This window comes from Toxorhynchites rutilus, chromosome 2, assembly GCF_029784135.1.
Source record: "Toxorhynchites rutilus septentrionalis strain SRP chromosome 2, ASM2978413v1, whole genome shotgun sequence".
Classification (NCBI taxonomy): domain Eukaryota; kingdom Metazoa; phylum Arthropoda; class Insecta; order Diptera; family Culicidae; genus Toxorhynchites; species Toxorhynchites rutilus.
In genome coordinates, this window is record NC_073745.1 from 59044213 (window position 1) to 59102440 (window position 58228).

The following is a 58228-nucleotide window of genomic DNA, read 5'->3' on the forward strand; positions in this document are numbered from 1 at the left end:
ATGAGAAGTGTTTATATTCCTAGTAGCTCCAAGCCACCAAATGGCTCTGTATGCATGTTATGGCGAACACTTTTTTTGCGCTTGGTTTACCTTGTACGAACGATGTCTAGAGGTGCGATTCCACTGAGATAATACTAAATAACATGTATTTGATACTTGCAAGTATTGTCATTGTTGTGGTTTCCATGCGGTGCCGATATTTATGTAGTTATCAGAGGTGGAATAATGATGCTGGTGTAACGAGGATATAAACGACTCTGACAGAGTGTATGTCAATTGCAAAAAAGTCCATCGGAATAGCGTTCGTGGTAAATTTTTAATGCATTGACATGAAACAAATTGCGACATCAGATTAGCTAGTGTATAGTTTTGTGAGGGCAAGAATGAATCATCAATCAATTATCGTCAACTGATTCCACAATAAAAAAAACCATTTCAGGGTGATCAAACCAACCTAAGGTTTCACATCATTATAAATTAATATCCGAAGTTATCAACAAGCGACTTATACAAAATAACAGCGTCGTTCTAGGTCAACAATGCGGTCGTATCTTGGACACAACCTCCTATAGTTTTTTGCTCAATTTGGTTTTCATCGATGATGTAATGGATCAGAATGTTTACTCGAATATTCTGAAGGAAAATATGAAGCAAATTTTCAACAAAATGAGATTGAACCGAGGATTCAAGTTTTACCAAGGCAATGACCCAAAACGCAAGGCACAAAAAGTTCGCACATGGTTACATTACAATTGCTCAAAAGTTTTTGATATTCCTCCACAATCTCCCGACATCAATCCCAGTAAAAACTATGAACGTTATCTGTGTAGGAAATTTAGACACCATTAAATTTCTAAAAATAACGGATTTAAAAACTACTTGAATGGATGAATATTCCTTGTAGAAAATGGCTAAAGGCAGTTAAAGACAGTTGCAATGAACAAGGGTAATCATACTGAAGATAGAATTCTTAAATTGATCAACGCCTTCGAAATCGAGTTGAAATTTTAACCACCGTAGGAATATGAGTTTGAGTAAATTTTCATTCAATCGCAAATACATTCACCATTCTTAGAAAAATAGAAACCAGAATTCTGAAAACAGCAAATCTTTTCACTCTCATATGACACTATGACATTATCTGAGTAAAATGTTCTGAAAGCTTGTTTTCGACTTTCAAAAGAAGGGGAAAGAGAACGGCATGGTGGGTACGAACTCGAGTTTAAGTCACTGTATGTTCAGATTGTTTGTTGCATTTTATTGTTTTAGCCTTACTTTCCACCATAGCCCATCGTTCGAACCTTTCTCCGAACACGGTCAACTACCCTTTACACCCTTTACACCAGCTGAGAGCCGACTACCTATCGGTGGCTCATTGTTTGATAACCATTTAAAATCTTTGTTGGGAAACCTCATACTTTCTACTACGACTTCCTCTACTGCCCTAGAATGATTGTGGCAAACAATTTGTCCACTACAAACGCGAAATGTATTGTCCGCTTGTCCAACACCTAGATCTTCACGGGCGGCATAGTCGCTGAATTCCGTCAAATCGTATCAATTATATTTGCGGTTGTTCATAACCGCAGTTTCAGTGCGTCCTTGGCCTTTGATTCAGTCGATCAAAACCTCGAATCGGAACTTTTTAGGACAGTTCCCGAGGTTTTCTCTAGGCATCAGTATATCTAAGGGGCTGTCCACATACCATGTGGACAACTTTAGGGGGGTGGGGGGTGCAGGGGTTACGAAAATGTCCACGTTTGTCCACGGTGAGGGGGGAGGGGGTTTAGATAGTGTCTACGTAGACACGTAAAGTATATTTTTAAGTAAAACATTCATATTTATAGTCAAAATTTAATGAGATTTGCTCTATATTTACAAGACATTTTTAACTTTACGCCCACCCTGAGTACTCTGTATTTTAAACAATAAAAAGACTGAGTTGCCTGAGAGTGCTGCCCGGTCAAACATCCATATTTTTTTCATATGGCTGGATTTCTTCCCGGAGATCTTCTGGAAGGAACGAGCATGAACTGGCATCGATCAATTTATTCCAATCGGTAATAGAGGACCATGTATTCCGTCAGGATAAAGACACAAAGAATGTTGGAATTTTTTTGGCATGAAAAATCACGACTTATGTGCAGGTCTCGATTAATGTTTTTCTTCATTGTTATCTGGTAATTTTTGTAATACGCTTCTAGTGGGTTGTCTGTAAAACCATGCTGCTATTTTTTTTACCCCGTTTGTTTATTTTAGGCGCATTAGCATTTAGCTGTAACAGAGCCGAATTTTATTACCATTCTGCTATTGACGTCAATCAAATTGAGACACTTATCAAGATTAATCCTCGGTACACGATATATTAATTAATTAATTCGCTACAGATGTCTGAAACCGCTCATGAGCACCTGGTGCAGTATGGGTACGAAAAACGCTACAATGTATGGACTACATATTAACCCACATTCTGCAGCCCGATCGGATTTGACAGATCGCAAACCGAACGAGATCAACTTTTGCATACTGCAATCCAAGGTTGCATCATTTGCACAACTCGATTGACTGATTTTGACTCGGTCAGATGAAAGAACGCAATACTGTGCTATTTTCAAATCTAACCGGATTCCGGAATAAGGGTTTATTTTATCGAAAAACATTTGGAAGAACGCATTTCAATCTACGATTCGTTTCATAAACGCAACGAAAATGCATGACTTGATTTGGATGACTTTAACGTTCTCAGTGGAACTTTGGGCTTCTCAACGTAGGTATTACTTGCGTCATTTTAATTAGCAGTACTTAGTTGAGATATCTTTGCCGAATAACACGGCTTGAATGTATTCAGGAGTATAAGGCAATGTTCTTACTGCAGCGGGGCGTCAACGTGGCGTGAACGGGGTGTGTTTACTTCTCGCCGCGATATTCTAATTCACTCACATTGCACTATGCCAGCGACTGGTCTTCGGCGTGTTCTATGAAAATTGTCAATGTGTGTTTTTGAATGAAAGAATGAAAATTGGTCAATTTGTCAATATTCTAACATCGTTGGACGTATCCGGCTAAAACTCGGAGGGTGAAAAACGTAAAAATAAAAAAAATACAAAAAAAATTAAATTATGTCACTACTACAAACAGATATATGCTAGAGAGAAGCGGAGAAGTACAAATATCGCCGGCGTGAAGTGTTTTCGTTTCCACGCCAGCCACACGTCAAAACCACGCTCACGACACGTCAGCCTGGTGTGAACACATCGGTAAGAACACACACGAATAATCGTAAGCGTCACACGCCCCGCCCAAGCCACGCTGTCGCCCCGGTGCAATGAGAACAAGGCCTGAAGCTCTAGAATACGCGTGACCTCAGTGCAAGTCGGACGTAATTTTCTTTGACGAAAAAGCCCCCGGTCAGAACGGGAATCGAACTCGAACCCCTAGCATGAGAATGTACATGATAACCACTCGGCCACAGAAGCACAAAAATACATATTTGTAGCAAATGGTGAAGAGCAAATCATTCACAATAATGTTGAGTTAAAACAATATTGGGCATTTGAATATAACCCCGAAGTAGGTTCTCCTTGTCTAATAGGACTGGAAGAAAATCTGCATTATGAGCTTTTACCAAGCAACTAGTCTCGATGAATTTCAACAAGTACTGCTCGCAGCTGAACGTATTAAAATCAACGATCTAAAACGCTTCAAGGGCGCTTCCAAGCCTCCACCCGCTTTACTCACCAGATATTGTATCTTCAGATTATCAACTGTTAAGATTTTTGTAAGAAGAGAAAATATTTCGCAATCCGCGATCATGAATGTACAGTGTCAACATCTAGTTGCGACATCCGGATTCTGAGACATATTACTTCCAATTTAGAATGGAAATTTTGACTTGGTGTTATTTGATTACTCGAAACACGTAGTCCTGACCTCGACTTAATTACTATGATATTACAGCTAAAATTGATCATTATAATATAAAATCATTATTAGACATAACCTTCCTTTAAAACTATTCACCACTCGGAAATTAATATAATTTCAAATTACATAGAAAACATATTTGACACGGAGGAGTAAATTTTGATAAATAATCTTTATTTTCAAAGTGTGTTCAATCCACCACTCCATCCGCGTTGACGACATTGAGTTTCGTATCACGAAATGGGGGAGTAGGCATGACAATATGAGTTTTCAGAAGAAATGAACACACTTTTAAAATACAAATTATGAATGAAAATTGTTTGTCCCAAATCAAATTAGTACTCTATGTAAATAAAAATCACTTTTGTTTGGAAGTAGTGAAAAAATATCATACAAAAATTGTGTCTAAAGATAATTTTATATTATAATGGTAAATTTTGGTGAGAATATCTGTAAATTCATAGAAAATAGGGTCAGAGCAACGTAGTTCTAGTAGGTAAATAACGACAAGAAATTTTTTTGGCAATTTAAAACTGCCTTAGTGCCGACAATCTGATAGAAAATAGTTGGCCTCATACAAACTAATGTCGTATCCAGATGTCGACACAATTCCGCCGTCAACGCGAATTGTCATTATCCCTTCCCATAAACGAAGCACAAAGTTTAATGCGGTCAATACAAATAAAAACGCGAATAGTAAACTTATGTTATTCCAAATTTTCGGATCAGTTAAATGAACAGCAACATAATTTGGACACTATACTGTTTATTCGTTTGAGTGACAATGTGACGGGTGTGTTGAACGATCCGAAACTAGCAATACATTACAAGATTTAGACGATTTGAACAGCGCGATGATATCAACATCGGTAAATTTAAAACAAATCGATTAATAAGGCTATTATTCCTATTAATAAAAACATGTAATAGAAAATTGAAACAAACTTGAAATTAAATTTAAGCGAAAACATATAGAATTCTCTTGATTTTCTTCCGAAAACTGGAGAAGTGTCCACGTGGACAACAATGGGAGGGGTATAAGGAATGTCCACGCTTATCCACGGAATGGGATGGGGGTGTCCAAAATCATGCTTTTTCTGTCCACGTGGTATGTGGACAGCCCCTAAGTGGTGCTTTCATACATGCAACTAAAAATCGGAAAGCGGTTGTAAAGTGTTGCGGTGAATGCAATTTAACGCACTCTAACTTTGAAAAAATCTGTGGAGCTCACACGCTGTGAACTTACTCGGAATTTCTCTGATGCGTAGATATATTTTTAGACAGATATTTTACCGTGTATAACCCCTCAAGTTGCAACAGTTCTCACATGACCAGATTAGCAACAACTTCCGAGTTGACACTAATCTCGAATCACCCATCTGACATCGGGCAACCCTGACCTCAGTGCAAAGTCTTCTTATCTCGCCGGCGAATACGGAAGCTTCCTAATTGAGTCACTGCTAATTTTTAATTGCCAGTAAAACAGGTTCCTAACTCTTCTAATAATTGACACACAAACGGAACTGCTACGCAAAAACAAGCTCTATGCTGCGAGAGGTCATCTAACTCTTGAGGAAATGTCAAACAGCAATGCCAACCATTCGTCTTGTTACCAAGCATCCTAATGTTCGTTTTTTATCGATATTTTTATAGACTAACACGCCTTGGTACAAGTTCGCAACTTTTTTTTTCACAGATTTCTCATATCTGTATGTCAAAGTGGACTCCCTCCTTCCATTTGGCGCTAATGGTGTCAATCGCCAATCGACATGATCGGCATGACCGAAATGTGTCATTTTTCATTCCGCGTTTCGACCAATACTGCTGCTGTTTGGATGTTTATCGAAGGAAGGAGAACAGCCTATAATTGTGTGTTTGGTAATGGTTTTAAAATGTGTTTATCGGTTTCATTTCAGGATTCAACCAATAATTTGTTGTGGAATAAACGATTTTTTTTCGCGAACCATGTAGATACGAAACGGATCTCAAAACAGTTTCAAATGGAAGAATACTACCCCAATTGTTGAGAACATAAACACATACCATGCGTGCGCGTGGCTCGATAGATTCAAAGCCACAAACTTAATGCCACATCCGGCATACTTCCGAACTCTGCACTTGTTTACGCCACATAATCTTCCAGTCAACATCAAGCGTACTAAGCGGCTAAGCGTACGCCTTCTAGAGATTTATAGTCGCCACGAAGGTGTTTCTGTCAGTGAATGAGAAGGTGCAAAAAAGCATATTAAAACGCGCGCGGCCGAATGTGTTGCCACGGGTCGTAGTTCCGCCCATCAACGCGAAACATTCTAGATCTCCATTGCGCGTCCACAGCGCGACGCATGGCACATATATTCGCTAGGAGAGGGTTGTTTACTCTTTTATGCGATTCATGAATGAACGAAACGGAACAACACCATCAGGAAGCAAGGACGCCGCGGCAAAGCAATTTGTCTATGATCGAAGTTTAGATCGCGGCACTGAAAAAGAGGTCGTCAATCGCCCGAAGCGTCAGCGTCTGCTCGGTTTGGAACATTGAATGAAACGTGGTGGTTCTCCCGTGTGATGTGGGGCAGAACGCAGTTATGAGTCACTGCAGTCAATGTGGCGAGCAATTGTGTTTCTCCAAATCGAACCGAGTGGAATACATATCTTTGAAGTGTTGCCTTTGCGCGCCGGTATGCACGAGTTAATGCGTTCCCACAGCCTTGATGGCGAAATGTATGCACGAATATAATTTTGGGAGTTTTTTTTTCTTGGTGCGGTTGGTAACAGGAGCGCTTTCGTTAAGCTCGTAGAGAATCTGTTCAATTCGTTGTTGAGATACCTTGCGCGATTTCAAGGAGATTGGGCGGACAAATAATGAATGCGTAATCGGATATTGGATGTGATATTTGCAAAAAAAAAGTACAATCAATCGCAAAATCGCAAAATCGATCCATTTTACTCTCATGTAGTGATAAGCAAAAAAATATAGGACGTTGTGTCCAAGATACGACCACATTGTTGACGTAGAACTACGCTCAAGTCGCTTGTTTGTAACTTCGGATATTATTCTATAATGCTGTGAAATTTTAGAAACAACTGTTTAGTAGAATAATCTCTGAAATTGTTTTTGACGTAGAACTACGTCTTCCAGGAAGGGTGTCAAATCAGAAAACAGGTCACGTTCTTGTGAAATAAAGTTAACGTTAATAACTATTTTGACAGCGAACAAATTCTGATACTTTGCACACCAATGGAATCGGTAATTCTCTAAGATTCGTTTGATATACTATACAGTACAATCCACTAATGCCTAAACAGTTTAAATTGATGAAAACTGGAAGCATTCTCATATTTCCGCACATTTGTTCTGTCGAATTGTGTGTATTACCGAACAGAGCTGTCAATAATGAGCAACTGATACATTCGTTTCTGCCCGTTTCCAACATATTTGGTTTAAATCAGCCATCCGCGATTTGAAGCCACACCACTTCTCGTTTGGTGGTCATCGAAACAACATGGTTGCCGCAGAGCCTCGAGCGGGAGAGAATTGTTTTCTTGTCGGGTGAAGGAGGAGTATGGAATAGAGTTTCTTTCCACAAGGGAACCCTTTTCAGGGCTAGAGGCGGAAACCAAAGATAGAATAGAATGAAAACACAGATACGAGTGAGCTAGCATAACACAACGAGCGGATATCATTCATGCCTAATGCTGATTTCACACACATACACACACAGCTCGATACAAGGAGAGGAAGCCCTCTGTATCGAGGTGTGCTACTACAAAGAAAAGCAGCATACGAGAATTTTTTGTGCTAGTGCGGATATGGAAGAGTAAATTTGGAATATAGATATACACTAAATTTATTTAGATAAACGTATATGAAAGTTCATGAAAGTATGCTTTCAAATTCCAGTAGGGTAGCCTTACGGTTGCATGTTGTGAGGTTCGATCACATCTCAAGCGGAATATAGGAGCAAAAAGGGATCATAGTTTGTGATCGATATCTGAGTGGGAAGGAGAAAGTCTGATGCGAGTTGAACCAAATAAACGAGAAGTGTTCATAGCTTTCGACTTTTTCGAGACTACTGAAGTAATAAAAGATTAAATAGCTAAAAAGACATTACAAAAATTTCGATGCATTCTAAAACAATATGCGAAGTGATAAACAAGTGGATTGAATAATATAATTCCGTAGTTCTACGTCGAAAACTGCGGTCGTTTCCTAGATGCAACCCATTACAATTTTTTCATTGTAGAATCAGTTGACGATAATTGATTGATGATTCATCCTTTCCCTCGCAGAATAATACACTAGCTGATCGCATGTCGTAATTTATTTCATGTCAATGCATTGAAAATTTACCGCTAACGCTATTCCGGTGGCCTTTTTCGCAATTGACATAGATTCGGCTACAGTCGATTATATACATGTTGCACCAGCACCATTATTCCACATCTCATAACTACATCAATATATCTTTGGCACCGCATGGAAACCACAACAATGACAACACTTACAAGTATCAAATATCATGCTACATGTTATTTAATATTGCCTCAGTGGAATCGCACCTCTAGACATCGTTCGTACAACTTAAACCAAGCGCCAAACAAGCGTTCGCCATAACATGCATACAGAGCCATACATTGGTGGCTTGAAACTACTGGGAATATAAACACTTCTCATCATTTTGCGCGATTCTCAAAAGAAACGCTTCTGTTAGTATATTACTGGCCTCGGATAAAGTTGCCTTTCTCATGCTCGAGATAAACGTAGCTGTCACCCTTAGTGGAGGAAGTTTTGCTACTGGCAAGCGAAACCTAATCACACACAAAATTACAGAACGTCATTTACTTTCTTGGTGAAATAAACTCTTTTTGTTAATATGAACAACTTCGAAAACAGTAGCATTGCTTCATTATGATCAAGATTAGCGCAAATGCAATTCTAGTTGAAGGCAGTTTTGCGACTGGCACGCGAACCAAAATAAATTATAACATTCCAGTACGACATTCGAGACGCTTGGTATTCCCCAAATAATTTTTTGGCATTTAATCAGTTTAATGCATTGATGCAATGTCAAAGGCACCAGCGAAGCCCTCATGATGACGGAAAACAAACAATGTTAACTGCTTGGAAATATTTGACTGAATATTTGCCTCAGCAGGAATTCATTACTAATACCCTAGCGCAAATATTTCATTCTCGCTATCTCCCCTCCTTGTTTATATTTATCATTACCGCTGCATAGTTTGCCACACAAAAAATCACAGCATAAAATTTGTTGCATCGTGACAGTGCCAACGCACACGGGAGCAGATACAAATGGGATTTCAGCTTAGAGAAGATGCACTATTTTTACGTACAGGTTATAAAGCACGCATGTACGCCCACTAATCTCCATATATCGATGGCTTGAAGCAACTAAATATGCGGAGATTGGTTTGAATACAGAACGAGACCGAAAGTTTGCCTCAGCGAGATCCACTGTTTATACTCTAGGCAAGTATTCCTCTCCATTCTTTTTCTTTTCCTTTGTTCACTGAGACATTAAATCCTACGATTTCCCCTTCGTTGCTCGTCGATAAGTTGCTCGTTATTAACAGTTATGTTAGGGAAAGCACACAAATGGACAGAATGGACAGAACGAATGTATGGGAAAATGGAAACGCTTAACGTTTTCATGAACTTTAACCATTTACAAACCAGGGGATTCTAATGTATAGCATATTAAACTAATCTTAGGGAATTTCCGATTCGTTTGGAATGTAAATCGTCAAAATCCGTTCGCGGCGAAAATAGTTATTAACGTGAACCGTTCGCGGCAAAAATAGTTAATAACTTTATTAACTTTATTTCATAAAAACGTGACCAATTTTTCTGATTTCCCTTAATGAAAGACGTAGTTCTACATCAAAATTAAAATGGTCACATTTCCACTTCATGTTTTGAATACAAACAAAAAATCTCCAATTAAGATGTGGCAAAATTGAGCGTACAGTTCAAGTTTATTTTAAAAGAAAATTGAAATCAGTTCAGAAATGTTAACAGATAACAAAAATCAATCCCCTAGTATTTGGTATGGCCCCTCTTTGGCGTCCAGCACTTTTAACAAGCGCCGAGGCGGGATTGTAGGTTACTGTAGAAGTGCGTAGAACTACGTCTTTCATTAAGGGTGCGAAATCAGAAAACAGGTCACGTTTTTATTAAATAAAGTTAATAAAGTTATTAACTATTTTTGCCGCGAACGGATTTTGGCGATTTACATACCAAACGAATCGGAAATTCCCTAAGATTAGTTTGATATGGTATACATTATAATCCCATAGTCTGTATATGGTTTAAATTAATGAAAATTGGAAGCATTCCCATTTCCTCATACATTTTTTTCTGTCCATTTGTGTGCTTTCCCGAACAGAGCTTTCAATAGCGAGCAACTGATCGATGAGCAACGAAGAGGAAATCGTAAGATGTAAAGTCTCCGTGAACAAAGGAAAAGAAGAAGAACAAAGGGGAATATTTGCATAGAGTATAAACAGTGGATCTCGCTGAGGCAAACTTTCATTCTTTCAACTTTCAACTCTCTCCACAAAGGATGACAGCTAAGCTAGTCTAGACTGGCAATATTAACAGAAAGGGCTTCTGTTGAGCAGAGCGCAGAACGGAGATAAGTGTGTGTATATCTAGTTGCTTCAAGCCATCGTGTATGGATATTTGTATGCGTACGTACGTGCTTCATAATTCGTACGTGAAAATAGTGCATCTTCGCTACGCTAAAACCCATTTGTATCTGCTCCCATGTGCATTGGCCCTGTAACGATGCAACAATCGCCTAATTTTTGTATGCTATGATTGATGATTGTTTGGTGTTGCAAATTATGCAGTCCTAATGATAAATATGAACAAGGAGAGGAGATAGCGGGAGGGAAATATTTACGCTAGGGTATTGGAAACGAATCTCTGCTGAGGCAAATATTCAACCTTTTTCCAAGCATCTAAAATTTATTTGTTTTCTGCCATCAATGCATTGAACTGACGCTATGGTGAAGCAGGTGTTAAGGTTGTGCACCAAAAAATTATTTGGGGTATACCAAGTTATTCAATAAGTTATATTAGGTTATTAATTTATTATTTATTATTTAAATTATTTGGGGAATACCAAGTTATTCAATAAGTTATATTAGGTTATTAATTTATTTGGGCTCGCGTGTCAGTCGCAAAATTGCTTTCAATCGCATGCCAGTAACCAAACTTTCTCCACTACGGATGATAGCTGCGCTTATCACGAGCATGTATTGTTCTGCAAGCACAAGAATGAATCATCTAACATTTATCGTCAAATGATTCTACAATAAAAAAAATTTCAAAAACATTTCAGGGCGACCAAACTGGTAGAATGGTTATTTCAAAATGTTCGTAGCATTATAAAATAATATCCGCAGTTATAAACAAGCGACTTGAATTAAACTACAGCTTAGTTCTACGTAAACTACGATAGTTTATAATTGGTGCACTAAGAGTTTATTACAGCTCAATGTTAGGAAATGCACTTTGATTACTTTTACAAGAAGAAGAACACCATTGAACAATGGTGTTATACTGGGTAATCAACCCATCAGTAGATGTCAACGAGTAAGAGATTTAGGTGTGATCTTAGATTCGAAACTAACCTTCGTGGATCATTATAATACAATCATCCATAGAGCAAATAATATGTTGAGCTTCATTAAACGCTTTAGTTACCATTTCCACGATCCGTACACAATAAAAACATTGTATATTACATACGTCAGATCAATTCTCGAATACTGTAGTATTGTATGGTCCCCCTACATAACTTCACACGAAGACAGAATTGAATCTGTACAAAAACAATTTTTGTTATTTGCACTTCGTAAACTAGGTTGGTCTTCATATCATCTACCTCCATATGAAGCACGCTGTATGCTAATCAATATTAAAAGCCTAAAAGAACGTCGGAACTCTGCCATGATTCTATTTATTATTGATATCATATCACAACGAGTGGACTCAGAAGAAATATTAGGAAACCTGAATTTTTACGCACCGATTAGGAACCTGAGAAACCCTAACATTTTTTACATAGATTATCGAAGAACGAATTATGCCAAATATAGTCCTATTAATCGTATGATGAGCCTCTGTAACGAACACAGTGAAACAATTGATGTAACCATGTCAAGATCAATGCTCAAAGACTATCTGAATAGCATAAGATATCGTTAAATTTCACTGTAATATTTGGGCAGCATATTTAGTCTACGCTGGTTTGACGAAACAAATAAATAAAAAAAAAATTGATTCTGTAACTTGTTAAAATCGTCTTTTTTTTTTTTTATCTGTATTATAGTGATTTTCAACTCATTTGGCTGGTTCGTCACTTTTTACTTCCATTTTTGGAAGAATGTCGGGAGTGAGAATTGAACTCGTGACCTTTAGCGTGAGAGGCATGGATGTTACCACTACGCCAGATCGCCTCCCTTAAAATCGTCTTTTAAATTAAACGAATAAATTATCCAGCCAGCTCTCTTTAGATTTTTAGTTTTAAGTAAGTAGTTTTAAGTAGTTTTAAGAATGTATCGGTCTACAATTTAGATTGACGACAATAAAATAAAATAAAAAAAAAAAAAACAATGCGGTCGTGTTTTGAACACAACCTCCTATAATTTTTTTAAGCGGTTTTTTACGAGGTACGTATCCCCCGCGTGAAAAAAAACCTGGGTGTATACAGATTCGCATCTGAAATTTGGCGAAAAATCTGTAAAATGCAGAATATTCTGTATATGTGGCAACCTTGATTGTATCTGATATTGTTTTTATATTAATGATAAATTTTCAGAGGAAATACTAGAAAAATAATAGGAAAATAGTTAGGTAAGGATCAGACCTACAGTTTTAAAGCATTTAAATAACATGAAGTAGGGTAGAAGTACCTATCATCGCAATAGTACCTATTATGGTAATACGAGTGAGTTTTTTATTAGTTTAGAAAACATAACTTATTTTTAAAGGCTCTAATATGATTTTTAAATATCAGAAATCTCTTCTTTGTCGATTTTGGTACTTGATCCCATGCGAAACATTGTTTTGAGGTTGAAAAATTTGGTTTGTAAACAGTGGGTCCCATTGATGCTTGCCTTTAAGCATTTTGCTAAGGAATATGCGGTCAAAATAATGAGATTTTTTAGCTGTGAAGTGGTTGTTTTGATGCAAACATAGTGTAGACGATACATTAGAACCTTCTTGATGGTGTGATTCGACCAATTTATACGATTTTATCGAAATAAACATGTATTTTTGTATTACCATAATTAGCACAATTTTACACCTACGTGCCAATTATTGCAATATCGAAAGCTGTCTTGTTCCTATTATAGTTGTACGAAATCGCTGCTACTGAAAAGCAGAGCTGATATGTTCCTATTATGGTTGTACGTTGTTATGTTCTGGTTGTTATGATATTATGGTTGTTATGATATTATGGTTGTAACTCACGTTTTCACGCTGTGCAATTGCAAATACTCCTTCTCTCCTTCACCTAAAAGAAAGTGTAGTAACAATATTGCGAAAAAATGAAATTTATATGATTGCATGTGTTTTATGTCTCCATTTATTCAAATAAATAAAAATGGCAAATAATATAAATTCATATCACGATTGCATAGAAGATTTTAACCTTAATTGTTCCGATAATGATAACGATTTCCTCCGCATAGCTCAATGGAATGTAAGAGGAATGAATAACACGCAGAAATTTGACGATATTCTTTTGTTTCTTGACAACATAAAATGTTCTATTGATGTATTTGTTGTTGGTGAAACGTGGTTAAAGAGAAAAAACTGTCCTTTGTATGAAATACCAAATTACACTTCAAATTTTTCATGTCGTGATACATCATCTGGTGGATTAGCAGTGTATGTGAAGAATGGATTATATTATAATATTAAAAAAAATGTTTCTAATGATGGAATGCACCTAATTCATATAGAACTAAAAATAAATGGATTGTTATATGATGTTTTAGGAGTGTACAGGCCACCATGCTTCGACTTCAACCAATTTCATGACGTACTAGAGAACTCATTGTCAACTCGTAATTCACACCCTTGTTTTATTGTGGGAGATATAAACATTCCAATAAATTTATCTAATAATAACATTGTTCGTCGTTATGAAAATCTACTAGCATCATATGATTACATCTGTACGAATACGTTCACGACTCGCCCAATCAGTGATAATATATTGGATCACTGTATTGGACGAAAACAAGACCTTGATCGTCTACAAAATGATACAATTTATACAGATATCAGTGATCACTTAATAATTGTCACGTCTTTCAAAATGAGCAATTCCAGAGAGCATGTGATTTTAACCAAAAAAATAACTGATACAAACAAACTTAATCGATTATTCACTCAGTTCATAAATGATTTTGTCTGTGTCGAAGATGTTAATGAATCCATTATAGCCATAACATCTGCTTATAATGACATATTGAAAAAATGCATCACATTCAAAAGTGAACGAGTTAATATTAAGGTCAAACATTGTCCTTGGCTTGATTATTATACTTGGCAATGGATAAAACTCAAGAGCAAATATTTGATAAAAGTGAAGAAAAATCCCAATAACAACCACTTCAAAGAAATGTTGATACACATCACTAAAAAGGCTGATTTTGCTAAGCGGAAATGTAAAAGTGAATATTTTAAAAAAAAATTTGAGGAAGTTTCTAGTGCCAAAATATGGAAAAATCTGAATCAAATAACGGGTAGAAAGAAACAAGATTCTAATATTGAGCTCAAACATAATGATAATAAGACATCAAATAACTTAGAAATTTGTGAGATTTTTAATAAATACTTTTCTAGTATTGGAGAAAATCTAGCTAAAAGTATTCCTAGAAATAATTTCATCTCCGCGACCACTGCACATTATCTAGAACGAACTGTTTTCCTTAACCCTACTGACGATTTAGAGGTTGCTTCCCTGATAAATAATTTAAATACCAGGAAGAGTTGTGGACCAGATAACCTTTCTGCAATTATTATCAAAAATAACCTAAACGCATTTTCAAAAATATTCACTGAACTTTTCAACCAAATACTGAGGCAAGGTAAATATCCTGACTGTCTGAAAGTAGCAAAAGTAATTCCTGTTTTCAAAGCAGGCGATGCGTCTGATCCGTGCAATTATAGACCCATCTCCACACTGTCAATAGTTAATAAAATATTTGAGAAACTATTAGTAAATAGACTGGTCAGTTTTCTGACTAAATTCAATGTTTTGTACAAGTTCCAGTATGGCTTTAGAAAAGGATGTAGTACTTCTACTGCAATAACTGAGCTAGTGGAATTTTTGATAGACAAAATTGATAACAGAAGTATTGTTGGTGGCCTTTTTATTGACTTGAAAAAAGCATTCGATACCCTGAACCACAATATACTATTACACAAATTAGAGAGCTATGGAATACGGGGTTTAGCTAACGATATTATTCGCAGTTACTTGAGCAGAAGGCAACAGTTCGTGATGATCAAAGACGAAAGAAGCACTCTCCGGTCTATAAGTATAGGAGTGCCACAAGGAAGCAATATTGGTCCCCTCTTGTTCCTTCTCTACATAAATGACATAGGGAACTTGCCACTTAAAGGAATACCAAAGTTATTTGCCGACGACACTGCACTTTTCTACCCAAATCATAGTATATCTTCTATCATTTCATGCATCAATGACGATTTGCAGATACTCACGAGATATTTTGACACAAATTTGCTTTCACTAAATCTATCGAAGACCAAATACATGGTGTTCCATTCTCCGAGGAAGAAAATTCCTTTGCATGACAGCCCATCACTTGGGTCTGTAGTTATCGAAAAAGTACCCAGCTTCAAATATTTAGGTTTGGTGTTGGATCCCACGCTTTCATGGGGAAATCAAATGGATTTTGTGCGAAGGAAGGTTGCATCTTTATGTGGTATCATGTATCGTGTTAGTAAATTTGTGTCTCGAAATGCCCTTATGACTTTCTATCATGGTTGTATTCATTCCCATTTGCAGTATTTAATAATCGTTTGGGGTCATGCTTGTAAATCCAAGCTAAAAAAATTACAAGTATTACAAAACAGATGCTTAAAAATAATTTTTAACTTGCCGCAGTTATATTCCTCCTTTCAACTGTATACAAACGCGTCGCACAGAATTCTCCCTTTACGTGGTCTGTGCAAGTTGCAGTCTTGCTTGTTTGTATACGACGTGATTAAAAATCAGAATATGCTTTGTAACCTCATTCTACCGACCACAACTCATGAGCACAATACTCGGTATGCTCATAATCTAATGCGTTCGAGAACCTTCACAAATCTAGGGCAAATGCGTATTTCTTTCTACGGTCCATCTGTGTACAATGCCCTACCGGATCGTCTGAAAGGGTTGAATAATCGACTGTTATTTAAAACCAGTTTGAAACAGCATTTAAAATTAGAAGTTGGAAATCTTTTGACATAAAGTCGTGCTAATTACCAGTGGCACATTGCATTCATATCGTGTTTTAATATATTGAACTGTAGATGCTAGGTTTTTACATTTAAGGGATCCCTTCAAAGGAACATAGTTCCACTGGGTACATCCCTACAGAATATTAGTAAATAATGCTTATCACACACACCTTAACATGAACTGATCTAAAACTGTGTTAATATCTGTGGTTTTGTTTTTTGTTTTGTAGCTACCAATTTGTATTTGTTTGTGTTTCTATTGTCCAAAAAAAAAAAAAAAAACAAAAAGGAGCCCATTACCAGGGGGCTCTGTGTGAGCTCTTTGGTGTGGGGGTGTGTTGGTGGGCCTTAAAAAAAGAAAAAAAAAAAAAAAAAAAAAAAAAAAAAAAAAATAGGGTGCATTTAAACGCTCAGTAGTGTTGTGAAATAACACTATGCGTGTCCGATCGAAGCATATTTTTTTGATCCACTCTATTGAACATTAAATCTTAGGTGAATGTGTTAATATCCTTTGTTTAGTTTCTGAAGAGAAGCGAAAACTACATCACAACCCTCACGCCTTTGTGATTCTCCTGTCAACTAGCAGGGGGCCTAGCAACGAGAAGCAGGTAGTTATTTTACAACCGGGAAGCACATAACTACAGTCTAATCTAGAGATGAAACGGGTATTCGGTATCCTGCCTATCCGGTCAATATTTGGTTTCCGGCTTGATACCGGATATTAGGAAAAAAAAATAATTTTTCGTTAACAGAAGATAAATCATAACTGGAACTTGTAATGTTTGTTAATTCCTTTTTGATTTGTTGCCTAATTAGGTGTACCCTCTCTCAGATTATCATCCCGGAATTAATTAATTTTTTAAATTTTGAATACAAATAATTGGTTGATGTTCTTTGCATATTGAAATTATGTGGCTCAAAATCTCTCTGGAAGGCCATTACCCTAAGAGAAAGTCAATCAAGAGAATCGATCAAAGCAAAAGCAAAAAATAGGCAAAAATTGCCGAATAATGAATAATAAATACTTATTGGAATTTTCAAAAATGATCGGAATAATCGCGTTATTGAAAGAGTATTCATTAGAAAAAGGGAAATTTTTCATTTTATCAAAAAAATTTCTTGTAGTAAATGACCTACAGAAGCGTTCTTGGAATCAAATAGATGCTGATTGATAAGGTTAATTGGATTTACTATTGACTTGGTTAATAAAGCACTGATTAATATAAAAGTTTTAAAAAACAAAAAAAAAAAACGATTTTTTTTCTTTCCAGTATTGTTATCCACTACACCTACACACAAAAAGATAGAAGCATTCGAGTATTACATCTCCCAAATTGAAGCTTTAAATGAAGCTTTGAAATGATGTATACCCCATCTTCATGCGTTGGTTTCCACGAAGTTACAGTGTTTCAGAAATCACTTAAAACTTCGACTTTGCGCTGCGTTCCCATAATTTTTGTCGAATGTAGAATCAACGACATAGTATTGCATACTAGGAATAAGATAAAGAGGCATACTTTTATTTAAAAATTATTATTGAAGTATTGTTTGAATCCTATTAACACTTTTTCAATGTTACACCGACTATTACCATAATAGATACACTTATTACACTATTATCATAATGGGTACATGGAAGTGGCATTGTCAAACATGTTTTTTATACAATTTAGTCAATTAATCGTCGAAATATCAGTGAGAATCTTCAAAACGAGAGTCAAACTGCTAGAAAAAGTATACTTTTGTATACTTTTGAACTAAAATTGAGTTAAATACTTCGCCAATTTCTGCAAGTTGGTGACATATTTCCTCCATAGATGGTACACTTACCATTTTTATCATTTTTATACAAATTTAAATAATTAAAAGCTTCTTTCTAGTCTGCTAATATGAGAGTAACTTACTTCACAAATGCGGATGAATTATTTTGACGTTCGTTTGACGTTTCCCAAACGGACGACGACCCGATACGGCGCAAACAAAGCGTCGAAGTAGATCAGATTATCTTGAATTGCGGCTGAAAATTATCTCGAAGGTCTGGAAGGAATATCCCATTATCTCAGATTACGATTAGGCGAAAAATTCGATGCTGATCGCTATACTGCTTGGCGAATCTGTTTCTGCAAAGGTTACGAGTCGTTCTAGGCTACAGGTCAAACTAATCTTCAAGTAGAACAAAGTGGCCAATATCCAAACCAGTAGATTGCGTTATTTCTCCCGACTTGCACTGTGGTCACGCGTATTCTAGAGCTCGCCCCTCCAGAATATATTCCAGGCGTGTTATTTGGCTTATAAAATCTCATCTGTGTTACCAGGTGCTGACAAAACTCAAAGAATATCTCTCAATGACTGTAACGGTCAGACAAACATATAGTGTATGATAGGGGCAAATTAGTGTTTAATAAAACGTAATAAGAGTGTGAAGGACTTGTTATTTAGCATGGGCTACTGGCTTCTCAGAGTTTTTGTATCGAATAATATTTTGAACTCGGAATTGAAACGGAGTGTCTTAAAAAACAAATTAACCCTTGAGCTAGCTGTTATTACAGCAAGGACATGGTACAATGGTCTGAGGATAACTCCTAATTGAGATGTTCTGGGTAATAGTAAAGCAGAAGTATAAGATGAAAGAAAGCGGGGAAGAATTGAATCAAGCAATCGTAGTTCAACTTATTTATGTAGTTTTGTTCCTTTTTTGTCCTCAAACCATGAATTGATAATTAAGTTTTAATTATTTATTTTACTGCCATGTATGGGAAAAATGAAGTTCGCATTCTTCTTATTGATATTTTATAGGAAATATGATTCAAATACGAAAAAACGTGGCCAAACGCATTTACGCCAATTATCCATGCATCTCGGGAGAAGACATCACCGAGCATATTCGCTGCGCCTCCAAAGCTTCCCGTGTGGCCATCAAGCGCTAATTCACTAACTGCAATCGTATCTTTTCCGTTACATTTGACCGCGACGACCTCGCCGGGACCGCTAATCAATCAGCACATGCAACACAATCGTTGATCAGCACCCAATCATGCCACGAGAGGTGATCAATTTTCATTAATTGACAATTCGTATCAGCCCGCACCATTCGGGCCAAATATAGTTGACTTGTCTTGATCGACCCCCGACCAGAAACCATTTGTCCACTTGATATGTGGGGCCTGCGAGTAACCTTTCTCTTTCGTGTTCACGTGGTTGCTACGAGGTAGACTGCCCCCTGCACCTCGTCCTTCTTCAGACCAAATGTCGGGTCCCGAGGAGCACGAAGAACAACAAGACGCCAAAAACAAGACTCCGGTGCGATTATATAACCTTAACCTTGGACAACAAAACCACTCCGGACTTGAATTGAGCGGCAGCCGCAAAAACAGCAAACAAAAAAAAAATAAAGAGTTCACTTTTGGTTTCGTTTTACTGCATCTTTCGTATGCGTGTGCCTTTACTGTGCCCTGGTATTTTGCCCTGCGAACTTTTTTGTAAAGGGTACCAATGAATGAATTTGATGATGTTTTGCGAAAAAAAATCCTTCAAATATCCGGATATTTGATAAACTGTAACTGAAATTAGCATATTAGTCGATTAACAGAAACAATAAATGATACCGTGAGGTAGTGATCATCATAAATAAATTATGTTTTCCCTCCTTTCATTCTCCATCGATTGAGTGGAGATTAACGAAGCCTAACAAGCGTCATTTTTACTCGGTAGACCTCGCCATTTCTCGTTGCTCTAAATGTCACCATATCCATGGTCCAGGGTAATCTTATTGTTCCACAGGGTCTATCGGAATGGGGTTGCCTTTCATGTTCTATCCAGAAATAAACTGAGCTTCCGAAGCTGGTTCTGATCTGTGTTGCGAAGGTTTACTTTCACACGTTTCGTTTTCTCGCGTTTTTTTTTTGACTGTTTTTGGACTCCTTCACGTACTATGTTCCTTTCTTGTACCCGAACGCCGCTAATGTACTGTCGTGTGAATAAGAGTGACTGGGGCGTGTTGCTTTGGGGCTGCTCATGTTTCGTTTCATTGTCTTTTTTCATCCCGTATGATAAAATTTTGCTATAAAATCGAGTCCTGTCCAGAGTAAGGTATCATTGATCACAGTGACTTCAGCAGCAACACTCAAAACCTCATCTCAAGCATAATGGCATTCAAGGTAAAGTTAATCGCTTAAGAACTGTACTGTATCACTTAAGGATGTTGACTAATTTTCATTATTTTGATATTACAGTTCGTCGTCTTCGTCGCCTCTTTGGCCATTGCCAGCGCTGGATACCTGGAGGCCCCAGTTGCTCATTACTCGCCAGCTTCGGCTGTGAGCTACAGCAGCCTGTCCCATGCTGCTCCAGCCGTCGCTACCTTGGCTCATGCGGCTCCTCTGGCCTATGCTGCCCCAGTTCACAAGACCCTGTCCTACGCTGCTCCAGCCGTTGGAGCCACCCACGAGAGCACCATCCGTTCCCATGATGCCACCGTCTCTCACTTCTCCAAGGCCGTCGACACCCCATACTCCAGCGTGCGCAAAACCGATACCCGTGTCACCAACGAAGCCCCTAAATTGGCCCTGGCTTCCTATGCCCATGCTCCAGCTATTGCCACCTACTCCCATGCCCCCGTCGTCACCAAGCAGGTGTCCTATGCTGCTCCAGCTCTGACCACTTACGCCCATGCTCCAGTTGTCGCCAAGCAGGTTAGCTACGCCGCTCCAGCCCTGGCCACCTATGCTCATGCTGCCCCAGCTGTTGCCACCTACGCCCATGCTGCTCCAGCTATCGCCTCGTATGCTCATGCTTCGCCAGTTGTTGCCGCTCATGCCACCAAGACCCTGACCTACTCGCCAGCCGTCGAAGTCGCCCATGTTTCGTACGAGGGAGCCCATGCCCATTATGCCTGGTAATTTGCTCAACCAACGCACACAGGAAATCCTGATACAATGATCAATCGCGTTGTGTCTATTTGTTAAAAGCCACTGTCGTTTGTTTTGTTGGGACAGCACTTCCCGGTACACAGCTGGGAAGTGATTTAATAAAATGGATGCAAACTAAAGATTTTGTGTATTATTGAACGACCAGAATGAAGAACTTTACAAAAGACTAAAATTTTGAAATTCTATAAATAAAACTAAACGGGAGCTGATGAAATATTCTCGACTCCCTCGAATTTTCAAAACTGTTGAAAATACATGAGTTATAGATACCATCTTTATTTTGGCTTTGTTAATTGCTCCCAAGTCTACAGAGTCGTAATACACAGAGTTTATATTCTTCTGCAATTGTACTAACTCTTCTACAGGAACTTCACCGTCTCAAGGGAGTTTGAATTGCGTCTTTTTATGAGTACTTGATTGATAGTTCTATACTTAACTAACAGACCCGGCGAATCACAAAAGCCACACACCAGTGCATGTGACTGCATTCAGTCTGTCGAGAAAAGTGCTTCTGCAAAAAGGCCAAAACCTTCGGCATTGTGAGAACGATACAAAATATATTGGCGCTTTTCAGGGCCACCAAATTATCCACAAAAGAGTTGTTAAAAGATATTTACAAAATAAAATATTTACAAAATACGATAAATACAATGAAGTGACGTAGGACTATACAAACCCTTTGTATAGTCCTACGTCACTTCAGTTATGTCCCCGACATTACCCACCCGTGTTTTTTCTTACTGAACAATTATCGATTTAAAAACATTGCAGTTAGTTAAATGAGTAAACTTGACCTTATTTTCCCATGGAGGCGATCTGGCATAGCTGTAACATCCGTACCCTCCTACACCAAAGGTCACGAGCCCAATTCTCACTCCCGACATTCTACAAAAAAAAAAAGAAAATAATGTGACAAATCAGCCATGAGTGTTGAAAGTCACTATAATACAGAAAAAATATATTTTCTCATCATATTCAAGAAAATAAATAGACATGAAATTTAGTAAATATCAAGTGTAATTAATAATTATTAATACATTCACAAACTATTAAAAAACATTCGAATCGCAAACCAATCTATCCGCAACTACCAAAATAACAAAATACGGTTCAATATTGGTTAGTTGAAGCCTCAAATATTCGCGTTCGTTGATTTTCAAATGGTTCCTTCGGTTTCGGGTTGTTTGTAACCACATTGCGCTATTTTCGACAAAGATATTTTTCAGCAATGTTCCACAACGCAGGATATTGTGTTTCAATATTGCGTTGTAAACAGAACTTACGACAACCTTCGTTGTAGTCCTGCTCGGGCTCCTCATCCGTGCTGATGATAATCAACTTTTCTTGCATTATCGCTTTGGCTCATTCCATGGCTGTGATATAGTACGGGTTTATTATCCATTGAGGAATTTGAAAATTTTGAAGATCCTAAAACATCTTAGTAATATATTTGTGTAATGCTTCCAGATGAGTCCAAATTCAAAAAAGCTGAAAATGTTGCTAAGTAGGAGCAACCGAATTCACCTGATTTGGCTCCTTGCGATTTTTTCCTATTCGAACGACTCAAGAAACCACGTTTCAGCACCCGAGATGAGATAATGGAAAAATCGAAGATGGCGATGATGGGCATACCGCAAATCGAATATGATGAATGTTTCGAGGATTCGATCAAGCGCTGGCATAAGGGCGTTGCAGTCGATGGGGAGTACTTTGACGGGGACAATATCGATATTGATGTACAATCTTTCATTTTTCATTTCCTGCATAAATTCCGGGAACTTTATGGTCATGCGATCTAGGGCTCAATTTCTGTTGCTACTAAATTCTGTCTGTGAATCACGCAGTTGTAACTTTGAGTGAGTTGCATTGGCGTCGAGTCAAGCTTTCGCACCCGGGGCGGTAAAGTTAATTTGCACCTCCCCCGCCACCAGAAAAGTACAAACATCCGCACCCAGAGCGGAAGAGTTGGTGTCGCACCCTAGGCGGAAGAGTCGATTTGCACCCCCACCCCCCGCCAGAAAAGGAATGAATCATATTAATCCAACTTTTTCATACAAATTTGGTTTATTCTCTTTTTCATTCACTTTATCTTAGTTCACTTTATTTAGCTATGTATACACATTGTAATCTCTTGAATTAAATTAGTAGATGAGTGTATTATCATTGAAGCTATTTCAGAACGCAAATGAACTTGCAACCTAATACAGTAAAATATCAGAAGCATGTTTGGACATGAATGACTCCTTTCGTGTTAAATCGCGTATTTGTTTAAAATACAGAGAAATTTAAAACGTGTCTGAAGGACTTATACGCTCAAACACATTATCTTGCGCGAACCTATTCACGTTTGTTTACTTGCCGAATTTTTCATCTTGTACTCTTTGTACTTTTTATTAAACGGTATTATTTAGCTTGCCCTAAGGGAATGACTCCCTATGTTTCGATCCGCGACGTTCTGGCTACACGCAATCTCGATGCTATTTCGTTGATATATTATTTCCTCAAGTCCATACACTTTCAAGTATGAGTGTATGTGTGTATTTTTTCTGTTATTTTTAATTATCGTTTACATCTCCAACTTTTTCGTTTTTTGTTATTAATAATTCTATTATTTACCAATTTTAATGTTTTCATTTTTCTCCAACTATTTCCCTCAGAACTTAAAAACATTCAGATTCACGCATTCGCACGCAATCTTCAAGGAGGTGGTTATCTCTATCAAAAAATCCTCAAGAAGAAGCCTCAAATATTATTTTATTATGTATTGTTATATAATTATTTATATTGTATCATTTCTTGAAAAAACTATAGGGTTTTTATGCCTTTTTGAGAAAGAACATTTGCATAGTTCTACTCACAAGGGCTTTTCCCTATTCACAAACACGGCTCATTGATGCTTAACGTTGCTGAGCCAGTTGAAAATATATGAATTAAAAAAAATAATTTTTTTTTTGTTCTCAAATGGGGATCAACACTAGGGTAGGAGCCTACCTGTTGGTCTCAAATGTTCCTATCTCACGCCTCCACGAAGATCATATGACGACATTTTTAGATCGGGCGTGAACTGGAAACACACACCTGGTCTTGGCTCCGAGAACGGGTGTAGAAAGGGGCTAAGTGAGGGGGTGCGAGCGAGTAAGAGCGCTATATCTCTCCCGGGGAAGGCCTCCCGGGTCATGGAGGCCTTGCCAACCCACTGTCTCCCGGGAAAAGGAGATATACCAAGAAAATGGAGCTACGTTCACGAAGAATACTTAGAATGCGATCGCCCGAGGAGGGTCCCCGAACTGGAGCTGGTCCTGAAACGGGCATAAGAGCGAGCGACCAGCGGCTGGAGGGTGAGGTGCAAGAGCGGGCCACCAGCCGGGTTCAACCCGAAGAGCTACCGCCACACGGAAACAGCAGCCATCGACATCACCCAAGAAACGCTGCGCCTACGAGGCGTGTTGTGACTGCCAGACGACAGTCGTCCACACTCGTGGGTACCACTAGGCGACGGATCATGTGGACACACGAAATGAACGAATTCGTGATCCGCGCCTATTACATCTGCACTGTTTTGGAGACGGACATGAGCGGTCGCCCTCGAATACTAACAATGTTCGAGGAAGCGTATCCAGAGTTCGTCGGGAGGCTTGATCAGAACGCGATGAACGCGAGGCGTAGAGCGTTAGTACGCAACAACATGCTCTCCCAAACGCAAATCGACGAGATCAAGCAGCAGGTGCAGAGAGAAATAAGCTCCAGGAACAACAGAGCAAGCGATGTGTCGAGACGGAGTTCAGTACGGCTGAGCAATTCATTCGCGAGTGGGGTACGCGAATCAGCACCAGTGGAGGCCACAGTACAACGACCCCCTGAGCCGGAAGACCCACAGCCAGATCAACAACTACTACGCGATCTGGTCTTCCACTACGACGAGGCGATCTCACAGTTCCGCGACACAGACCCATTGTCGCGCCCCAGGATCCCGAAGTTGCAGCATTCCCGCAGGCTGACAAGTGCAGTAAAGCTCATGAACGAGCACGTTCTTTCGCTGCACTTGGTTGATGCTGAGAACATGGAGGAGCTGCAACTGAAAGTTTACTGCACTGCTGTGGCGACCGCCAAAAGTTTAGGATACCGTATAAGGCCAAGAGGCGAACTGCTCCAACATCTCCGTGAAAGGCGTGAGCCTCCATGGCGAAGGATATTGGAGCAACGGGTCCTAAACAAGCGCGCCGCAATTGGAAGACTGATGGCGTACAAAAGAGGCAGCAGATCGGCGAAATTATCTCGCCAAGTTGCTGTGATCGTGCGGCCTACAGAACTTCGCCAGCTGGGAGCTCACCAGCTGACGGAAAAACTCGACACACTGGTACAGCAATTGAGCGTCCTAACTAAACGGCTGAAACGTTACTCTGACTCTGCAAAGCGCCAACAACAAAATCGGATGTTCAGAGATAACGAAAAGGCGTTCTACGACCACATTAGCGACGAGAAGCCCGACTACCGCGAAGGTTTGCCAGATATTAGCGATGTGACGACCTTCTGGGCTGGTATTTGGGAGACCCCAGTACAACATCGCGACGGGCAAATGTGGTTAAGACGGGAGGAGGAGAGTTGTGGTGAAATTGGAGAGATGCCAGCTATCATCGTCGAAGAGAACGATGTCCGCGAAGCCTCGCGGTACCTGAGGAACTGGGCAGCACCGGGACCCGATGGTGTTCAGAACTTTTGGCAAAAGAAGCTGACCGTCGCACATCCAAAGATAGCTGAGTGCTTCAACAAGGTGCTACGTGACCCACACAACCTCCCTGAATTCGCCACCCGTGGCGTCACCTTCCTCCTCCCGAAAGACAGCAACACATTGAACCCATCAAAGTACAGACCGATAACGTGCCTATCGAATCTGTACAAAATACTGAGCAGCATCATTACCGCCAAAGTTTCTGCTCGCTGCGAACAACATCACATCATCGCAGAAGAGCAGAAAGGATGAAGGAGAAATACGCATGGCTGCAAAGACCAGGCCATCATCGACGCAGCCATAGTCGGCCAGGCGGTATATAACCAGCGGAACCTAAGCATGGCCTATATCGATTACAGGAAGGCTTATGAATCCATCCCTCACTCGTTTCTCGTCCGGATATTGGTGCTCTACAAAATTGATCCCGTCGTCGTTAGGTTCCTGCAGCATGCGATGAAGCAGTGGAGTACGTATCTGCACCTCAGTGATGGGAAAAATGTGTTGCAGTCTAGAACGCTGCAGATAAAGAGGGGGATATTCCAAGGCGACTCTTTCAGCCCGCTTTGGTTTTGTCTGGCACTGAACCCCCTCAGTAGGACGCTCAATAGGAACGGTCATGGCTATAAGTTAAGGTATAGGGACGGCGCCAACGAAGAAGTGACCCATACCTTTTACATGGACGATCTCAAGGTCTACGCTGATTCACGTCAACGTCTAGGTGTAGCTATCCGGGTTGTCGAAGATATAAGCAGGGACATCTGCATGGAGTTCGGCCTCGACAAGTGCCGCTGTGTCCATCTGCTGAAGGGACAACTTACCGAATCCGAAGGCTACGAGGTCTATGACGGCGAGTTTATACAAGACATGGTTCGTGGCGAATCCTACAAATACCTTGGATTCCGACAGCTCACCGGGATTCGCCACTCCGACATCAAGACGGAGCTGCGAGACAAGTTCTTGAGTCGAGTGAACTGTGTCCTGAGGACTTTCCTCAACGCGGGGAACAAGGTACGCGCGATCAATACATTCGCGGTTCCCCTGCTGACCTTCAGTTTTGGTGTAGTCAAATGGAGCAAAACTGACCTAGAGGACCTTGAGAGGAGGATGAGGAAAGCATTCAAAGAGGCCGGAATGCACCATCCTCAATCGGCACTGGAGAGAGTTTCACTACCACGCAAAGAAGGGGGACTTGGAATCGTCGACATTTCTGCACTGTGTGTTGCCCAGGTACGACAACTGCGCGAGTACTTCGCAGAACGCGCCAACCAAAACGCGCTATACCGGGCTGTCTGCGCCGCCGACAGAGGATACAGCGCTCTGCACTTGGCGCAAGCGGAGTACCAACTAAACTGCAATCTGCAGACAGTGGAGGAGAAGATTGCAGCTTGGAAGCAGAAGGCAGTGCATGGTGCCCACCCCCATTAACTGGACCGGCCACACGTCGACAAGGCCGCATCTAATCTGTGGCTAACTCGTGGTGAACCCTCCTCAGTAGTAGAAGCCGACATGATAGCCATCCAGGACAGGATAATGCCGACGAGAAACTGCAGGCGGTACGTCTGGCATCAAGACGTTGATGACATTTGCCGGATGTGCCATCAACCAGGTGAAAACATAGAGCACATTATGGGAGGCTGTCCCGTTTTGGCCAACGCAGCCTACACCGAGCGCCACAACAACGTGGCCCGTATTGTTCATCGGCAACTGGCGCTCCAATGTGCTCTACTGGAAGACAACGTACCAAACTACCGGTACCTGCCTGCACCTGTCCTGGAAAATGACCGTTTCAAGCTGTACTGGGATCGCACTGTTCTGACCGACCTCTCGATCCACCACAACCGCCCAGATATAATGGTTTACGACAAGAGCGACCGCAAAGTCATCATCATCGATGTCGCTATTCCACTGAACTAGAATCTGGAGGAGACCCACGGTCGCAAAATCTGTAAGTACCGACCATTGGCCGTAGAGCTCAAGGAACTGTGGGGGCTAAGGGAGGTCCCAAGAATTGTTCCAGTCGTTCTCTCTGGAACTGGAATTGTCCCGAAGACTCTTCTGGAAGCGCTAAAAGTGTTGAACATGGAGAAGGAATAGGCCGGCATCCAAAAGTCGGTCATTCTTAGCACCTGCGCGATTATCCGACAATTTCTCGGTCAGGACTGAAACAGCACGAGCATGCAGATACGTGCATTCCGCAGAGCCTAGTCCCCCTTTGGCATTCAGAAGCCCGGGGGCAGGTGAAAATTCTGGCTAGGTTCGCCTAGTTAAGACGTGAGATATCTCTGCCAAAAAAAAATTTAGCTTGCCCTGTAATTTGTATGACTTGACTATGACTGATTTGTAACATGTTTGTCTGCAGCGCTTTACCACATTAATAGAAATTTGAACCTCTTCCGGTTGACCGATTGATCTGAAATTTGGAACACACCTTTATCTCTGCAGTCATTATAAAACTGCGTATTTCATAATTTTAAAAACCGAAGATGGCGGCCGCTGCAAAATGGCGGATTACATATTTTCTCAAAATCCCATCAAAATGGGTATCAAATGAAAGGGCTTGAAGGGAAAAAATGAAAATCCAAGATGGCTGCCACCACAAAATGGCAGATTACACTTTTTCTCAAAACAAACCCCGTCAAAATGGGTATCAAGTGAAGGGGCTTGACCAGTAAATCTCAGCTATTTAGGAAAATTCAAATAAAAGATAGCCGCTGTAACAAAATAGCAAATTATTTTTTTTAACGGTTTCATTCAAATTGACCTGTTTGTATGTATGTTTGTATGTCTGTAGGGTTGTCCCACATTAATAAAAATTGGATTTATTGATCTGAAATTTGGAACAAACCTTAATCTCTGCTGTCACTATAATACTGTGTATTCCATTATCTTGAAAAATCCAATTTGGCCACCGGTAGAAAATGGCTGAATGGCTTGACTTGGAGAACACACTACATAATGAACAACTTAAATTCAAAAAGGTGTACGTATTATTTGTGATCCCCTCAATATCGGTATCGAATGAAATGGTTTAAGTAATAGAATACAGTACATCATAAAAATATTCCGAAGAAATTAGGTAAGTAATAAAAATAAAAAAACGATGAATGGTTTTATTGTAGAGAAGTAGACTAATCATACAGATAATGTACTAAAAACTAGAAAATAAACAAAGTAAAAAAAACCTTTGAAGTTAAACGGTTTAGTGTACTAAAAGCTAGAAAATAATTAGGCAAGTAGCAGTTGATACTAAAATAATCGTGGGGCACATTTACATTATCCACAGTTAGTTGTTTCATCATATGCCCAAGATTTTATTTTAGTCTCATCATTGCTCTAGATTAATGAAGGAAGGGATGTGATAACTACCAACTGCTACTTGCCTAATTACTATCTAGCTTTTAGTACATTATACCGTTTGACTTAAAAAGTTTTTTTTAACTTTTTTTTTCTTTTCATCTTGCGCACGCTCATCTTCTTGTCGAGTTTTTAAAATGTACAGCAATAATACTTTCTACTAAAATATTAGTCATTATTGTAAGACACAACACAACTTATGCAGTATCTTAAATATTTCAAATAAGAACTTTCGTCATTTTATAGGGATCGATTTTCAGACCTCGTCGAGCCCCGAAATCAATTTTAGTTTGTGTCGACCCCTGGGAAACCGAAATCGACCCCAGGGGGTCGATGTCGAATACTTTGGGAAACCCTGGCGTAGAAGGTGGTATCTGTTCGAAGCACTCCTACTTACCTACGAAGTACTTTGCAGTTGCCTCCTCCAACGTTGCGGTGCAAAAAAGAGACGTGTTCTTGCGATTTACTCGAAGTTTTAAAAAATGCAGCTGACTCCATTTTGCCGCGAGCCCTTCAATTAAATAACCAATTCATTTCATGGTCAGCAAAATCGAAGAAGAAGCAGAAGCATTTATTCACCATAATTTATCACCAGAAAAATCATATTTTCTTAAAAAATATGTTTTAAAGAGCCTTTTTTCTTCTAACGGCCGCCATTTTGTCAAACAAAAACATTTTTTTTTACTTATCCGAGGATCATGCGATAGCGGCATCTTTAATAATTCAGAATCTGTTCGATTTTTTCGATTCAGACAACCAGAAGGGCTAGAATCGTGTACGTCATGGCACAACATTTGCTTGAAGTACCTCACTTCATCAGCTTGTAATTATTCTAACTATAAATATTTTGTTTCCGTTTTATTTTTGTTTTGTTGTTAAAAGATAGATACACAAATAATGATATAATGGATAGAGAAAATATTTTTTGTTTTATTTTTTCGGATCTCGAAAAAACGTCCGAAATTCATGTCTCTACACTAGAATACCCTCTTAGGGCACTTTAACCGCTCTACAATTCGTTGTTTAACATTCAAGTCCTACCTTTTTTAATTTCATTGCAACATTATTTCAGACAATTCCTGATGAGTCTCAGAATCTTCTAAAAACAACGATTTCCGCTCCACCGTAAATTACGATGAAATATTCGATTGAGTGAATAAACTAAGAATAAAACCAAACAATCAAACATTCTTAGAGCTTTGTCCTCTACGACGAAGTAATATTTGAAGCGACTTTTCGAAGGAGATTATGATTTTTGGAAATATTATCATAGAGTTTGCCACATTCCAGATCAAAGTTCAGTAATGTTCACGGATTGCTTACACTCTAGGTTTTTTTTCACAAATGCTACGATGAATTTCAGCCCATTCAGGGACGGACTTAAATAAACTCATTTAATGAGTTGTATTTCTTTTAGACTACCTTTCCATTATTCCTGTATTCCTGTATTTCAGTTCAATTAATTTGCCTTTCAAAAAAGTTTACACTTTCTTTGTCAAAAATAAATTATAATAACATAATCAAAACTAACATCAACTTCAGCAACATTGTTAAATATTTGAAAGGTCATTAACCAATTTCTGGAAAGAAGCAACCGTAATTTTAGGCACGGAATTTCAATTGAACCGCGTAGTACAACAAAACATTTTCCTTGTGGAAGTAAATATGAAGGTAATCCGTCTAAACAAATAAGAGTTCCTCGATAGAAGTCCAAGAGAAAGGAATCGGGTGTTACAATGACCAAGTAATTTAGTATTTTGTTAACCGACGAAATTACAAAAACTACGACCACTCAATAAACTCTTTCTTTGCGAAATTTAAGTTCGAATCTAATCAGAAGATCATTTAAAAAAAATTAAAATAATGACAAAAAAATACCGCTTTGTTTCAAATTCCGAACACTTCATTTTTAAATGTAAATTTACTAAATTTTAATGTTATAAATGATTGAATAATGAAAACCCTGACATTCTTTGGGGTATACGCTTCATTTAAACATCATTTACAGGTATCGATACAGCCTATCTATCTATCTATCTATCTATCTATATATATAAAAATGGAGTGATGATTCCTCAATCGATAGTTGAAAGAGCCGGACGCTTATTGTTCGCGTCTCTGCTACAAATCGAAGCTGGTGAAGTTTTTTTCCCCCTCCGCCAAAGTGCCTTTGGTTTTTTTTTCTTTGACCGTTCGTGGCAAGATAAGTGCCGTTAATACCCGGAACAGCGAGGAAGCAGCACCTCTCCGCAACGCCGGACCGGCGATCTGTGAATTGGTTCCAGCGGCATCGATTTCATCATAAAGGGTGTGTCGCATCAAATTGCATCACGGAAAAAACGCTGTAGAAATTTAATGTTTAGGAATTATATCTTCAGCTTTCGCTTATAATCAGATAAGAGTGTATAGATCACGTTGGCCATGCTTCACTGTCAATTTTTTGTAAATTTGGAAAAATGTCGTCGAACGAAAAAGAGCGTCGTGAATTTATCCTGTGCACTCATTTCGAGAATCCGGAGTTGTCACATCGGGACATCGGTAAGATGCTGGGAATCGTCCAATCCACGGTCAGCAGAGTACTAAAACGATACTTCGAGAACCTAACCATCGACCGGAAGGTGAAGAACGGCAAAAATAGATGTTCCGTCAGTGAAAAAGATCACAAGCGCGTAGTTAAGCAGTTTAGACGTGATCCGAGAAGTTCGGTCCGGGATGTCGCCAATAAGCTGAATTTGTCAAGTTCATTCGTCCAGCGGACCAACCAGCGGGAGGGCCTGCGTACATACAAGGTTCAGCAGGCTCCTAACCGCGACGAAAGGCAAAACATGCTGCTGACGACGAAACCTACGTCAAAGCGGACTTTCGTCAGCTGCCGGGCCTGTTGTTCTTCTCCGCAGAGGACAAATTCAGCGTTCCGGAGGAGATTCGCAAGCAGAAACTATCCAAGATTGCCAAAAAGTACATGGTGTGGCAAGCGATCTGCTCTTGCGGAAAGCGGAGCGCCCCCTTGGTGATGACTGGCACGATAAACGGGCAGGTTTACCTTAAGGAGTGCCTACAGAAGCGCTTACTACCACTATTGAAGCAGCACGAGGGCCCGACCATCTTCTGACCGGATCTCGCTTCGTGCCACTATTCAAAGGACGTGTTGGAGTGGTACGAAGCCAACGGGGTCACCTTCGTGCCAAAGGAAATGAACCCGCCCAACGCGCCGGAGCTTCGCCCAATAGAGAAATATTGGGCGATTATGAAGCAGGCCCTCCGGAAGAACCCAAAAGTTGTCAAATCGGAGGCGGACTTCAAGAGAAAATGGATATCTGTTCAAAAAAAACTACAACCTGACGTTGTACAGAACCTTATGGACGGGGTAAAGAGGATGGTGCGAGCATACGGGCTTGGGCACCGTTTGCGCAACCGTTATGACATCTACCGACGCCATTGTTGCGCGGACGCGCTATTATCAATCGACCTCAAAGGGACCATGGGTTGTTTTCTTTCAGCCCAAGGGAAAATCGTTGAGAACTCTTGATATTTCAAGAGATTTGCTGCGTCAATTTTCGGGCGTCTCGATACATAAAGAGAGACCGGATAAACTGCGTGTAGAAGCACTGACTTTTGATGTGGCCAACAAGATTGTTGACCACGAAGTTTTTAACAGGGAATATCACATCTACATCCCTTCTCGAGAGGTGGAGATAGAAGGCGTAGTAACCGACGCGAGTCTGAGTGTCGATGAATTGAAAAAAGCTTCGGGTTCTTTCAAAAACTCGATGATAGGTGATCTTGTAAAGATCCTGGATGTTAGAAACTTGCATTCAGCATCTTTGGAAGAAAACAAAAAAGTTTATAAGCCCTCGCACTCTTTTCGGATTACTTTCGCAGGTTCTGTTCTCCCAAACTGGGAAAAAAATATTTTTTTCCCAGTGCGCCTGTTTGTACCACGGGTTTATAATTGTACCAACTGTAAAAAGTTGGGACACTCGTTTAGCCACTGCGGCAACAAATTTCGTTGCGGTAAATGTGGCGAGAAACATAGTGAGGATTCTTGCACACAAACAGCGGAAAAATGTATCCACTGTGGCGAGAATCCTCACCCTCTACAGGAGTGCACTCCGATAAACAGCACTCCGATAAAGTGAAGCCTTCTATCGCTGGACGCTCCAAGCGGACTTATGCTGAAATGCTAAAGACCGCATCAGCTGCTCAAGATGAAAACCAATTTTCGGTTTTGTCATCTCAAGAATCGGACTCTGATTCTGATGAGGGTCATACTACGGATGCACCAGAATATTCAATAAAGGATGAATCATCAAAAAGAAAGCTATCTTCACCAACGGTGCACCGTAAGAAACCTAAAGTGACCCTCGGAAGATTGTCTAATTCCAAGGGTAATAGTAATAAAAAAACGAATCCGAAGGCTCCTTCTCAGCCAGTTCCTGGTTGCAGCAAGGATTTTACGTCATTACCCAGAGAAGAGAGAAATAAAAACGCTGCTCCTCGAGCTTCTCGTAGAAAATTCGCGTCTAATCGAGGATTGATAGCTTTTTCGGACATTGTGGACTTCATACTAAACACGTTAAAAATTCAAGACCCCCTCAGAAGCTTCATTTCTGCCTTGCTTCCATCTTTAAAGTCTTATCTTAAGCAATTGACTGCTTCATGGCCCCTCCTTGCATCAATCATATCATTCGATGGATAATTCCCCTAGCGTAGTAGAAGATATGGTCAATGTGCTACAATGGAACTGCCGTAGTCTAGTGCCAAAACTAGATTCGTTTTTTTTACTTCAAAATTATGATTGTGATATATTTGCCCTCTCTGAAACATGGCTTTCTTCTGACACTGAACTCAACTTCCACGATTTTAACATTATTCGCCTGGATAGAAATGATTCTTATGGAGGAGTACTTTTGGGGATCAAAAAGTGCTACTCTTTCTATAAAATTCCTCTCCCAGCTCTATCAGACGTCGAAATTGTCGCGTGTCAAATAACGGCAAAGAATAAAGAACTTTGCATAGCTTCAGTATACGTTCCTCCAAATAATAACATTAGCCGTAGTCATCTTTGGAAACTAGTCTCGATTCTCTCATCCCCAGTTCTAATTCTGGGTGATATGAACTCTCATGGTACTGGGTGGGGTGATCCTTATGATGACGCCAGACCGGCTATTTTTTACGATTTATGTGACGATTTCAACTTGACTATCTTGAACACTGGTGAAGCGACACGAATTCCAAAACCTCCGGCTCGAGAAAGTCGTCTCGACCTTTCTTTTTGCTCAAGCTCGTTATCATTAGATTGTCAGTGGAAGGTCATCTATGATCCCCATGGTAGCGATCACTTGTCAATCAGTATATCAATCAAGTGTAGCCCGCAATCCACTGAACCATCTCGAGTTCCATTTGATCTAACAAGGAACATCGACTGGCAATCGGTGTCGAATCAATAGATATACTTCCACCATTGGAAGAATATCGATTCTTTGTCGATTTGATGTATAAAAGCTCACTGGAAGCACAACAAAGAAATGTTCCAAGTGCTCCGTTTAAAAGAAAACCAGCCACTCTGAAAAATTTCTCTATTGAAAGAAAAATTTTAACGCTTTCGCGTGAGTTCTGTTACAATACTAAAAAATTTATTCAAAAGTTTCACAATATATACATGGTTCCTTAAACTAAGATTGACGAGGAACATCTCCTCTCTCTCTCTTGAAAACCGATAACATATCGGTTTCGTTTAGATCATCTACCTTCCTTGTCCCTTCTTCTAGCGTATGGTAACGTGCAGTCTGAGACGGCTGCACTACCCTAAGAAAATACCTTAAGTTTATAGCACCTCGTCGGTGCGCCTATCTTATTCTTGGATTTCCCCTTTCCATCCTTCGCTCTAAATAACATCCTTTTATTTTATTACACCCTGCTGGTGTATCTGGCTGAGCGCAGCTAGGGATGGAAAAGGGTAATAAAAATGCATCCTAAATGATGCATGCATTAAATTGTTTACCGGACGCTATTTAAATATTCGTCCATTCTGAATTTATGACCGGCAATAATTTCGAACTACAAGCGTTTTCTAGCCTAACAAAACACTTGAGCTCTTACATCTTTTAATTGCCTTACATTGGTCCTTTCTAAACGTTTCTATACCTCGCTTGGAGGTCTTTTCTAAATATAATCTCAAATATTGCTTATCTTATGGATCTGTAACTCGATCCGCGATAAGCCTCAGCTGTCCGTAACATTCCGGACTCCGTAAATCTACTACATAGATTTACTCAATTATAGACAACTATCACGGTTTAAAATAATAGGAATATTTCTTGATTCTTCCTGAACTCTATTTAGCCGTATCATGTCTAATAACGAAGGCGGATCATCATTTCTTCTATTATTTTGTCTATTACTTCTTCTCTTTAATTTTATGTATACGTAAATTCCTACTATTATAATCATTGAAATAACAGTTATGGTACCTCCAAATGTATATACGTGTTTCTTTTTTATAAAATCGTCTTCAGGTATTACTGTATCCTTTATATCTACCTTTTCATATGGATTTCTACTCGAGATAGTTGTATTCAAATTTTCATTTATGTTTGGTTTTTCTAGTACATATGGTAGTTTCTGAATAGGTTTAAAAAATATTCTAGCTTCCCCGTTATGTCCAGATATTTGGGCATAACGAATAGTTTTTTCTGTTAGGATCTTACAATCTGGGAACAGTTCTATGATCGCGTTCTTATAAGGCGGTGACATGGCTACATTATTACAATGGATTATTATCTTGCTAGGGTCGCTCGTTGTGTACAATATAGAGTTGATCTTATTCAATTTTGTTAACATGGTGTATGGTTCTTCCATCATCTTTGTTGAGCATTTTTGTTTTATCGTTTCATGAAGTAATGCTCCAGCTATGCAATCTGGAACTCTGGTTAATTCTGGCTGATTTACCACATAATGACTTTCATTAAGCTTTATTAAATTTCCATCTGGGTAAAAAAATTCATGTTTATTATTAATTGCTATTACATGGTGATCTATTTTTATAACACTTCCATTTTCAGGAATAGGGATTACATTGAATACTTCGAAGTTTTCCTTATTAATAATTACATTTTCCATTATTATATTTACTGTTCCATTTTCAATTTTAATGTTGTATTTAACTGCAAGTGGGTCTCTAAGGATTGAGTATCCTTCTGGTAATTGCTTCTTTATATTTTGAATTGCCTTTTGCATTTCATTTTCGGCTAAAGGGTGAGTCTTAATTATCCTGTATTTTCGAGTTATGCCATCAATCAATTGCAAAGCTAACGTTGTGGTCTCAAAACATTTTCTTGCGAATATATTAGTTCTTTCTTCGGAATACTTTCCCTTCAAAGATAACATTCCTTCATTTAGTCTACGAATTCTTACGCTTAATTCATCTCCCATATTTTTGCTTCTTTGATTCAATAGTCTCATGGTTTGTGAGATATCATGAAGTTTTTGCTCTTCGTGAATACGCAAAGACTGTACTTCGTCTTCCACATCATTACTCCCAAATAACAGATCTTTCAAAAACCCAAGTATTCCACGACTCCTTTTTGATCGTGATAAAAAATTTATTTCTTGTTTTGCATTGTTACATTGTCGTTCTATCGACATTACAAGTTCTGTCAAAGCGCTGTCTTGAGTTACATTCCCCATGAACTTCAAGGTTCTTTCTAAGTTCGAATGAATAGAGTCTAGCATAGAAATATCGTCGTTAGGAATTAAGTTGGATACAATATTTGTCCTCCAAATTCCTCGCTTTACTATACATGACCCAACATGATCAAACATTAAACCCCCTTCCTCAATAGGCTGGATGTTGACGGCATTTGTCAAATTTACCAGTACTAGAATTGCCATTGCGGTTACGATAGCCTTTTGTATCGTGCCGGTATATGGTCTTATTTTACCTATGACTTTCTTTTTTGTTTGTGGCTTCGGTTTCAATTTTGACGCCAGCTCTTTTACATGCTCGATGTTAACCGTTTTTCTTACTCCCCATTCTTGAGGATTTCGCGGTCCCTTAATTTCCTCTTTACTCCCTGGGGCACTTTTAATTACTCCAACAAAGTTAAGAGGTGGTGAGGAAATAGTGGTATCTTTTGAGCTCTCGATTTCATTGTTCTTACTTACATCTAATACTGCTAATTTTACAGCTGGTCTAGTAATTTCACCTTTAATTGTTTCCACGGTAGCGGATCTAACTTGCCCATCCATATTAGTTGTTGTTCTTATCACCTTGCCCTTATGCCATTTACCTTTCTTTTCTTCATCGGCAAAAACCACGATATCCCCTACCTTTATAGGTTTAGTCTTCTCCAACCATTTATTTCTTTTAGTTAGGGTTGGGAGGTATTCTTTTATCCACCGATTCCAATATCCCTTAACAATTGATTGCGCTCTTTTCCAGTGTTGACGAGTTGCTTCTGCTTTGGAAACGTCGTCGATCGTAATGACAGCTTCACCAGCGCAACCTAACAGAAAGTGATTAGGAGTTAAAACCTCATCGTCTTCTGTATCTAAAGGAATATGCGTTAACGGGCGATTGTTAATGAGGAATTCAACTTCGGTTAGTATGGTTCTAAGTTCATACTCTGGTATGGTTTCTTGTTTTTGAGGTAAAAGGCTTTTAACTTCTCTCACCATTCTTTCCCATACTCCACCGAAATGCGGTGAAGCGGGAGGATTAAAATGCCATTTGACTCCGTCGTCTGATAGCCTTCTAAGAATTTTCTCAAATTCGTTTCTTGCTCCAATGAAATTAGTTCCATTGTCGCTGAACAACTCTTGCACTTTACCTCTACGATATTGTAAATTTCGGAAACATATAATAAAAGAGTCTGAGCTCATATCTTGTGCTAATTCGAGATGTACTGCTCTTGTTGTCATACAAGTAAACAAACATCCCCAACGTTTTTCAGTGCGTCTTCCAATAGACACGCCATAAGGGCCGAAATAATCTGTGCCTGTATACGTGAATGGCTTACAATATGGTGTAGTTCTAGAACGTGGTAGGGCTGCCATCATTGGAGGAATTGGCTCCGCAGACATATTTTTACAAAATTGGCACTTCCTTCTAACTGTCTTAATAGCAACTCTGATGTTTGTTATCCAGAATTTTTGTCGCACTGCCGCTATGGCAGTCTCCAGGTTTTTATGTCGATATTTTTCGTGATAATGACGTAATATCAAAGTGCTCACATAATGCTTGTAGGACAGAATGATAGGTGTTCTGGCTGAAGTTGGTAAACAGTTAGCGTTCTCAATACGTCCCTTTGATCTCATTATTCCATCCGTGCAAATTTCCGGGCTAAGTGCTCGAATTTCACTTCCCTTATGAATTTTCATTTTATTTTGTAAGAGTTCCATTTCTTTGGGATATGACTCCCATTGAGCCTTATATATTAAAACGAGCTCAGCATAATCCAGGTCCTCCTTGTCAATATTTTTATTGAAGCTTTGGTTCCTGCATTTTGATTTCAGCCAATCGATATATTTGAATGCAATTGCAACAGAACGCTTCAATCTCACAAAATCCGAACACCAATTTATGTGAATGCTTTTCAGACCACTAAACTCTTTCGATTGAATAGTGTGCAGTGGTCTTAATTCTTCGTCAGTGTCGCTTCTCTGAACTTCATTTGGCCAGTTTTCTTCATTATCATATAAGAACTGTGGGCCTGTAAACCAGATTGAATTACTATTTGATAATTTCGTAGCTTCATCCGCTGGATTATTCCTACTATTCACCCATTTCCACTGGTTTACGTATGTGGTTTCTAATATTTCTCCTATCCGTAAGGCAACAAACTGTTTGTACTTGCGTGGTTCTGAACGAATCCATGCTAATACAGTTTTGGAATCTGACCAAAATACTACTCTATCTATTGATAGACGTAGCTCGTTTTTTACTGTCTTAGCCAATCTGCTTCCTAATACAGCGGCTTGTAATTCGAGTCGTGGTATGGAAAGCATTTTAGTTGGTGCGACTCTTGCCTTGGCAGCCACGATATTGACATCAATGTGTGACTCATATACACTCCTTAAGTATACTGCTGCTGCATAAGCATTCTCAGATGCATCAACGAAGACATGTAGTTCTCGTTCTTTTGGGTGAGAAGAATTGGCATATGAACGTGGTATTCTTATTGCTCTTGCTTCTTCCAGTTTTGTGTGCCAGTTCTCCCATTTTTTCTTTAGTGCTGGGTTTAATTGTTCATCCCATGTTATTCCACTTTTCCAGAGCTCCTGCATTAGAATTCGAGATTGAATTGTTATATGTGATAATAAACCAAGTGGATCGTAAACACTCATGCTTTGTGAAAGCAGTTTTCGTTTCGTAAACTCCTGTGTAACAGGAATATCCACCTTGTAGCGAATAAAATCCTTTTTTGTATCCCAATACACTCCGAGTACTTTTTCATATGATTCCTCAAATTTTCCTAATAAGTCTTCTTTAACTTCCGTTCTATTTTCTTCCGGGATTTGTCCCAATAGCTCATTACTGTTGGATATAAAATTTCTGATATTGAAGTGCCCATATTTGTGAATGGTAATAACTTCGTTCACAATTTTTGAGGCATTTTCTAAATCGTCGAAACTATCTAGGTAGTCATCCACGTAATGGTTGTTTTGAATGGCCTCTACTGCCTGAAGATGACTTTCTCTGAATTTCTCAGCATTTGTGTTTTTAACAAACTGTGCGCATGCGGGCGAGCAGGTAGCTCCAAAGGTCATCACTTGCATCACATACACGTCGGGATCTTCGTCAAAGTTTTCCCTAAATAAAAACCTTTGGGCATTTTGATCTTCCTTTCTTATTTTAACTTGATGAAACATTTCTTTGATGTCTCCAGTTATCGCAAATTTTCCTTCTCTAAATCGTATTAACACTCCAAATAGCGACGTCGTTGCATCCGGGCCTTGTAATAAATTCGTGTTTAGGGACTCTCCCTTAACCTTAGCAGCGGCATCAAAAACAAGCCGTGGCTTTATGGGCTGTTTATTTAGGTTCACAACTGTAAAGTGCGGTAAGTAAAATATTTTTGGATCACGTTGCTGCTGTTCTGTGGGAGTGAGTTTTCTAGCGTATCCCTTGGTTTCATATTCCTTTATTTTCTCAACATACCATTTACGTAGACATTGATTTTTACGCATTTTTGATTCTTGACCACGTAGTCTGTTCATGGCTGATTGATAGCTATGCGGAAATTGTACATCCTCCTGTTTCCAAAGCAGCCCAATTTCATAACTTCCTTCTTCATATTTCAAAGTGGAATTCATGATATCAATCGATCTTTTTTCATCGTTAGACATCAAGGTTTTTACAGGTACTTTTATCCCGAAATCTTCTAGGCTAAAATAATTTTCCATCATTTTATTGAAATAATCTGATGAATCAATTTCGTCGTTCATCAGCACGTGTCCTTTCAATTTTTTATGTTCGTTAGTTTGCCCGAACAAAACCCATCCGAGTTTAGTGTTCTGTGCGACTGGTTCATTAAATTTACCTGATCGCGTCTCCCTACCGCTTATCAAAAACGAATGCGGTAAACCTAACAGTATTTTTGGCATAGCATTTTCATATCCTTCGAGAGTTATATCTTCTAAGTGATTGTATTCTCGTCGTAATTCATGAATATTCATTGACTGTGAGGGAAGAGATAATTCCGACACAGTCCTCAAATTATGTATGTTATAACGTTGATTATTGCATCCTTGTATACTTAGGGAAATTTCTTCACTATCTAGTTCTTGCTGAGTTTCGCCATTAGTCCAAACCAGCGTTAAGGGGTTGTTACGCCCTTGTGTTCCAAGTTTATTTTTAATATCAGCGTGAATCAAACTTACTGATGACCCAGGGTCTAAAAATGCGAAAGTTTTAATTTCCTTTTTTCCGCAGCCCAATGTAACTGGAAGGATTTGATACAGTATTTTGTTCTCTTTATTTACATGACAATTAACGCTTTCTGTATTATTAAGGTTAGCATCTCTCTGAGTTGCTCTATGCAGTAATGCGTGGTGTCTAAGTTTGCATCCATCGATTCCACAAGGCTTTGCGATCCTGCAATCTTTTGCCATGTGGTTTGTATAATTACAACATGCTAAACATAGCCTGTGTTTAAAAATAAAATCACTCCTTTGTTGAACGTTCATATTTTTAAAAATTGAACATTCTGATGTCTTATGCTCGTTTCGGCATGCGAAACACTTTGGTAGGCGCTTCGGCCTATATTTTTGTTCCTTTACAGCATGTGTATTCAGATATCCGCTCTTATGAGGTTTTTCTTTCCTCTCCGACTGTAGCATCGTGGCCAACTCTTCTTGAGGTTTTAACCAATTATAAAGGTCCTCTAGCGTCGGTATAAATGGATCAATTATATCTCTTGTTTTCTTTGTATCGGCTACAAACTTGATCCATTGATGATGCAAGTCGTTTGGAAGTTTTAAAACTAAATCACGAATCAATCTAGGATCATTGAGATATTCATCGTGTTTTAGTATTTTTATATTTGTCACGAAACAATCAAGCGATGTTACAAAATCAATCATTGTTTGGGGTGATCCAAAATGTGGATTCCTCGCATTTAGCATTTCCTTCAATAAATTCGAATAAATGGTTTCGGGATTTCCGAACCGTAGATTTAGTTTTTCCATTATTTTTGGAACATTAGCTTTATCGATTAAAAGAGCGCTCACTAATTTCAGCGCGTCTCCTTTGAGATATTTCTGTAAACGATTTATATTTTCTAAATCGGAAAAGTTTCCTTGAAGGGTAGTTTCTTCGAACGTTATTTTAAATCTAGGCCATATCTTATATGACCCATCAAAATAGGGGAGGTCTAAGAGAGATTGCCGGTGTAACAGTCTATTTGAATCAGGGGTTTCTTCTCTACCCTCGTTCTTAATTTTAAGAGTTTCTACTAGAGCCCGCATAGATTCTCTATGGATATTCATCATCTCTTCTATTGGTGTTGGTTGTGTTTTTTGAAGTCTTAACAATTCGTTCTCTATGGTCTTGCATTTGGGGCATATCCATCTTTCTGTTTGTTTAGGTTTTTTATTTAGGCCTGCGCATGTCAAATGGAACCATCGGTCACATTCATCGCACGCGACTAAATCGTCCCTAGAATCAGGCTCATTGCACAAGCGGCAATTGCCATTCTTATTCCTAATGAATTGATAAGACATGACTAAACTAAAATGGAAAAATCACACCTTTTTTGTTGATCCGGTCCTATCTCCGTCTTTCCGTGTTGGTGCTTGGGCGATTCTCTCCTTGTCCTGGGAGGCCTTCTGGCTCGGATGTTGTTGTCACCTCTGGTGGTGCTACTGCTGGTGCTGCTGCGTCTACTGCTGCTTAAGGTTTTTGCTGGTTAATTCACTTATATTTGTCTCCGTTTGAAAGGAACACTTTTGGCATCCACTGCCGGTTTCTTAATCAATTCACAATGTTTATTTCGGTTGAAAGAAACACTTTTGGCATCCACTGCCGATTGAAGAGTTCGCAAATTATCTTTGAAAAAGACTTTTTATTCGCGATTAACACTGTTGGCATCCACTGCCGATAAATTTTCGCGAATTATCACTTCTCGCATCCACTGCTGAGAAGAGTTCGCGAGTTAACTTTGAAAAAGACTTTTTATTCGCGATTAACACTGTTGGCATCCACTGCCGATAAATTTTCGCGAATTATCACTTCTCGCATCCACTGCCGAGAAGAGTTTCACTTTTTTCCACTTTGGAAATCTTCACTGCTCCTCTCTGGAGCCACCATGAAAAATTTCTCTATTGAAAGAAAAATTTTAACGCTTTCGCGTGAGTTCTGTTACAATACTAAAAAATTTATTCAAAAGTTTCACAATATATACATGGTTCCTTAAACTAAGATTGACGAGGAACATCTCCTCTCTCTCTCTTGAAAACCGATAACATATCGGTTTCGTTTAGATCATCTACCTTCCTTGTCCCTTCTTCTAGCGTATGGTAACGTGCAGTCTGAGACGGCTGCACTACCCTAAGAAAATACCTTAAGTTTATAGCACCTCGTCGGTGCGCCTATCTTATTCTTGGATTTCCCCTTTCCATCCTTCGCTCTAAATAACATCCTTTTATTTTATTACACCCTGCTGGTGTATCTGGCTGAGCGCAGCTAGGGATGGAAAAGGGTAATAAAAATGCATCCTAAATGATGCATGCATTAAATTGTTTACCGGACGCTATTTAAATATTCGTCCATTCTGAATTTATGACCGGCAATAATTTCGAACTACAAGCGTTTTCTAGCCTAACAAAACACTTGAGCTCTTACATCTTTTAATTGCCTTACATTGGTCCTTTCTAAACGTTTCTATACCTCGCTTGGAGGTCTTTTCTAAATATAATCTCAAATATTGCTTATCTTATGGATCTGTAACTCGATCCGCGATAAGCCTCAGCTGTCCGTAACACACTCCTGGCTGGGACGATGAATGCACAAAATTGTATTTGAAAAAATCTGATGCTTTCAAAGCTTTTCGTAGACATGGAACATCCACACACTTTGAGGAATATTCAAAGCTTGAAATACAGCTGAAACAATTAATTAAAGCAAAAAAACGCGGTTACTGGCGCAATTTCATTGAAGGTCTTTCTCGTGAAACCTCAATACGTACCTTGTGGAGGGTAGCTCGCAACATGCGTAACCGCTCATCTACTAACGAGAGTGAAGAATACTCCAACCGATGGATATTCGATTTCGCGAAAAAGGTCTGTCCAGACTCAGTTCCAGCCCAACATACTCTTCGAGAAACGTCTCCGAGCAGTGGACCTCTGGACGGACCATTCTCAATGCTGGAATTTTCTATGGCTCTTTTCATCGAACAACTCTTCACCCGGAAGCGATATGATTAAATTCGTTCTTCTAAAAAATCTTCCCGATATCGCGAAAAGACGCTTGCTAGACTTATTCAATACCCTACTAGAAAACAACATTGTGCCACCCGAATGGAGACAGGTCAAAGTAATAGCAATTCAAAAGCCTGGCAAACCAGCGTCTGACCATAACTCATACCGTCCGATTGCTATGCTCTCGTGCATTAGAAAATTGTTGGAGAAAATGATCCTTCGAAGACTCGATCAATGGATCGAGACAAATAATTTGCTATCAAGTACACAATTTGGGTTTCGCAAGAGCAAAGGAACAAACGATTGTCTAGCGTTGTTTTCTACAGATATTCAACTGGCCTTTGCGCATAAGGAGCAATTGGCTTCAGTATTCTTGGATATTAAGGGAGCTTTTGATTCGGTTACCATAGAAATTCTGTCAGACAATTTGGACAGATGTGGACTTCCTGGAATATTGAATAACTTTTTGTACAATTTGTTGTCAGAAAAGCGAATGAACTTCACCCTTGGACAACTGACAACTTCCAGAAATAGTTATATGGGTCTACCCCAAGGCTCATGTCTGAGCCCCCTTCTTTATAATTTTTATGTGAAAGATATTGACAGTTGTTTGGCAGAACAATGCACGCTTAGACAGCTTGCAGATGATGGTGTGGTTTCCGTCAGAGGTCTCCATGCCGAAAATTTGCAAAGACCATTGCAAAATTCCTTAGATAACTTGTCTTCTTGGGCAAGGAACTTAGGGATCGAATTCTCGCCGCAGAAAAACGAACTGGTAGTGTTTACTCGAAAGCGGTTCCCAGCCCAATTGCAACTTAAACTTTTGGGCAGAAGCATTACCCAATCATTGACTTTCAAGTACCTTGGTGTCTGGTTTGATTCAAAATGCACTTGGAATACCCACATTATGTATTTGAAGCAAAAATGTCAAAAGAGGGTCAACTTCCTCCGCTCGATTTGCGGCACGTGGTGGGGAGCTAATCCGGGAGATCTCATAACACTTTATAAAACAACTATTCTATCCATTCTGGAGTATGGCTCTTTCTGCTTTCTCTCAGCAGCTAAAAGTCACCTTCTAAAACTGGAACGAATTCAATATCATTGTCTGCGTATAGCTCTCGGCTGTATGCACTCAACGCATAACATGAGTCTCGAGGTTCTGGCAGGAGTAACTCCTCTACAGAACCGATTCTGGGAACTTTCTCTCAGAATACTGGTGAAATGCGGAGTCACGAACACACTTTTGATTGAAAACTTTGAAAAAATTCTTCATCTAAATATACAATCTCGGTTTATGAGAATTTACCACCACTATATTTCGTCAGATATTTGTCTTCCATCGTTTACTCCAGACCGTGCTCACTTCACCATCAGCAGTTCCTCAATTGAATACGATCTGTCGATGAAACAAGCAATACTTGGAATCTCAGATCAGCTTCGATCAACTTACATTCCCCGTATTTTTAACCGAAAGTACTCAAAAGTCAATTGCATGAAAAGATACTTCACTGATGGGTCTCGCCTCAATGGATCCACTGGCTTCGGTGTTTTCAATGAAAATTCGAGCGCCTTCCGTAAACTGCAGGAACCTTGTTCCGTTTATGTTGTTGAGCTGGCAGCAATCGACTTCGCATTGGGGATGATCTCCAACAAGCCTGCAGACCATTACTTCATTTTCTCGGATAGTCTCAGTTCGCTTGAGGCTCTCCAGTCGATGAGAACTAGTAGGCACCCATCTTATTTCCTCACAAAAGTGAGGCTGCAGATGAGTGCACTGATCGAAAGATCTTATAAGATAACCTTTGTATGGGTCCCCTCTCATTGCTCAATTCCTGGCAATGAGAAGGCGGACACTCTAGCAAAGGTGGGTGCCCAGGAAGGCGAATTGTTTGATAGACAGATTTCATACGATGAATTTTTCCAATTACTGCGTCAGAGTTCCCTCTTGAGTTGGCAAACCGATTGGGACACTTGAAGTCTTGGGCGGTGGTTATTTTCAATTATTCTAAATGTTTCTTCGAGAGCGTGGTTCAAAGGTTTGGACGTAAGTCGTGACTTCATTCGTGTAATGAGTAGACTTATGTCCAACCACTACTCGCTAGATGTGCACCTCCACAGAATAAATCTTGTTCAAAACAATGTCTGTCGGTGTGGAAACGGTTACGATGACATCGATCACGCAGTTTGGCAATGTACGGATAATTACGCAGCCAGAGAGTACCTTTTGAATGCCCTTGAGGTCCAAGGAAGACAACCCTATGTTCCTGTTAGAGACGTGTTGGGAACTCGCGACATCTGCTATATGCAGTTGATCTATATGTTTGTGAAACGGTCTAGTATAAGAATTTAATGCTTTTGTGTTTTTTTTCTTTTTCGTTATTAGTTTATTTATCTTGTCCCCTCATCTCACCGTCGCCCACCCTCGACAGCTAGTCGAACACCAGATGCTATCCCTGCATTACTTGAGAATTAATCAAGCAAATGAAACCAAATTTGGCATATGGAGGTTTTAGGATGCAATAAATGTTTCTATGGTGATAAGATACTCCTTCCCCCTCTCTTAGAGGGGGCTGCCATACAAATGAAACACAATTTTTTGCATTACTCGGAAATTAATCAATCAAACGAAACCAAAGTTGGCATGTGAAAGTTTTGGGGTGCAATAAATGTTTATATGATGGTTAGACAGTCCTTCCCCCACTCAAAGGGGAGGCTGCCATACAAATGAAACACAAATTTCTGCATTACTCGAGAATTAATCAAGCAAATGAAACCAAATTTGGCATGTGGAGGTTTTAGGATGCAATAAATGTTTCTATGGTGTTAAGATACTCCTTCCCCCTCTCTTAGAGGGGGCTGCCGTACAAATGAAACACAAATTTTTGCATTACCTGAGAATTAATCAAGCAAATTAAACCAAATTAGGCATATGGAAACTTTAGGGTGCAATGAATGTTTCTATGGTGGTTAGATACCCCTCCCCCCTCTCTTAGGGGTGGCTGCCATACAAATGAAACACAAATTTCTGCATTACTCGAGAATTAATCAAGTAAATGGGCGGGACGAAGTTTGCCGGGTTAGCTAGTAATTCATAGTAAATTTTTACTTTTTTACTATGAATGTGTATTTGTAAATCAATTTTATTGTAGTCAAGTAAAAAAAATCTATTATATGAAAAAGAAAACTAATTTCGCCATTATAAGTGATGAGACACTGTTTAATGGCCAACAAAGCTCAAGTGTTTGAAAGTTGAGACAAAACGGTGAATATTTTTTATATTCAAAATACAGTACATATTGATAAAAAGACGGGACGATCAAAAATGATCGAAAAATCGGTATGTACTGTCCCGTTAAAAACGGTACGTTTGGTCAGCCTGATTAATAATAAAAATGAGGAACTCAGAAGGAAAGGGATGTAAGTGATTTGATTGATTTCTCATCATCAACTTTTTCTTTAGTTCACTGCAAAAACGTTCCAATTTGAGTTTGCTATAGAATTCGATAGATGAGGTTCTGACTTATCTACCACATTGTCAAACACAGATGGGAATGTGTTTGCAGCTAAGTTATGACCAAGAGAGAGAGAGAGAGAGAGAGAGAGAGAGAGTCGATGTAGAGAAAACGATTATGTCACTTACACCCCTTTCGTTTTGAACCCCTCAATTATCTTGTGTTGATGAGAAATTATTGCATTCTAATATTCCATATCCGACCGGATAATGGACATCATTGCCAAACTATCTAGGAAATTTACTATTTTTCCAAACAAAACTTGACTCTTTTACAAACAAGAATTTAAATAAAAAATTCGATTCAAACAAAACTAATCAAAATTTGAGATGTAAGATGCCATAACATTTGAAATAATTGATTATTACTCAGTATGTGGTTTAAAAAACCTTCGAACAACGAATCTAAACAACTAAAGCATGCTTTTTATTCATACTGCAATTCAAGAGTCGAATTAATAGAACCAAGTGGGACTTGGTATCAATATTTTTTCATCTGAAACATCTTCGCTTTCTTAAATACGAACAATTGTGTTATCGAATGATCTTTATTTTTATTTACTGCGACTGCCCAAACATTGAATCACAACAGTGAAATCATATATTACATATTAATACATATACCAGCTCAGTACTGAAAGCTCTTCTCCATGCTCATCAGTTGCCTATGAGGCACAGGAAGCAAAAAACATCGCCTCGTCTGGTCGACAAACTCCGATGTGCGATCAACTGCCGCTCCGGTCGATCGAAGTATTCTCTTCTTTCATTTCATCTATTTCCACCGCCAGATTTTTTGCTTATTTTTCTGCACTTCTAACCGATGACTGTTTGAATCTTTTGAACATAAATATTGAGCCCAGCGATCCGAATTGTACCATTCGCTTGGCATTCTCTAGCCCGATCAAGTTGGTTCTGGTTCGCTGTCAAAATGGCGTCTAAGGTGAGTTATTTCACGTGCTAATGAGTAAACTGTCTCAATTGTGTGATTTTTATTTTGTTTTCAGATGATAGTTGCCCTGTTTGCCATTTTGGTCTGTGCTAGCGCCGGTTACGTTGAATCCGATCATTACCACGCCCCAATGACTCATTACTCATTCGCCCCAGATGTGAGCTACAGCTCGATCACTCAGCACTCCTCTCCCAAGCTGACGGTGGCCAAAACAATTGCCTATGCTGAGCCATCGATGCACTATTCCGCTCCACTCACTAAAACTATCGTTCAACAACCAACCATCATCTCCGAACCCATCTACTCTCACGCTGCCCCAATCGTTGCCGAGAAGACTCTGGCCTACTCCACACCAGCGGAATACACCAAGACGCTGTCCTATGCTCCTCTCACGAAGACCGTGGTGTCCCAGCCGGCCTACATCGAGACAATTGCAGCGGAACCAACCTCTGCAAAGGCCATCTATTCCGAGCCAACCTACACCAAGACCGTGATTCAGCAGCAACAGCAGCCAACCTTTATCAAAACCATTCTCTCGGAACCTGCCTACGCTCATGGTATCCCAGATGTCGCTGCCAAAACTCTAAGCTATACTCCGACAGCCCCTGTGAGCTATGGCGAGGCTAGCGCTCATCACAGCTGGTAAATTGAGGGCACAGTAACGAGCGGAAAAATAATTTAACAAGCGAAAACCTGTGATTGTTGTGTATGTTGCACTAGCGAAATATATGTAGTTATTGGATAAAATTAGCTCTCATTGGTTTTATTTCTAATATTCACACCTGAAAATAATTATTCACTTTCTAGTTCTTTCTCTCTCGAATATTGTCGGGGGTTTCACCTTTCACACAGCCAACTTTATGTAAATCGGATGACAGGTTAAAAAGTTACGCGCTTTTTAACACTCCTATACTCGCGCATTGGTCTGTCAAACCGAGAAATCAATAATCCGTTCATTTCTCAGAAAATATCAACACTACGACTTTGCGATTCTCTCTAGCTTCGTTATTCGTCGTTCGTCATCGTTTAGCGTATCGCATGTGTTGGTACAAAGGGGACGTGTGTCACTTTTTTAAAACTTTCGGTCTGACACACCGACGCGAGTATAGGAGTAAGTTTTTTGGACAAGTACCATTTTCAACAAAATCTAATATTTGCTCTTTGTTCCATTGTATTTTTACGATACAAGCACAAAAAATACTGTCATTAGAAAGCGCGTAACTTTTTAACCTGTCAACCGATTTACATAAAGTTGGCTGCGTTTGAAAGGTGAGACCTTTACCTTTCTAATGTTATCAACGTTCAACAAATGGCGTTACGTGTTCCATGATTTGAATAAAAAGTCCCCTTATTTGTTGAACATACTATGTACAGAATGTTTTTAGAGGCATACAATTTTGAATTGAAATGAAACACAAATAAATGGTGATATTTGCAATGAATTCGGGTTTATTCGAAAAATAGTTCTTTACAATTTTTATTTGGGTACAGCATTTTTTTGGATATGGGTCTGAATATTCTTTTCTGCGGCATAGAACTCTTTCTACTTGTAGATCGTCCGATTTTTGACTACTTTTTGCAGTAAGTTGTCTTTTAAGGTGTCAAAAAAAAAATTAATAGTCTGCGGCTTATTGGCGTAGACTAGAGTCTTTACATTGCCTCACAAAAATAGTTCAACAATTTTAAATCGCTTGATTTTAGAGGAGTTCACCGAACGTTCGTGCAATAAATTTTTGTGCTACGTGTGGTACATGCCAATGCACAATGGTCCAGGGGGTGCATTTAAGTGGAAATTAGCATTTAATGCTCGACAGTTATTCTCTAAACAAAAACTGTCTTTGACAAAGTTGTTACATATGATAGAGTGCTCATTTTTGTGTTATCAAAAATAGAGTGACCAAAATTTTCGATGAAATAAGAAATATAACTTTCTTATCTTTATAGATAAGAAATATCTTTATAGACTTGAGCATCCTGAATCTCTTACCCGTTGGACCAACCTCAGAGATGAACAGCGATTGGATGGAACCAAGGACCAATTATGACATTCCATACAGAGTGATCGAACTTTCCCGTTCAGTATGGGATGAGGGTGGTCCCGATGTTCGTAATGGTTCAATCCTGTTCTATACCGATGGGTCGAAAATGGGTAACAGAACAGGTGCTGGAGTGTATGGTCCCAGAATAAAAATTTCTGTAGCTATGAGGAACTGGCCAACAGTTTTCCAGGCAGAAGTAGCTGCAATAATAGAATGTATAAATGTCTGCCTTAAAAGAAATTATAGACATGCTAACATTTGCATCTTCTCAGACAGTCAAGCAGCACTTAAAGCCCTCAATGCTTTCAAGTGCTATTCAAAAATTGTCTGGGAATGCATTTGCCTCTTACGACAACTGTGTCAGAGAAGTTCGGTACAACTATACTGGATTCCTGGCCATTGCGGTATAGAGGGAAATGAACAAGCAGATGAACTCGCAAGACGCAGCTCAAGCTCACCCTTCACTGGTCCAGAACCATTCTGTGGAATTTCTGAATGTGTGTTGAAGAGTGAGCTGAAGAAATGGGAAGACCGGGAAGTAATGGCCAACTGGATGGCTGTACAACTCAACCAGTGAAAAAAAATTATCACGCCGAGTATTAAAATTACTCAACAATTGCTGAGTCTTAATAAGAAAGACTTCAGCACATTCACTGGTCTTATAACAGGACACTGTCCGAGTAAATACCATCTCAAAAACATAGGTTTAGTGCAAGATGATATTTGTCGCTTTTGTAATGCCGAATGCGAAACCTCGGAACATTTGCTCCGCAAATGCGGAGCACTAACAAGACGCAGACTTCAACACCTTGATAAGGCTATTCTGGAGCCCAAGGAAGTTTGGTCTGTGTCGCCGATCAGGACTATAAATTTTGTCAAACAGATTATTCCTGATTGGCACCTATCTCGCTATAGCTTTCAGTCTACTTCTTCATCAATAAGCAGTAGATAAGCTTGAAGCGTAGTACAAAAAATGGGGCATACCACAATAGCTCAAACTAATGGACGCAGTGGTTCACACCCCAACAAGGGGAGAAAAAAATCTTTATAGATAGAGGTAAACATAGTTCAACAATGTTCTAGCCCCAGTTATTGGAGACATCTTTGTGTTTTTTCTAAGTTGCGTTAGGGTCACCATGAAAAAAACTGTTTTCTTGCTCTAACTTTTATATTTTGAATTCTACATGCAAACTGTCTTAGAAAGACTTTTAGAGTTTACTAATATAAACATTTTGAGATACAGAACATGTCAGTATCTCAACTCCACTAAAAGTTATTGATATTTCATCCCAAAAAACAGGAAGTGGGTTATATCTATGGTATAACCGCAAGGGTGACGTAGGACTATCGTTGATTTAGAGATCATTTGTTTGAAGTTGAATCTAAATCCATTCTGAATGAATGAATATTTAGGAGACTTCGAAAATGAGAGCGTTACGTTGGAGGCACAAGGTTTTATGCATCCAATATAGGATACGAAAAACCTTGTTCTGAAGAATAATCTTCAGAAGCTAACCTGCTAACTGTACTTGATTGACAAATCACAAACCCAAATGTATTATATGGATATTTTATGGATAGAAAACATTAAAATAAACTCTTTCGCTTGAATGTAATTTTCAATTCCAAGGGGAACTGGCAGATTATTTTCCAGCAACGATTAGATATTTCCACATTTTCCTCGATACTGGAAGCCCACCAGTGGTTAATACTAACTCGATAACCACCTGTTAATAGTACTTGATTGAAAAATATTTGGTCACAGTGTTACATGGATAGAAAACATTCAAATAAACTCTTTCACATGAATGTATTTTTAAATTCCCAGAGGAACTGGCAGATTATTTCCCAGCAATGATTAGATCTTTCCGGAACTTTCTCGATGCTGAATGGCATCCAAACGGAAAGAATCCCGCGCGTGTATGTGTGTGTAGCGATGTCTTCCCGGGGAATCGTTTGTGGCATCACTCTCCTCCTGATGGATTCCCTTCTGGCCTAAGGTGCACAAACAGGCTCTTGGTGACACCGTTCATCCGCGCTTTCATGATAAATGAAGAGCTTCACCACAACAGCGACAACATGCTCCAATCGCTGTTCAATTAGAACTGAGTGGATTTCCGAGCGGCGCTCGCTTATATACCGATTGGTGATTTCAATAGCCTGTTTTGAAAGCAATTTTAAGACTATTGAAACATGTTTTTGGATCAAAAAGTAACAAGTATATAACGCGTAGACATTTTATCTTTCGAATGAAGTGTTAATCATACCATTTCGTTCAGCTGTTTAGGAGCTATTAACGCTCAAAATCTCGATCTCCGGCGTAACGCTTTCGTTTTCGAAACTTTGATTTTACACCCCGGTATAGAAATGAAAGACGTAGTCCTACGTCAAAATAGACTCTCTTCATTTATTTGTCACTAGCTGACCCGGCAAACGTTGTTCTGCCATATAAATAATTTTAGTATATATTTTGGTTGTTAAATAAAAAATAACTAATGTATCGTAAGTGTTTTTGAATGTTTTCACGATCTATAAAATTAATCGAATGTGATCAATAAAATAGAACAAATGAAACGATTTGAACGAAAGTGTGATGCAGTACAATTCAAAAATAGCCTCCCCTCCCCCTTAGAGAGGTGGTGGAGAGTCTAACCATCATAGAAACATTTATTGCACCTTAAAACCTCAATATGCCCAATTTGGTTTCATCTGCTTGATTAATTTTCGAGTAATGCAGAAATTTGTGTTTCATTTATATGGCAGCCCCCGTTAGAGAAGAGGGAGGACTATCTAACCAGCCTTAAAACATTTATTGCACTCTAAAACCTCAACATGCCAAATTTAGTTTCATTTGCTCCATTCATTCTCGAGTAATGCAGAAATTTGTGTTTCATTTGTATGGTAGGCCCCCCTTAGAGAGAGGGGGGGAGGTGGAGTGTATAACCATCATAGAAACATTCATTGCACCCTAAAACCTCCACATGCCAAATGTGGCTCCATTTGCTTGATTAATTCTCGAGTAATGCAGAAATTTCTGTTTCATTTGTATGGCAGCCTCCCCTTAGAGAGGGGGGAGGGGTCTCAAACTATCACGAAAACCTTCCCCGACCCCAAAAACCCCTACATACCAATTTTCATGTTGATCGGTTCAGTAGTTTCCGAGTCCATAAAAATCAGACAGACAGAAATCCATTTTTATATATATATATATATATATATATATATAGATTCTCTCTGGGGCAAACATAAAAAATATTTGTTAGCAGAATTTGAAAGAGAAAATGTCACTCTATATAATATGTGATTTTGAAAACTATGTTATTTTTTGTGTTTGAGTGAATTAAAATTGAAATCATCAGTTTTTGGGTGAAAAACCATTAATAATTAGGATTAAGACAAGTTCTGCAAAATGTTGATCTTGGTAAGCTCAAAAAGTCGTACGAAGACAGTTTTGATGTAGAATTTGAAATATAAGAACGTTCCGGACCGGCCGATATTTTCCGCAAATGGATCCGTGAATTGCCAGAAAGATGGGAAAAAGTTGTGACTAGCGATGAGCAATACTTTGAATATTAAATTTGTAACCATTTTTGCAGAATAAATCATTAATTTTTGAAAAAAACGAAGAAAATTACCGGTATGAGTTCACCATATATTTACAGTTGGTACAGATGTAGAGCTTATTTTACATCAGCTACAACAATTATTGCTGTTCCCACAGGAATTAAAATTTGTAGTTGACTAGCTACATTACATGGAACTCAATTAAGACCCTAAATTCTATTATATGAATCTTATTATTTAAAAACCTAATATATAAAAATCTCGTGTCACGATGTTCGTGGCCGAACTCCTCCCAAACGGCCCGACCGATTTTAAAGAAATTATACCCAAAAAAACTTGGTAGGCATGAGAATAGGTCGTAAATTATATATGTGACCGATTACTGTATATTTAATACCGATTAGGGTGGTCGTATGCAAAAAAAATACTGCAGTTTTTTTTCGAAACCCATATAATATGACTTTGACACGTGTTATTGTTGTCAATTCGTCTTCAAATTAAAAAAATATTGCTAGTTCATGTAAAAACTGGACTAGAAGCTAAGTTTGATCTTCATTTAATAATTTATTCTCAAGTTGGGCCCCGCAAGAAACTTAGAAACGTCGCGTAGGGCGACGAACGTTTTAAACCACAACTTCTTCATAGTAATGGCCAGGGCACAGCATAGTCATAGTCAACTGAGGATAGTCGGCTGACTAACCGACTGACTATATCCGTAGTCAGTTAGTAATGGCTTTTGGCTTCTTCACGCAGTTTCTCCGCCAAACGACGGAACAGTCAGTCGGGCGTTTAGTCGCTGTCTCCCTCTACCGACTCGACTATATCATTTCATTCATCCCAGTCAAATTGTCCTCATTGCATTTTGAAGTGACTTCCCCCAAAACGAATTCGTTCCTCTCTCTCTTTCCCATGTATCTTTATGCATGCATCGATGTTTGAGTTCACCGTGGTTTGACAAACGCTACAGGTGAGCTAGACTTTTTTGTATCGTACACGAAAATTACTCAGACGTATAAAATAGCGTGCTGTGCGTGAGCTATTTTGTACGCGAATACTAACTAATACTAACGCGAGGACCTTTATAGCATACTTGATAAACGTCTAAGCTCGTTGGTTTGAGGTCACGATGAGTAGAAAATAAACCGTCCATTGATGGGTAACTACTTTTTTGCATCAGGAGTCAAGTTTTCGTTCCTCTTTATATGGACGTACAATAAGATTGCATACGGGGGTACAAAATTAGTGTCAGGGGGAAATGGAAATGTGGATCGAAGACAGTTGAATGAAGAGGCAGATTTGTATTCATTATGTCGAGTCAGTTAAAATAACCACTGACTGGACTAGTTCACCAGTCATCCTCGCTAGTTAATTAATTTTCTAGTCAAGTCACTTTTTTGTTGGCGGTGACTGCCGAAGCAGCTCTAGTCGAAGCGGAGCTACTGGGAGTAGAGTCGGTCTTCATTTTTCACTGTCGAAGATTTCGGGCCCTGGTAAGGGCACTCGATTGTGGACTAAATGGAAAGCGTAGCAAGAACAATTCGGGGCTCAACGCGTTAAAGAGCTATTCAGCCATTCCACGTCAATCCGATATCGTGGTTCTTAGATTTTCTTGAAAATTGATAGTTTTTTTTCTTATCGCAAAATATTAGACTCGTATTTTTTTTTAACTAGAGTGCTCATTTTCATTTCGAGGTGATTTAAAAATCAAATTCGTTATCAATCAATTAGCTAGTCTTTTTTTTTAAAATGTAACACCTGCTAAAGTTTGGATTTTGTTCTCATAGTTATTGATTGTTTTTGGCTTATATATACATGGCTTATGGATAGAGGGTGCTATATCTTTTCTATTTTTTTCTTGAAAGCTGAGAATTAATTACATCAGCCATTTCATGTCAAACCGATATAGTGGTTCTCAGATTTTCATCAAAAGTGGTAATTTTGTTCTTTATCGCAAAACATAGGCCAGTATTTTCTTATTTTTTATTAGGGTACTTATTTCCATTTAAGGCTAGTCCAAATAATATTTTTTTCCACTTTTCCCAAAAATTATTTTTTTCAAAAATTCATAACTTTTGAACCAATGAACCGATTTAGATGATCGACATATCAAATTAAAGCCAATGAGCTAAACACGTTAAGCCCCGATTTTTTTTGTTCCGCATTTCATTCAGCGCGCATCAAGAGCGTTTGCACGATATCAGTATCGGTCCCAGCTCCCAATGATATTTATTGTATAGATAGAAAACAATCAGAGATTCGACTAAAAAGTAGTCACATTTTGTAAAACATCCGAAAACAAACCGTATAAAGAGTGTGTCACATCAAATTGCATCACGGAAAAAACGCTGTAGAAATTCGCCCAGTAGACCGATCATTTTGAAAATTTTAGACAGTAAAATAAAAACTATTAAACCACTTTTGGCATTTTCTTTTTATTCATACTTCGAGCCCAAGCCCGTATGCTCGCACCTTCCTCTTTACCCCGTCCATAAGGTTCTGTACAACGTCAGGTTGCAGTTTTTTTTTAACAGAAATCCATTTTCTCTTGAAGTCCGCCTCCGATTTGACAACTTTTGGGTTCTTCCGGAGGGCCTGCTTCATAATCGCCCAATATTTCTCTATTGGGCGAAGCTCCGGCGCGTTGGGCGGGTTCATTTCCTTTGGCACGAAGGTGACCCCGTTGGCTTCGTACCACTCCAACACGCCCTTTGAATAGTGGCACGAAGCGAGATCCGGCCAGAAGATGGTCGGGCCCTCGTGCTGCTTCAATAGTGGTAGTAAGCGCTTCTGTAGGCACTCCTTAAGGTAAACCTGCCCGTTTACCGTGCCGGTCGAAGCCGGGACGAAGGGGGCGCTCCGCTTTCCGCAAGAGCAGATCGCTTGCCACACCATGTACTTTTTGGCAAACTTGGATAGTTTCTGCTTGCGAATCTCCTCCGGAACGCTGAATTTGTCCTCTGCGGAGAAGAACAACAGGCCCGGCAGCTGACGAAAGTCCGCTTTGACGTAGGTTTCGTCGTCTATTACCAGGCAATGCGGCTTCGTCAGCATTTCGGTGTACAGCTTCCGGGCTCGCGTCTTCCCCACCATATTTTGCCTTTCGTCGCGGTTAGGAGCCTTCTGAACCTTGTATGTACGCAGGCCCTCCCGCTGCTTGGTCCGCTGGACGAATGAACTTGACAAATTCAGCTTATTGGCGACATCCCGGACCGAACTTCTCGGATCACGTCAAAACTGCTTAACTACGCGCTTGTGATCTTTTTGACTGACGGAGCATCCATTTTTGCCGTTCTTCACCTTCCGGTCGATGGTTAGGTTCTCGAAGTATCGTTTTAGTACTCTGCTGACCGTGGATTGGACGATTCCCAGCATCTTACCGATGTCCCGATGTGACAACTCCGGATTCTCGAAATGAGTGCACAGGATTAATTCACGACGCTCTTTTTCGTTCGACGAAATTTTTCCAAATTTACGAAAAATTGACAGTGAAGCATGGCCAACGTGATCTATACACTCTTATCTGATTATAAGCGAAAGCTGAAGATATAATTCCTAAAAATTAAATTTCTACAGCGTTTTTTCCGTGATGCAATTTGATGTGACACACCCTTTATATTTTTATTTTCTTATTTTGGATCTGTCAGTCCCACTCAATCAGCGCTTTCCTACCAAATAGCTGAACGTCGGCCCCTAGGGACCGACGATGGGCTCAACATGTTAAAAAATATAGAACTTGCAAACAAAAATCGGATTTGTTTTCGTAATTATCGATTTTAGTCGTTTTTTAATTTTTTCAT

The 58228-nt window shown here is 39.2% G+C and overlaps 2 protein-coding genes across 2 annotated transcripts; both read left to right on the forward strand.

The window, feature by feature from the left end:
• The first annotated feature begins 20463 nt into the window (after positions 1-20463).
• Positions 20464-21485, forward strand: LOC129768940 (cuticle protein LPCP-23-like). The gene is made up of 2 exons (XM_055770891.1): positions 20464-20595; positions 20671-21485. The coding sequence occupies exons 1-2, from the start codon at positions 20584-20586 to the stop codon at positions 21334-21336; spliced, it is 678 nt and encodes a 225-aa protein (XP_055626866.1). The 5' UTR covers positions 20464-20583; the 3' UTR covers positions 21337-21485.
• A 27165-nt stretch (positions 21486-48650) lies between these two features.
• LOC129771399 (uncharacterized) lies at positions 48651-49515 on the forward strand. Its single transcript, XM_055775002.1, has 2 exons — positions 48651-48819; positions 48884-49515. The coding sequence occupies exons 1-2, from the start codon at positions 48808-48810 to the stop codon at positions 49472-49474; spliced, it is 603 nt and encodes a 200-aa protein (XP_055630977.1). The 5' UTR covers positions 48651-48807; the 3' UTR covers positions 49475-49515.
• The last annotated feature ends 8713 nt before the right edge of the window (positions 49516-58228 follow it).